The following is a 72,089-nucleotide window of genomic DNA, read 5'->3' as shown; positions in this document are numbered from 1 at the left end:
GGCTGCAGCTGGTGCCAGAGAAAGGCATGAGTGAGCTGCTAGATCCATTTCAAAAGTTACCACGGGGAAATGTGATGGTCTCAGTTATAATGCGTCTTCTGTTTCATTAAAGAGGCTAGCCTTGAATTTTACTGCAATGCACTGCAGGTAGCCAAGCTTCCAGCATGGGAAATGTGAACAACAAAATTAGTTTTGTTTTCAAAGAAAAGGAAGATCGAGAAAACAAAATGAAGATTTCTTAAGTTTCATATGACTGTAGTCATACCTCGCTTGCAGTGTATCACGAGAGTCAGTTAAATGCTGCAGTTTTTTTGGATGCGCTCCTGATTCTCAGTCATTCTCTCTTTGGGGTTTTAACTGTGGTTTAACTGCCATAGCTTTATCTACAGCTAAGCAGCTTGCACCAATTTCAGGTTGCTGCTGCTTATTAAAAATTGAACTATACCTTTTCTCTGTTCTTAAGGGATATAGGCTGAGGTTCTGAGCAGCTCTGAAGTTGAGTTCGTAAGTAGGAAATACACATGGCATTTACTAGACTGCATGAGTAAGACTAGCATTGGGGGCTGCTTTTGCAAAGCTAGAATGACTTTAACTGAGAGCACTGCTAGTTTTCCACCATTTTGTCAGCAGGAAAAATTTGACTGAAAAAGAAGTAGACTTGTTTGTAGTAATCTCGTTCCTAGAAATGAAATGAAGTACTTGCCAGTAAGCTGCAACTCAGGCAAGTACAGTTCAGGCAGCCACAGACAATTCTGCTGCTTATTAAGCTAACAAAACTTGTGTCACTTGCTCCCTTCCCTCACTTATGATTTGCCTGTTGCCTTCTCACAAAACAAAATTAAGCTCCTCAAAGACTGTTTTTTAAATCACGGCTCGTAGCAAAATGAAGGCCTCATAGGAGTCTCTAGGTGCTACCACAGTGCAAGCATTTATTTAAAAAAAATGCTTTTCCTCATCAGTGGCCCTTTTTCTACAGTCCTTGCTCTCTTAATGTAATGGTAATCATGAACAAAATGTGTAGAAAAAAGGCTTACCAAATATCACGATAGAAAGTCAAGACCAATAGCCTAATTTATAATAACCTGCTAAAATGCAAGCTTTTACATTAAAATAATAATAATAAAAAAATCCCCCTATTGCCAGGAATGCAAAAATACCTTTTCAGATTCCAGGTGTGGATATTCGTAAGTCAGCTAAGTTGCCACAAAACACTGTCATCTACTTAAGCTAATGAGCTGCCTTCACACCAAAGCACATGAAAAGTATTCATATGTTTTGTTTTACAAGGTTCAAATGTACAGGTCATAATCTCCACCAAAAAGACAGTAACAAACAGTTTAGAGAAGATAATGTCTTGATTTAATTGAGATTATTGCCAAGTGAATATGTATGTAGCAGTTAGATAGAGACCTATTTGCTTTCTAGATGCTGATAATATAACTGGTAATATATGAGATTGATGATATGTTGTTCCATTAATACCAAGCGATGACATCATATAGAATTTGGGATGTATGAGAAGTACTTGGAGAAGTATAATTAATGCAGATGCTCTGATACTGCTTTGCTTTTGTATTATTTTGTTACATTTTTTATGTTGAATTCCTTCCTCTGGCTAGATTTTATCCTATACTTTTCACACATGTGGTGAGAGCAAGAATGTGCATGCGATACAGTCAAATTGACAATAACTGAGACAAGCAACAATATAGAAAACAGAGTGGCAATTTCCTGCATTAAATTTACTGCATTTTAAGACAGATGTTTGCTAAGGCCACGTGAAAATGTTGGTGGTCGTTCCTCCAAGGTTTGTGGGACAGACCCTATATTCATAGGAGTACAAGTCTCAAATATATTTGAGGCTTTCTAATGTGATATAATGATTATTCTCTCTTCAGGATAAATGCAAGGGGTCTGCAGTCCTATGTATAGTTAAGTTTTTCCATTCTTTTGGCTCTTTGTTTTTTACTGCAGCAGCTTTTGTGGTGACCTATTGCATTAACAGGAGTAAAAATGAACCTTCTTGTTGTTGCATTATCAACACCACCACCAGTTTTTTTCACAGGCTTTTTAGAAAGAAATTTATGGCCTGCTTTATATGCATAATTAATAATAACACATTCTCCTACGTTTTTATAGTCAAAAGCAAGGAATAAAATTCAACAGGATTTTTTTCTTCTGTATACATTTCCTATATACATACCTAAATAAAATTTTACAGCTAGACTAGTTCTTCAGTTTCATGTCTTCATGATGAATGTAAAGAGTTACTGAAATCTCACTGAATACATAAAAAAAATCTAAACCCAATTCACTCTCTTATCACTGAGATTTCCTTCATCTGACTCCTCCTCATTTTCATCTCTAAGGAGACAAGCATTGCCATGAAAATAGTCTCTTGGTTTCTTGGTAGTTCACTTGTTCCCACTACAGATTCTTCTTTCACCCCATACCTTAGATTTACCATCTTAGCTCTCTACTAGTGACATCAATGGTGACGTTATAGAGGACTCTCATTGGACGTGCAGGAGACAAGGCAGCAGAAGGAAGAGGTGGACTGTCCTCAAGGAAGCTGATTTTAGTCCCAGTGAAATAGAAGGAAGGAAAGCACAGAACATATTGGGGGGAAGTTGAACTGCTCCTACATAAAAAGATATTTTAAGCTCATGTCAGCTGTTAGAAATCCATGTACAGAAAACTCAGTTTCAGGGACTGCTTCCATTACATTAGCACTATGCAAAATGGATCTGAAAAATATTAACAATAACTTTTTCTCAATAAACCTAAGAATTTTCCTTTCAGGCTTCCTGGCCTGAAATCCCCTTTCATGTCAGTTGGCTCTGATCCTCGTTTCTATTTTTCTGCCCTGTCTTCCTCTCCTCCCTACGCCTGTCTGCTTCCAAAAAAGTTCCCCTGCTACACATCCTTCCCAAACTGCTCTTCAGTATCTTTTGAAAATGCTCCCCCTTGCTGTACTGGATGTCTCTAGAGGCTGAGTTTGGTTCTCCACTGTATTGTTCTTTATTTTGTAATATGTAATATAATGATATGCTTCTGAACATGAGAAGTTGGAAAATGTAAAGATAAAGGATGCCTGTGAACAAGCAAAGAGGCTAACAAACTGTATAAAACAGGGCTGATGTGGGACTTTAACACCATGGGGTAGAAATTTCAAGAACAAGGAGTTAACATCTGCAGATGCAAGGTGCATCTACACTTGTGAATAGTTGTCTGAATCAAACCAAACCTCTTCTGAAATCCCTGTTTATACTATTTCTTCCTGGTGGACTAGCCTTTACTTTTACATAGATATCATAATATATGGGGTAGGACCTGTTTTGCTTTCTGTACTAATACTTCTTTAAGCAATAACTTTCAAAACAGACTTACTTTGATAAACTTCAGGCAGTTGAAGATCCTGTATTAACCAGCATATATGCCCTGTTCAAGCTGTGCACATTTTAAACATCATACTTTTGCTCCAGGCATCACTGACAGCATTCTTAACCACTGGTGGCTGTTCATCTGCAGAGCTTCTGGCAAAACAGCATGATGATAAAGTAGTAGTGGAGGGGATCTGCCCATCCTCACTGAACACTATCAAGTCATGATGAAAAAGAAATACAGAAATGATAAACGGAAGAGTGAATGTTCATCTACAAGCCACTCTGATCATTATGAGGATGATTTTTTTCATTCATTTTAAGTTGGAGAAGGAAGGGCCAGGTGGTTACAAATTGCAACCTATTTGACTGGTATTGGTGTGTAATGAACCTATTGGCCTAAGTGCCAATATTTTTTAAATGCTTGAGACAGCAGATGATTGCATGCGTAACCATGAGAAATTCAGGTGATTAGAAGCAGAAATTTAACAACAAAAATAATTGAATGTTTGTTTCTCTCCTCTGCAATGGGGGCTAGGGGAGAGTAGAATATTGCCTCTGCTGCAGTAGTAATATCACCAGTGCTTCTACTCCAACTAGAGCTGCTCCTCCTTTGTGTTGTTACAGTGAGAACACAGCACCCTTCAGCGAACACTCACAGGCTTCTCTGATCACCTTTAAAACAAAGTAGAGGACCTATTTAGTAGACCTGATGTACTAAAGGGCAACTTTCATGCTTAGATCAAACTTTGGTCTAAAAAAAAATATAATCTTTGTACTGCATTTCTACAGCTGGTATTGAAAAGATATGTTTTAAGAAGGGCTGTCTTTTATCCAATTGACAGTTTTACTTCTGTTGATAGTGCTTCTAATACTTTGTATTTTATCATATCCTTTGTGTTAAAGCACTTAAGGATTAAATTAAATTAACTACATGGCACTATTGTGTAATAGGCTATAAAAGGGCTAGACCCATCTGGAATGGGAGAAGGCACTGTGCAACCACACCCAGAGCACCCCAAGTACCTAAGAAAGGGAATATAACCTGCTTGGACATAGCCCTTATCAGGAAATTCATACCTGATATGCCTTCCTAGGTATGGAAACTTTGGCACAGGTCAGTGAAATGTATCTGAGGTCATGTGGAGAGAGGTCTTATATCTCTTGACTCTGTCCAAATGGTAGGCCCGGTCTTCATGCGAAATGTGTGGGTATTGCCCCTGTGAAGTCAGTCAATTCATGTCTGTTTTCATAAGGTGAAATTCTAGCTGACTCCCCCTTGAAGTTGGTTTGATTTTTTTCAGCAGAAATCAGAAATTGATAATGGGATTCTCTGCTTGCATACTGGCTGCTAACACACAAAACAGACATGTAATATTTGAGATGTTTATCTCCCTTTACAGAAAAGATGTAAATATTACAGCAGGAGACTAGTTGTTTAAATAAGTTGAGTTTATCAGCGCACTGCTGAAAGCAGTTGAACAGGGAACTAAGGCTTTTTGCTATACTAGAATAAAAGTAGCTTGCTTAAAAGAGGATGATGAGAAGAAATACAGTTGAAAGAATGCTGAATAACATCCAAGTATGTCAGGACAAGGTCCCTTCCAACCCAAACCATTCTATGATTCTATACCTGTTATTAGCAGAGGATATTTCTGTACTACAGTCATGACGAAAGGCATAAATTCTTAGAGTAGGTTAAAGTGATTCTGCCCTGATAACAGATTGACAGCCACCCAGGGTAGACAGGGTGTAACTGTGATTGACTTATGACTGGAAGCAGTAACTGTGATTGACATAAATGTGTATGATCTTATAAGATTGCGATGTGGGTGGGTTAACAGACACAGACATGTAGAAGTGGAAAGCAGTTGCTTGATGATGCACAAGATGAACGTTTGAACACAAAGCTCTTCAGGAAGCACCCTGAAATTCATACTTCTCTTGTCTTTATCTTTCTTCAAGACAATTGTAACAACAATAAGAAAAGTAGAACAAAAAAAGAATAGCCCACATCCATGTTTGCTCCTTTTTCTCACAACAAAGAGCGTATCAGAGAAGTCCAAATCCTTTTACACTGCTCAGAGCTGGCACAACTTTAAAGTCTTGGTAGTTTAATTCATGTAAGCATCCAAAAGTCTGGCTGATGTTTGTTCTCCCCCCTCCTCTTAGACTTGAAAAACTAGACCAGAATTACAGGGGGGGGGGGGGGGAGGGGGGGGGCGGGAATGCTTTCAGCACTTCTGGGTTTTGTTTCACATTGAAAATAGAGAACTTTGAAATGAAAAATTACTGGGAAAACTGACAGTGCATTCTTGAGTCTCTAAAACTATTTGTTTAGGTTCAATTCCAAATTAAGACAATAGCTTGCTATTTTGTTTTGTTTCTAAATGAGAAACAGGCTCCACTTGATAGAATTATTCCAATAGCAATGTCTGATCGTGTCAGGATCTGCTGGAAGAAAAAAAAGCCGAAGGAGACTGCAACTTTTATGAAAGGCTAAAGAAGGTAAATTAACGATGTTTGGGATCTAAATAGCATTGTATTTTAAGGTCCGTCTTAGTGCAGAGCAGTTGTAGTTAAACCAAAGAACTGATGCAATAATGAAGTGGTGGATAGTAGACATTTTTAATTGATATTTTAACCAATTTTTCATTTGCTGCATGTTTATAGTTGCTTAACTCTCTAGATCTTAAATCAAAACTTCTGACTTTTCCCTCTGACCTGATGAATTCTTATAAGCCAGTAAAAGGATTCTTAGAGCTTTTTAAGTATGCAGAAGCTGCAAAACCAGCTACAAAACTAAACAATGAAGATCAATAGCAATGCTATCTCCCATGTTCAGAAGGACATCTTGCAATTCAGTTCTCCTTTCCAAGATCTTGTCAAGGAATGAAATGGTTGTCAAGAGCTGTGGAGTACACTGTCATCCATTGAGTAGCATTACCTTCATTTAGACTGATGCATTTGGCAGTAATTGAACTGTTTGTGTTCAATACTGTAGTTTGTTTTGCTTAAACTTGTATGTGTCTATTGAAAGTCTCTTTTTGGAGCTGCCTGGTCAGTGTTTGCATTCCTCTCTTGTTCCAAAACTTTCTTTGCATTATTTCTGTTCTCCTGCTTGAAGCCTTCGTATTTGTCCACCATGGCTTATCTCATCCTCTTCAGGCTTGAGAAGACAGAGTCCAAGCTCATGTTTCTGTACAGATCTGTGTTCCCTCTAAATCTAGGCGGCACACACACGTCTGTTCTGAGATGTCCACTACCGCTAAGATAATTATGAGCCTGTAAATGCTATTTCAGCACATGTGGCAAAGTAACCTTCTCTTCTGGTCTAGTATTCCAGTTCAGTATGGAGGCCACCTTCACTTAGAGTTACTAAGGAGGTATATTAGAATTTACACAAAACACAAAGGTGAATGAGAGTGCTAGATTCACATGAGAAAAATTTGAGTGCTGGCCCTAATCAACAGAGATTCCCAAGCCATTTACTTTTGAAGGTTCCAGCAAGAAAGCAAAGGCACTTTCAAGAGAGTAAGGAAAAGAAAGGGCCAATCTGCTTCAATATTCAGCATCTGCATGGGTGATGTTAGAGGTCCGGCACCATGTGGATGAAATGTATTGCCTCAAAACTTAATGTTTAAACTGAAAGATTTGTTTTGCGTATGCTTTTTTTTCCCCCCCTCTTTCTCTTCCAACTTGTCTTCTGAGACCTGCATTGCGTGGAGTGAAGTGGGGGATTTTATACTAAATCAATGAGCATCTCCAAGCTATTTAAAATGTGTATTTCATGGCTTGGTGTTGGTAGTTTAGGCAACATTATGATTTTGCTCACTCATGCTCTGCATTGCTTGCATATCACTTTTCCAATAAAATATGCTTTGAAATTCTTTTCATGCATTAAGCATCAAGAAAAATTTAAATCTGGTTACAGAAGTAAGAACAGCCAATTAGGCACCCTACCTGGTGTGTATATTTAAAGATGCAATATCATGTAAACAATTTGTCCAAAATGTCCCCTGTGTTATTTCTCACTGTAATAATCTCTTTTCTTGAAACCTTTCCCACCGTGATTTCTTTTTCTTCTCTAATCTTCCACCTCTTCTTTTGGTCATCATTTTTAGTCCAACCATAAATAGTCTGTAACATCCATCCCCAGTGGCCCATGTTACAATACAAAACTGTATACCTACTATCAAAAAGGGTCGTTTGCCCCCAGATTCCCACGTACCCTCCTTTAAAACTGATGAGGATGTGGTTTCCATCTCTACTTCTAGGCCTTGCAATCTTAAATACATATTCAAAATCACTTAGCTGGATCCCTGTTTGACTGATCTGCGTGATTCAGATCCAATGTTCACCTAACCCCTTATCATTGTGCCACAATGCAGGAAATCTCCATGTTACTCTATAGCAACTAAGACTATGTAGGAAGGCAACTCACAAGAAATTAATCCAGTTTACTGCAAAATTACCACACTACTACTTTCCACTGAATCTGCTAGAATTGTCACAATCCTCCTCCTTTAAGACCCTAAGTATCTTTATCTTCTCAGTATTCTTTGCCATTCTGTGATGGGTTCTAAATTAGCTATTAGTGCTTGCAAAAGACATCTTACAATTGCCTTGTATAGATCCATGAAAACATCAGCTCAGTGTTGCACAGAGGTGAAAAATGCAAAGGGAATTTTAAGAGTTACTGAGAAAAGAAAAGAATAAGACAGAAAGCATTGTTGTACTACTGTATAAATTCCTGGTGCATTTTCAACCTTGACTATTGCAAAGAACTAGAAAGATTACAGGTAACGAGAGCAAGTGTGATTTAAGGTATAGAGTGGTTTATACAGGAGGAAGTACTAAATGGTTTCATTAGCTTGGGAAAAAAAAATGAGAGATATTATGCAGATCTATAAAAGACATGTGGAAGCAGAGAACATGAATAGGAAATGACTACTTGTTATTTCTTGCAACACAAGAACTAAAGGGCACCCAGTGAATTTATAAGCTATAATAAATTAGCTTTAATACAAACTGAAAGCAACACCTTTCCCCACAGCATACAATTGTGAAACTCAGCACCACAGGGTTTTGAGGAGGCCAAGAGCAGAAAAGAGGTTCAAAAACAGACTGAACAAATTCAGAGGATACAGAACATGATGCTCTACATACACCATTTATGTCAGTTCCTTCAAGTTATTACATGACTTGAAGCTCGAAGGTCACCCAGAATTTATCCTGCCTCTTGTAGTCCTTCCCAAGACAGTACTTGTGATCTCTCATTGCTGAACAGAGGATACTGAACTAGGGGAACCTTTAGTCTGCTTTTGTACAATTATTCTTAAATTCTCTGAATGATGTCATTTTGACAGTAAACTCAGACACCTATTCGTATATTGAAATGTAATGAATGATTTATCTCATGGAGATTTGGACTTCATCTTCCTTGACTCCATTTGATCTCACCAGACCAGACATGTTGATCTTAAGCAAGATAGGAGCTGCTGGTCCCAGGTCTTGTCTGTGTGAAGTTTTGAAAAAAGATGGTTAGCCTTCTGAAAAAGAAAAATAAAATGGAAAAAGAAATAACACTGAGTAATCTGGGAGATATCTTTCTAACTGGACTTTATTAATGATAGTTTCCTGCTGTGGTTATTTGCATATATTTATGGAGCACAGCAGAGCTATTTTCCTTGCTCTGGTTTTGTCTTGTAAAACTCTGAAGTATAGAACTGTCACTCATGCTTGCCAGGGATGACACGTTGGTGTGATGTAATTTAACTATAGGCAAGGTGGCTTAATTAATAGTTATGGTTTGTCTTTAATAGGCAGGTTTAGGATATGCATTTTTGTTTTGTAGTAACTTTCAATTTTTCTTTTACATCTTTCCTTTTCCCTTGTAGTAGTAATTGCTCATGTGCTCTTTAGTGGTCTTATGACCATGCAGCTCCACAGAGGGACAGGGAAGGCTCCACTAAAACAAGTCTGTATTTGGGGCAGGACTTTGCAAACTAAATGGGAGCCTGTTTTTCTAAAGGCTGATTTATACCAACAGGATGAGCCTCATACAGTATGAAGCAGCACTGTGCTGATCTCAACAGAGCTACTTCATTTGGTGGGGGTTAAAAATCTGGTCCCATGTGTGTGAGATTCTCTCCTTATGCTGATGCAATTATCACCACTGTGCCTGGAGAAGGTTTTGCTTCTGTCTCCTCTCCTCTCTTTATGGCCTAGCAACCCTACAAATGCACTGTTTATCCCCTTGCTTTTTTTTGAAGGTTATCCATGCTCACTTGGCAACCTGTGTTTGCGGCTGGGTGTCACGGCTTGTGTGAGCTTTGATGCCACAGGCTTGGCGGCAGTGAAAGCACAGCAGCACCGGCTTTGCTGCAGCCTTGCTGCTTGCATTGGGGCCCCAGCACTCACCTGGTTAGTCCAGCTCAGCCCACACTGAATTCTCACTTACTGCTGGGAGTGCTCCCAAGCCTGAGTTTGCCTCCACATACAAAGAGTGTGCTTTCCTCCCCACAGCACAGCATATTGAGGAGGTAGGAGTTACTCTGAGTTGTGTTTCCCTGCCAGCAGTGGCTCATCATGCTATATTGAACTGGATTGCTTCTTACATATGGCAGTAGAACAAACCTGTCCCCATGCTGCTGCTGCTCCTGCTCAGTTTATCATTTTAAAAGACACGGCCCATTTAACTAGCTCTCTTTCTGTGTTGTAGGTTAGCTGTGGGTCAACTTTATGTCTTCAGCTGTAAACATAGGTCAGCTGGCTGCCGTGCAGTATGTTCCTTATCCTTAAAAGCACTGGTCCTCACATGCAACTTCACAGTACATTGCAATTGCGCATCTTGTAAGAAAGCTTGTTTTGCTAGAGGAGTTGTTCAGCTGCTCTTGTGACAGCAGCAGTCCTACCAGGATGGTAGCAAAACATTTTTTCAGTCTAGATGTTGTAGGCTCATAATGAGAGCATTTTCTGCTGTTTCATTTGAAGGTTTTCCTTCCACTTTTTTGGTAAGGAGAAACTGATCTCAGCCCTATCAATGAAGTTATTTATTATAGGGTGTAACCATTGGTGCCTGTAAATCAAAGAGAGTCCTTCAGCTTTTCTGCTCTGCTCAGGGTCTGTCTCTTCTGATGCTAAACCTAAGATTTGTTCATTCCTTCATCCTAGAGAGCCCATCAGAGATTTGAAGTCTAGATGTGAAAGCGATTCTCACAAGCTCACAAGGAGCCAGTTGGGTTCAGTTACATTGTTGAAGGACCTGCTCTTTCCTTTATCATACACATTTGCTACATTGCTCAAAAAAGGCAGCAAACTGGTTTACATATCCATGTTTGCAGATTCTAATCTTAGATATGACACTTAATATGCTCTGAATTTTTTTTAGCCCAGCATCCTAAGAAACTGAGGCTTATGGAATCCTTAAGCAACAGGAAAAGCCCCAAAAGGTTTCCCAAAAAAGACAGCAAAAGCCAGCCAGTGGGTACATGAATCAGACAATTTATTTTGAGAGAAGTTTAAGACAGAGAAGGTGGGTGGTGTGGAGCTCCCTTTCTCAATGGCTGCAGGCACCATCCAGCTGCTTGCAGGATGATGAGAGGGTAGAGACAGGCATTATATGTGTTTCTATAGTCCTTAAGTAGATGTCCTTGTTGGAAGTCATGGCAGTCTCCAGCTTAGGGGCAGAGGGAGATGACAGGAGCATACCATGATCTCATTGTTGCCATGACCAAGGCTGAGGCTGTAATATACAGGAGAATCAACAAATGGAATAGCCACCCACTGTTGCCATGGGCAGCCCCTGCCTCCCTGCCCAGGGCTCTCCCCACCTCACACCAAGGCTGTCCATCCCACCTGTCCCTGACAGCCAGGAGACACCTGCACTGGTCCCATCATGTCACCATCCCCACAGTGATTTGGGCCACCACCTGTGCTCTGCCCACTACAACATAACCACTACAGCACTTGGGATGTTGCCAGGAGCTCATGTGGGACCCAGCCCTTGGCCAGCCAGGGAGAATAGGTGTGGAGCTGCCTTTGCCCAGGGCTGTGGGGACCTTCCAGCTCCCCATGAGACCATGACAGAGTATAGGTAGGGGCTATCTTATCTGTCCTGTAGCATATTGACAGCTCTCTGGTTTAGTGGCCAAGGAGGGAGAGGACAGCAGTGTGCCATGGTTTGGTCACATGCCTTTATGGTGTCTGGAGAAGCAAGAAAAGTGAATTTTTCTCCCCCCCATGCTGCCCCTGCACTTCCATCTCTGCTCTCTCCTCTCAGCCCTTGCTCACCTCTGTCTCCTTACCTACCAGACTGGCCTGGCACAGCCCTTTTTATACCCGTCCTGGGCTGCTGTGTCAATGACTCCTCTGTTCCATGGTGACTGCCAACATTCTGTCTGCTGTGACAGAGCCATGACATCATCAGGGCTGGTTCCCAGAGTTAGTGCTGCATCACCATGACATGGCTATTATCTTCCACCATTCAGGTGAGAAGAAAAAATTAAATACATTAATAATAATAATAACAATAAGTGATAATGCTGGGAAGGGCAATAAATTAGCTGTAGCAGCCATTTAAAGAACAGCAGCTCAGCAAAGGTTAAAAGAGAGTTAAAAGCAGCAGGTCCTAGCTACTGCTCAATTTTAAAGATTTGTGCGATACTTGCTGCTGAAATTTGTGCATTTGAAGGCTAAATATTGGAAGAAAAATGCTTGTCAAGTTGACTGAAGGTAATACTTTACACCTTTGGAATTAGAGACAAGTTCAATGCTAAACCCTGCAGCCGGGAGTGGTTGACTGTGCTGAGGACATTTCACCATGAGCTGCAAGACTTGCATCTGTCTTTCCCTGAAATGAACCAAAGATTTTGTGAGGGATAGTCCTGTGCTACACACTTCAGTTGGAAACAGGAATGGAATACATGGATTAGCTTCCATCTACTTGGCTCACTGCAGGCTATTCCATTGCAATTAACTGACAGGACCAGAAGCAACGCACACAAACTGAAACACAGGAGGTTCCATCTGAACATCAGAAAACACTTTTTTACTATGAGAGTAACTGAGCACTGGCACAGCCTGCCCAGAGAGATGGTGGAGTCTCCCACCTTGGAGGTATTCAAAAGCCATCTGCACATGATCCTGGGCAATCACCTCTAGGTGGCCCTGCTTGAGCATAGGTTTGGACCAGATGGTCTCCAGAGTTCCCTTCCAATCTCAACCATTTTGTGATTCTGTGATAGATGACCATATAACGTTAAGACTGATATTTAGTTTGCCAGCACTGTGTTTTTATAGTTTGTTGCTGACAGTATTTCACACATGCTCTGAGCCACACCAGGAAAGACTGTCAGGATGTGTTAGAATAGGCTGCTCTAGGCATGGTCCACAATCACATCTGAAGTGTGCTCAGACTTTCTTACAAGGAGAACTTCTGGATTTGGTTACATCTGAAGTTCAGGAGCATTCTAACATGCAAGCAGGTTAGGCAACTGGCACAGAATGCAAAAGTGGGAATGAAACTACCTGGTAGTGTTCAAACACCTAAAAACCTCTTTACATTGGCTTACAGTAGTGCTCCCATCAATAAGAATTAGGCCCCTAACATCAGGAAGAGTACCACCTAATGTCATTACTGTTAAAAAGTCAGTGTTTCCCTGCTGCTACCATATTGTGAGAAATCACAGCAGTTCTCTATTTTTAGAACAGAAGTGCAAAATATCAGATAACATTGTGCAGTAATATGCCTGAATAACTGTTACTTTTTTAAGGGAGTTAGTATCTTACAGTGATATTTAATTAGACCGCGCGTTGAAACAGTAAAGTGCTTTCTGAATGCTAAATATTAGTATTATAAAGCATGAAAAAGTAGGAAAAGGAAATTCCTGTGGGCTACGCATGGAAATCAGCATGGACTGAAGCAGATTTTATCTTAAACCATTTAAAAAAAGAGGTGTACAAGCTTTGTCTGTGCTGACTGAGCAACCATAGAGACGAACTCTTTACAAAATCCCCTTTTGTAATCAGATTGCATGTTTTCCTTCAGCACTATAGATCACGTACAAGCCCTTGCACAGCACGTGTGGGCATCGTTAATAAGATTTACTCTTTATTCATACGAAGTTTCATCATCCACTGAGAAGGCAGCTTGCTGAGTAGATGGAAGAGTTGGATTGTGGTGGATGCTGCTTATACTAATAAGAAACTTGGCAAGAATATAGTGGAATATTGCCATAATATAATAATGTTTTTAAAACAAAGAAATATATCATTTCCAAACCTCTTTGAGAAACAGGGGGGCACAATTTATAGGAAATTATTTGTATTCAAGAAGGTGGTAAACCAGTTACAGCAGGTCTTCGCAGAGCCCACTGAAATAATTATCACAGGCAGGTAGGAATAAGACAGACATGAGGCTGCCTCCATTTCCTCATAAGATGTCATAAAATATTTGGGGGGGTACTCCTCCCCTCCTGAGTGCACAAAGAATTAGTTGCCTTGGCTGGAGAATATGTCCTCAGAGTCGTACAGTGTAGAGTTATAACTGGTTACAATTTGTTTGAAAAGTGCTTCTCTGAGGACAGATAAAATCTTTCAGGTTTGAATTTTCTTCTTTTTTTATTCCTCTTTTCTCCTGCTGCTCTGCAATTCAATTGCTGAAAATCTCATTTACCCAGCGGCTGAATTCAGATCCAGCCATGGTCTGTATTCTCTACTGTAAACTCTTAAGGAATGAGTAGATGCTTGATAATTTCATAGATTTATTTTTTTTTTTTCAGTTTGCTAGTTTCTATATAGGTCATACCAGTGCCCTTCCCTGTTTCTGATATTAAGGGAAGAGCATGGGCATGTTTGCCTTACCTTGAAGACTATTGGTTCTTCAGTGCTTTGAAGTCTTTCAGCACTCCGTCATTATGCGCATAGCTTGAGTAATATGGATGGTATATTTACGTATAAAACAGCTTCCAAATTGAACATTTTAACTACCTAGGTGAAATATTTCTTACACTTGACAGATGTAAGACATTGATAACCAAATACTAATTAACTAGTTTAAAAATAGTCTTTTTGTGCGGAAACTAGCAGCCAGGCATCCAATGCAGCATTATGTGGGTAAAGATTTTTGCCCTGGAATATATAGATATTATAGATATACATTATATGTGTTTATTCACTACTAATAAATGCAGTCCTGCAAATTACATTGCATTTTACATTCTAAGGGGCTTCATCTCTGCTGACTGGTAGCCAGGTGCCAGGCCAATTTAGTCAACTAGCCTAATCCCCTGTCTATGTTGCTGAGTCAAATTGTGGTATTTTTATTCATGTTAGGTAGTACCTGATAGATTTAAACAGGATTACCCACGATGTAAGACAGTATTAAACATGAGTGAGTACGTGGCATGATTCAAAAATGGGTGTCTCACTGGGATCTCAGAGTGCAGTTTTACAATATGAAATAACATGAACTCTACCCCAAGATACCACAACGACCCAGTAAAAACTATTCTGAAGTATTCTGAGCTGCACATTGTTCTTTGCAGATCCAACAGAGCAACAGAGGACCCAGAGAAAGCAATGCTCAAACTGTGGAGTTTTATCTGTAATATAATTTTTAAATGGCAGTTTGTAAATTTGTTGCAATAGTTGTTTGATTCCTGTTGGTGGAAGCCAGGCAAGAAACTACTCTTGTATTTGAGAATACGGTAGACACTTGGCAAGACATGGTTAAGTCCAAGTTCTTACTGCATTTATACCAGAGGGAAAAGATGACAGATAAAATCACTATCTTCATTTCAGTTGTTTGGGTCCCACAACCCTGCCCCTCAGATAGCATCCTCCTTTGGAGTATTTGGCTGCTAACACCATCTGTTTGCTATTTGTTAGTTACTTTGAAGGTGGGGGAATAGAATGACGATTAAAAATAAATCTGTTAGATATCCACCAACTCTTCCCCTCTAAATACATCACTGTTACCCAGAAAATAGGCCTATGGTGATGCCACATTTTCAAAGAACTTGTCTTTCTTGGGCCACTGCTGCTTGCCAGGGTGCTGCAGAAAGCTAGTTTTGATGTGACAGGGATGCTGCCTTGGAAAAATGTTCTGCTGAGAATTTTTTTTTTAATTATTGGGGGGGTGGGTGGGTGATACTTTTTACACAGGTGTTAAATTTCCTGGAGTTAATCGGGTAGAAAAATGCCTCTGAGGCATCATTCAGTCCATTAACTGCAATGCCAAGTGCCAATGGCTGGAGTTGAATACTAACAGATTTTATAACTCTTTATGATATTTGACAAAGCCAGACAGATTCACTGTTCAGCGTAGTCCTCCTGTTCTTACCTGCTGCCTTCTGTTAGATCCCCAGTGTCTGAAACATGCTTCCTTTTTTTAACAGGGGGGAGACGTGAATATAAGAAGCTGGGTTGTTTTGCTCATTTATATGAAAATTATACAGATGAGTGGACACCCAGCAAACAAGGATCAGCATCCCCTCCCCCACTTCTAGGTACTATTTTAAAAGGAACATTATTGCAGCGTTATGTCAGACACATGCCCCATAACACACGGAGCAAACCAGGAGAGTAGGGAGCAGCTGAAAAACTAATTTTTAAGATTGCAATTTCCTGAGAGAAATCTTTATTCCTAAGACAAATGTGAAAAAATATAGAAGGAAAATGAAAAGATGTTGCTGTTATTTAGTGTATGTGTGTTCTTTTGTTGGCTACTTCAAATTGTCCTGTATGAAAGCTTTTATAGTTTTTTCCATATAGACAGTGTCCTGAATCATAGTGCCTTTCCTAGAGAAGGTAGCAAGCCCTCGTAGACTTCTTCATTGCAGAGTCCAGTTCAGCAGAGAGGTGTATAGCAGTGTAGAGCATTCCCTAAATTGTCATAGGTTGTATGTGCTGGATTCTTACCTCCATATTTCACTTAGACTATGAGGACCATGCCTTGTTAGTTCTCAGCTAGGAGTCTCCAAGCAGAACTTTGTTGAAATGGGTCATGACAATTTAGTATGCAGAATACTCCTCTGAGTTTCTATTACACCAACATCCATAGAAGATGCTGACCTTTCAGCCAACTATGGATCAGACATAAAACCCCAAATCCTTGTTACTTGCAGTGGTTAATTATCCCAAATTACACTTAAAAGAATAGGAGGTTAATTTTAGTGTCCTGATCATATTACGTTATACACAACTAAAAGCTCTTCCCTGCAGTTTCTATAGCATATATGGTATTTCTCCTACACCTCCCATGGTGGGTATTCCCGTACGATCATGAAGGGACAATATAGCTAACTATTTAACAGCTTGTTTTTCTGTCTGCTATGTGGTATCCCTGCAGCAGCCTTATTTCTTTGTTTGAAGTTTTTTTATATACTTGCATTTACAAGGCACTTGGGAATGTGAGGATAAAAAGCAGCAAATAAATATGTTTGGAAAGGATATGTTGTACTAAATCAGCAAAGGGTAAAGAGCTCCAAAAAGGAGAAGGGAAGAAAATTGGCTCCACCTTAGAAAACTAATGTGAGAGCTGCTGAGTAAAAAAGAACAGTCATCCAGCTGGGATTTATTAAGTGGAAAGCTTTTTTAAAAAAAAGCTGTGGAAGACCAGAAATCAAAGATCGCTATATATTTACTGGCTTTTTTTGAAGCATCTGTTCTCTAATATCAGAGTATCTCACAAAGACTAATCAACTGATCTTCAGAATATCCTTATGAGTTTGAGATGTGTTAGCCTCATTTTACCATCCGAGGAATAAAGAGATTATTTGTCCAAGACTACACAGGAAATATGTGACAGAAATAATAATGTAGGCCTGTATCCAGCGCAGTGACTCAACCATAAAGCCATCAATCTTCTCTCAGGGTAAGAAGGCAATAAAGGAGGGCTGTTGGTATAATTCATGGCCAAAGGAGAGAAGCTAATGAGAGACCCCCCCCCAGAAAAGATGGAAAGGGCTATATCATTCTGCTTATGGTGGAGAAAATCTACCTTTATACTTGGGATTTGATTAAAGGCATACAGAATGCTATAAATGTATTTTCAGCTAATCCTTGCTGGGCATCTCTGATGGTGGGTCAGTCTAAAAAAGCCAGGACACTTTACTTGTAATAAAATATGAGACTCTGTTTTGAACTTTGTCTACATGTGGTCATTTTATGAAAACTTAGAAGACCTGTATGCCAGTGAAGATGACAACACCTATGTCACAGGAAGTTAAAGCCTTTTAGATCAATAAAATGCAGATATAGCTGATATACAAAAGCAAAAAATGTCCTCTTTATTGCTCCATGGGGAGTTTAATCTGGAACTTCTAATACTTAAAAATGAAGAACAACAAAAATCATGTTATTTAAATAAAGTTTTCACACTTTCTGTTTTCCTTCAGCTTTTAACCATACATTGATAAGGTCATATAACTAAAAGCATTATCTCTGTTAAAACTTTTACTCATTGGGATTGCTGGGTGAGATGACCACATTTTTTCCTAGCTCCTATGGGGACAGTTGTCATGCACTATTATCTGAGCATATTTCCTTATTTATGTTACTGCCAGTGAGAATGTCTTTGTAACCACATTCAGTGTGGTTGAGATTTTTATGCTAGGACTTGCACATCCATATTGTAACTGCTGTAGAACATTGAAGAAAGCTGATGCAACTTTTATTAGCTATATTAACTTATTTGTAATAAAGGGTTCTCAGGCTTTCATCCAAATTTTCAAGGTACGTCTACCAATTACATCATCTGCTTCTAAGGGATCTGAGATCTCGGAAAAGTAAGACTACCATCATTATGCTTACTTTTTCTGTGCAGAAGGCTGCAACTTAACTGTACAATCTTTAGGGCTCCACTGATCAAAAAGGTTTAAATTCACTGCCTTCTAGGACTTCTCAGTAAGTAGAATAAAATTGCCCTTATCCAGCACATTTTCCATAGAGACAGTTGACCAAAGGAAGCCACAGGTAACTGAGTTCAACAGTGCATGTATTTGGTCTACTTTTTATTTGCATTGTAGTTCTTCACATAGTCCTGGCAATGTAAAATGTTCTTAGAGTGGATACAAATGTAGTGCAGTTTATATACATTTTAAAGTGTCTCATCATTGACAGAGTTGTGTGATTTTGTACTACAGCTAAATGCATCCAATGGTTGGCAGTTGTTGAAGTGGGCAGTTTCAAAACTTTCCTTCTCCTCTCCTCTTCCCCAACATGGATTCCTGTCCAGTTCTCCCTAGAGCTTCAACCATGAGATTAAGGGAGCTACACTGGAAAAAAACAATTCGTACTTCTAAAAGTTATTAGGTTCTCCATTGGGGTTACATGAGTACAACTTCCTGCACAAGTGCATAGCTGGAGCCGAGAGGAAGGAATGGGATGATTCCCTTTGCAAATTTGAATATATTTGGACTAGTGCACATAGTCGTAGGAATCATAATGAAAAAAAACCAACTCCCTTGGCTGTGTTGGGAAGAGCTTACATAGGTGTATCTTTCACCATCAATTTGCTTTGAAAAGAAAAAGTTATGGGGCTATGAGTGAGAGATATATATTCTTTAAGGCATTGTGGAACACACACTGGAGGCACCTTGATTCTTCAGTTTCTTAGTTTTGGTATGATTACTATTTTTCCCCAGTTAACTGTAAACAGAATTTAGTGTGGAAAAAAAATCAAAGATTCTGGTGATTCCCATGTGAGTCTGTTTGAAGATAATGTTGCAATATGGAACTATTGAAATGCAAAAAAAAAAAAAAGAACATAAACTGTTAGGAATTTCTTTTATATCAGGATGATTTAATCTCCCATAGAAAATTAATTTCTGAAGTTTCTTCTGTTAAGAGCTACACTGTGTTCCAAATATTTGAGAAACAGATCAGCTGAAACTATGTGTCTGAAAATGTTTAAGTTTTCTGGAAGAGGGAGAAGGCTCCTGTTGGGTGAGAAGGAGAAAGCAAGCTTGGGGGTTAGAAAGAAGAAAAGCTGCAGATTATAGTGGTTTTCTCTGTCTTGTGGGTTTTTTTGTTTGTTTGTTTTTTTTTTTAAAAAAAAAAGACTAGTAACATATAGCATTTCGAGTGTTAGCTGATTTTTCATCAGCCAACAAATAAATTGTGCTGAAACATTAAACTCCACTCCCATGATGATTAGATATTACAGTACATATGGTATGGAAACATTAAGCCATGTTGGAAGACCTCACAACACCTAAACACAGCATGCCTGCCAACTGTTGACCATACGCTATAGCTGACATAAACATGGAGTTGCCTCCTGCTATCCTGCACCTGGATTTGCTACGCAGATAAATCTTAGATCTTATTGCAGAGGAAGGCCTAGCAAGGACTTAATATACTTTCTCTCCACAATATCTGCAGCAAGTCAACCATACATCCCCACCAACAAAAACAGATGTAATCTTCTGTCTGTTTGAAATGAGTTTGTCACATCACACAAAATTTATTGTCACCCTGTCCAAAAATGGCAGCACTTCTGTTTTTCTCTTGGTGAAACTAGACAACATTATATTTTTTATGTTATACTGACTGCATCTAAAATGCAAAAATATTTAGGACTGATGGGTCAGGGTGAAAGATGCAGCAACAGACTAAATGCTGCATACAGTGACTTTGGTTGGTTTGGACGGTATGTCAACTTGAATAGTCATGTCCTGTAACTTTGTATTCAATATCTGGCGTTTAAGTCTTAGAAAAACAAGCCAAAAATTCTGGGTAGTTTTTTCTGATATTAAACACTGGCTTCTTCAGTGAAGCTTCCTACTGCAGCTTCAGCTCAAATGAAATTTACAGCATTTTAGAAGATTATCTGAACAAAATTAACTCCTGGCAATATTAATTATTCACGAGTTTCCCCTCCTTTCATTTTATAGTTTAAATGTTATGTAGAATTATTTACTCATGAATAAATAGCCTTGATGTTTTTTAGACCTCTGTAATATCTGTTATATGTAAAAGCTGTACAAAAATAACTGAAAATATGCTACCAGTGGGCAATTTCTCTTTGTTTTGTGGCACAGAGCCATACTGATTTAGTTAACACTAGCATACAGTCACCTTATTCCCATGTTATTTCACAGTGAATATCATCTGATATTTTATTCTGAAAGTAGTGATCCACCTGGAAAGTGCAGGACTTTTTTTAATCCGACTAAAATCCAAAGAATTAATTTCTCCTTTCACTTATATATCCTATACAGTTTGTGTGAATACCAGTAGTCTCTAAATTATGCAAGACATCAGTAGCTGGGATGAAGCATAAAGCAAGCTGTGTTACAAATCTACTGCAACCACTCTATTGATCTCTACCCACCTTTTCAGAGCATTTAATCTACAGTTTTTACAGCATGCCTATTCTTCTAGTATTGGTCTCTGTACTTTTCAGTCCCAATGCTATTGCACAGTTTGAACAAGAGTCCATTGAACTGATTACTTGTTATTTCCCTACTGATGCTCTCTTCCTTGTTCTGCACAGGCACCTCAGTCTTGATCCAAAGCAATCCTCTGTTTTCCTGGTTGTGGGATCCCAATGCACCTTCTGTCAAGCTATTTTAAGACCAACCATCAATAGACCCTGCTATTCCAGTTTTGAATTAAATCTTTTGGTCAAACCCAGTTGTACCAAATAGTGACTAAAACGATAGACAAACAGACTGAGGCAGAGAAATGTTTGCTAGATTTAAACACCCACAATACAACTCTATTTGTGACTTCACAAGAGAGTACTATAACAGACCCATTACTTTATTCCTAAATGCTTCCTTTTCCCCCTTTTTCTAAAAGCATTGACTTATAGTTTTTACTTTTTGCATTGTATGGATTTTTAGTATTTTAACAGCACTTTTTTAGCATGGAAAGGATTTTCATTTTTAAACAACTAAGTTGTAGTACATATATTCTTAAAATTCAAGCTTGAGCTGTTTAAGTTGAAGTTTGTCTGAACTGGGAAATTATGGTAGGAGCTGAGAGAAATACAACATTTGTGAACAGCCTCTGATAGCAGCCCTCTTAGGAGACAGCATAACATAGGAGATACAAGATCTAGTTATGTTTTAGTTATCTTGATGCCTGTTTGTCATATTACTTCTGATGTTGTCAGGAACCATAGGAAAGGGAAGATAAGGCAATTTTTTTCCTGGTTTTGCCATGCTGAGCAGACACATTAACATATGCTACAGAATGCCTCAAGAGACAGGTTGCAGACACTGAAAGACCTCTGGCTTCCTCCTCTCTTAGAATTATAAACCCAAAAATTCAGTACTAAGATCTCCTTCTCTCTGTATTACTTTTTCTCTTTCACTCCTTGTTTCTATTTTTGATAATTTTTTTCAAGCACTGAATCTGGTAACGCCCTTAGTCTCCCTGTAGCATCACACTGATGGATTCTGCTCCGGGGTGTCCTAAATAGACTGACCTGATGGACAAATTAATTGGAGTCACAGCTGGTAGTTCAGGTGGTTACTTCTGGTCGTTGATGAGTACAGGGCTTTCAAATTGCTTTTCAGAGGGCTTTTGAAGTTGAGATATTTTGCTTCACAAATGGGATGGGGTAAGACTGCATGTATTGTCAGTTATCAAAACTCAGGTGAAGGGCAATAGCTAGTTAAGACAGTGACACACCTCTTAGAACTGAGTGACCAAATGTTAGTTGGTTTCTCTGACTTGTTCTGAAACCACATTAAACCACATACTGCTTTCAAGTTAAGTAGTAATGAGGTGGAAGCACATACCATCTTTTTCTGAGAGAGTAAAGAAGGGTATTGAAAGGCAAATTCTCACGGTACAGTTAGTGTTTTCCTTAGTCTAATCCTATAGCCCCCAGATTTTTGTGCAATCATTAGATCTTGAATTTATCTCATCTATCAGTATAAAATCCACCAGAATCATTATGCACAGCTGTACTATAGAAGCGTCACAATACAATTATTTCATTGCACAGAACAGATGCATGCTGTTGGCACCTCAGATCCAGTAGGAGCTGCATGGAGCTTGTATCAGCGGGAATTCACTTTCACATACATCACTTGGGGACATGAATGTGTAATGTGACAGGCCCATCACTACCAGTAATTCATCTAATTTGCTATGGCAAGGTGGATACTTGGTTGTGTCTGAAAGCCAACAGGTCAGTAGCTTCATCTAGCAGCTCATGCTGTTCCCAGCAGTGCTACGTTCATACTAATAATTTAATCTTGTATTTGAAGTTCAGTTCCTAGCAGTTTACCCTCTCTTTCTCATTTTCTCTCACTTCTACTTAAAAATATAATGGTCCATTTCAGCAAAATTAACTGCAATTTCATGGATCACTACAACAGGAATAAGTTTTATACATAATACTGTAATCCATCTATTTGTTTCCCAGAATGCAAATTGACTTGATGAGCAACTCTGTGTCCTATGTAAATAACCCTAGTTCTAATTGAGAGTGCTGTATTTTCACTGAAAAAGAGGGAGGGAAAAGATGATTGTTTCTCTGGCTTTGACTTTCTGATAATTGTTCTAGGATATTTAATTTAAATTTTTAAAACTTTATCATATGGAAAATATAGGCAACTGCTACCTTGATTTCTTTTTTGATGAAAACTCTGGTGTTCTGCTTGTGCTTCATTCTTTCTTTTCCTTAGAAAAAGTAGTTTTCAAAATCTGGATTCTCATATAATATGCCAGATGACAATATCTAAAATACGCAGTTCCTCTATCTAGTAGATACCAGTTACCATATGGGTAAGATCTTGTTCTTCCATCAGTATGTCAGTAATATGCAAGAAGAAACATGCTACAATAGGATGAACAATAGGAATTTCACTTTCTATGGCCCCTGTTACATTCAGATTCTCTTCAGGGATTGCCAGCAGGTGGAATAATTGATATGAACTGGGTAATTTTCTTTGTAGTGTGGATATTTTCTACTATGAATTGATTGGCATTACCATTTCTTTTCACTATAAAGATGTTAGTAATTATCAAGAACTTCTTGCAGGTTCAGAGCTAAAAACAATGTCTAGAGATGATATTGAAAAAAAAAAGATAACAGCTTTTATATGCTGTTACAGGTTTCCTAAACTACACAGTTTCTAAACCAATTTGATTAATTATGAAATAGAAAAAAATACTTAAATGCCAATGGTAAAGATGTTTGAGTGGTAAACATTGAGTAATGTAAACTTCATTGGACTACTGACCTGAAGTTCATTAAGTTAGCATAACCTAACTTCTCCAAGAGGAACAAACGTACATTATTGAAATTAGCAGGCAGTAGTTTTAAACAAACAGAAGGGAGTATTCTTCCATACTGTGCATTAAGTAAACTGTGGCATTTATTGCCACAGAGTGTAGTGAAGGGCAAAAATATAAATAGACAAATTTACAGAAAATAAGTGGCTCAAATATAATTGTTCAAATACAATCTCTGGCTCAACAAGTCCCTAGATTGTTGCAGGGAAAAATTCCTGGCAGGAATGTCAAGAGAAGGCTCGCTTTGTTTCTTTTCTTCCTGCCCATTTTCTGTAACTATATCTTATTGGCACTCTCAGCTAGAGGACACTGGGCCAGATGGGCCTTTTGCCTGACCCTGTACACTATTGTAGTGCTCTTACGTGCATTATGGCATCTTTAGTATAATTTCTTGCCAAATCACATTTGCTTCAAAACCAACTTGTTTTTACCAGGGGCATGCGTCAGAACTTCAGAATGAGCAAACCTGCTGGCTGAAACTGCTTCAACACTTGCTTCCTAACTGACATACGCCTGGGGTGCTGCTTAGTAACTTAAGTTGTCTGGGCTATCACCGCACCGAGCAGCCACGTTAATTACCCTATTCTCATATTAGTTCTCATATAACTAGGAATTTGTATACAGAGATTATGTCTAACTGTCTTCTCCATTGCAATTCCTCTCATTAATCTAGGAAAATATAGCTATGAGAGAGCAATATAAACCCCAATCTATTTTAATATGCATTTTAGAGCCAGGAAATATTAGCTTGTCTTGCTTATTTTCAAGCCACTAATTTTCAGAAATGCCAAATGGATGCTAATTTCTTTTCAATTTTCATCATTTCAGCTCATCTGTCTTTATATTCAAAAATACTTCTACCAATACGTAAGCCTAAAGTCAGCAGTGATGTAATTTTTCTTAAGTTCTTACTTGCAAAGGTGTTGGTATTTTTAAGTATTTTTTTCTGACAATAACACAGAAAAGTTGGTTTTCCTTACTCTTTTTCTGATTTCTTTGTGCAGCTGTAATTACTTGCTATTTTTCCTTGAGTAATTAGTTTAAATAATCGCCCCAAACTTCCTAATTTTAATTGACAGGCCTTCTCAAGTCATCCTTGATTCCTTCCAGTTTTATCCATACAATGAATATTCTTCAATGTCTCAGTGTTGAAGAAGCCCTGTTGACAATAGTTCCTGACTTTCTCTGATCTATTATTTATAAAATAATCCAACCATGTGAGGCACTTACACACATACCTCCAGTTCTTTCTGCAGTCATTCATCCTGTGGCATACCACGTCCGTAGTCTCAGAAAGAGAAACTGCATTGTATGTTAGTTCACTGATCTCTCACATAACTTGTGGGGCCCCAAGAATCATTAGAGGTCGCTTCTCTGACTTTTACTTTGGCCTCGGAATAATTTTTCATGAAGTTCTTCATGTGCCTCTTCATGTACCATAAATAGGTAAAAGTTTATTTTGCATCTAGAGTCAGTAAGTGATGCCAGACATTTCTCATGGTGCTTATTCTGTTCTCCAAATCAGAAAACTCAACACAGTTCTGCAAATGTAACAGCTCAAACATGGTATCATTCATTTAAAATTCTGGAGAAAGAAGCAGAGACAAATAATTTCATTCTCCATTTTTCATCTGCGTAAGACAGCCAACACTGGGATTTCATGGTAGCAAAATTAATGAACAGGAAGATAGAAGAGACTGCTTTCTGCAGTAACCTTTTGGTCCCATTCAACTGTCCTTAACCAAAAATACAGCAACCATGACAGACCCAAGGAGAAAATAGAGAGAATATGCCTAGCCTCTCCTTTTGGCGAGACTACGGTTTGACACCAAACTAGAAGGAAAGTGGCTTGGTTCTGCTCAATAATGTATGCCATAATAATTAAGTGCTTTGACATTTACAGGTTGAAAACACCATATTCGGGTGTTTCACAATGAAAAGTCTACCAAGAGCAGAGAGAGCACTAGCAAGTAAAAGAAGAAATGGCTAATTTTATTTTCCAGTAAGCTTGTTTAAATGTAGCCTAACACCTTCAACTATTAAACCACAGATTCAGTTGACTTACGGTGCTACTGTAGCTAGCATTTTGATCACACCTATAACAAGATCCAAATGCAAATGTCAGATCCAGTGAAAGTTACATTACAGCAAAAGCACAATATCTGCAACTAGGGAGAAGGGAAGGAAATGTCTCATGTCAATCTATTGCAACCCTTCTGTCTGCAGAATTGTTGAAGGGCTCTAAACAAGAGCAGAGAGGTGAAGGAATTAAAACAAGAGCTTCCATTTGTCTGTGAATTGCTCTGCTACACTGTAACAACAGTGTTTCTAGACTGATCGGCTTGGATCTGTCAGCTTTTGCAGCTGGTGTGCTCAATAGGAGGTGCATTTTAGCCAATGTATAAAAAGGGAATGAATTGTCATTTCACAGCTTTATGAGATGTTCCTGTTCCCCTCCTTTCCTTTTATTAGTTAGCATCAGGCTGGGTAGATTTCTGTGCAATTCCCAGCTGAGTCACCAGAGAAGGGTCTGCCTTCATCATGGATCAATTTGATTTCAAGCCCTGACAAACACTCAAGAAGGGTGACAATCTGTAATACACTTTATGAGAACAAAAGGTAAAAATATTAAAATTCATAATAAATGTTTTTTTCCATCTGAGCCCCCTCCCCACAATCCCACTTATGAGCATGTCTCCTGTCTGCTAGCTACCACAGTCCAGATTGAGGGATATTTTTAATGCAAGGATAGGCATGAATTTCAAGCAAAAGATCAAAATGGTACCTTTTTAATTTTTTAAAGAATAGAGCTAATTAACCTTTTTATCAAACTACACACATCTTCAAATGACTTAGATGGGAAATATATTGGTTTAATTAAGATTTCACTGGGAGAGACAGTTGCAAACACTTGGAACTGAGAGAAAGTGGGATCTTTATGAGGAGGGTGCTGTACGTTTTACAAGTCCCTGTGTCTCTTTGTTCTTTGCACTTCAAATGGAGTCCATTTTTATCTGTCTCTCTCCTGCTGAGAGAAACTGATTTTATCATGTGTTTCAATGAAGCTATTAAAAACTTCAATCATGAGATTCCTGTTTTGCCTTTGTATGTTTCTCTCTCTCTCTCTGTCAGAGTTGCACTGTGACATTGGTTATATGGCAGCATACATTGATTTGCTTTGTTTTACAAGTCGATTAGATAATCCTCCTGCAATCATAACTTGCTTTAACAGAAAACTTAGTACCCATGTTTTCCTTAGCCAGGTCCCCACTCGGCTTGATTTTTGTAGGTCTAGGATTTTGATAGGTATGCCATGCTTTCTTCTGTTTCTTTGGTTTTAGTAAATGGTGAAAAGTTCAAGAGTGACATCTTGGAGTTCTATATGCATACAAAAAGAACATGAACAATGCTGGCATATACTTCCCCCTCACTTCAGGAGCACAGGAATATTTGAGAGGTATAAAAAGAATGTACTACAGTGACATGGCATTACAATACAAGTATTTTGGGGGCAATACCACACAGAACTTCTACATTGACAAATCATATACTCTTAATACTCAGATGTAGTTATTTATCCAGTAAAAGGGTCTGATGTGCTAGGAATAAAAATATGTCAGAATAGTTGAATCATAACTAAAACAAGTTATTAGCCTAAAAGATCATCCTCTGACAAAAGAAAAGGGGGAAAAAAAAAAGAACAAAACACAAAAACCTCTGAAATATAAATTCAGTAGATGTTGGCATTGAGACTATAAAGGTCTGAAGCCTGGATATAGCCATGCATTAATTTCCTGTCTTTTGCTTTTGTTTGTCAGTTAATGCCAGGGAAATCATGTCATATAAATGAAGATGAACACTGTTTATGTCTTAGTGTTAGTAGACAAGACGTCAACATTTGATTCTTGCATTCTGTGCCTCTGTTCTTGAGCCAGCTCTGTGTGATTAGTGCTACAGTGCTGCATATATAACTGATTTTTAGTTTGCTTGCAAGATTGAGGTCTCTAATGCAAAACAAAAAAATATTTTTGGCTGAATAGTTGAGAGTATTTCATCTCAGGCCAAATGGAATGTTGTGTTTTGCCCCAAAATATTTTTTATTATTTAAGGCGTTGTTACCTTTTTATTCAAATCAAAGTAAATTTTCAGATAAAGAGCTGTTTTAAGCTGAAAAATCAGAACATTTCACATTGGAAGTACTTAAACCATCAAAAAGGGCAAAAAAGTAATTTAATAGAAATTCACAAACCAGCTTAATCCTTCTCTGTAACTTTTCGGACAAAAGATACTATTAAGAATACTTTTTTTCAATATTAGCTATTTCAACATTATCAATAAATTTTTTCCCATTTCCTTTTGTAACACCTGTGCTCTTTTGAAGGACACAGATGGAACCTGAGCAATCTGGCTGCTTGTTCTTCAAAGTCAACAGTAATTAGGAGTTAAAACATCTTTTTCTGCTGCTTTTGAGCAGCAGGCTGGAAAAAGCACAGACCATTTGGCGGGGCTCTGAACCATACTCAGGGAAATGGCATCCCATCCAGATCCTCAAACAGGTACAAAGTCAAGAAAACTGGCTTCAAGAAATCAGGGCGTGTGGATTTCACTCAAGAACTTGGTAATTTATGAATCTATTTCAGCTGCAGCAAATGGTCCTTTCCTGGCTTACAGTCTACCAGACAGAATTTCGATCATGTTGTGAGGCTATGATTTTAAGTGGTCTTAAAGTGATGGCTGCAGGGATAAATTTCACTTGATGTCAATTCCTTTTTACTTTTCTCTGAAATGCCTGGTGCTGACGGCTGCAGGTACAGTACCAGGCAACCCATGGGCAACGGTAAGGACTGCATTTCCTAAGGGGGCTTTCTGCTCTCCCGTAGCAACTAGTTTTCCAATCACTCATGTCCCTTCTTCCGCAGGGGCCCTGCTGGCCCCTGGCAGTCCTCAGGCAGGAGGAAGGCCTGGAGCCCTGAGGGCAGGGAAGAAAAGTTGGGAGGAAAACAGCCTTTTGGGAGGCCAAGCCCCAGCAGGGACAGGATGAGTGTAGGGCGTGTGTAACTCTTGCCCCAGTGTAATTAATGTGTGGAGTTAATTACCAATGGGGTTGACGTAGGTCAGGACAGACGGGTGGACTCACACAGCCAGGACCAGCCCCCTCCTTATCCCCCGGCCCTGTTCCTCGTTGCCTCAGGAAGCCTGAACAGCAGTGACCGTTGGGTAACCTTTTCCCCAGCAGAGTCAAACTGCTGCCAATCGCCTGCAAACACCCACCCGCTTTCTCTCCTAATCCAATCAGAATGCTTTCAACCAGCCCTCCCTTCCCCCATAGGGTCCTTGCATTCAGAGGGGCTGTCAATCACTCCTCAAGCTCCACCCTCCCAGCTTCCGGCCCCTGCTGTGAAGGATGGGAGACCCCTGCCATTTTGGTTTTTTGTGGGGGTGGCGGGAAGAGGAACTGACAGGGCTGCGAGGGGGACAGCTTAGTGCAGTAACCCAGCAGTGTCTTTTCAGCCTTTACTCACCTGAGAAGAAAGCCTTAATTATAGTTTTATTTTTATGGCATTTATGTGGTCCATAAATATTTTGCCATCTGAAAGAGCCATAGCGCAGGTGTTGGCCAGACAAATCGTCACTGCTTTGGGTAGATCACAGTCGCTCTGTCCAGGACACTGGCCTCCCGCGATGCACCCCTGCTAGTGACTAAACTGATGGAACAACTAAATAGGCAAATGTGCCTTTTCTGTGTTCTTAGAAGAATCAGATTTTCATACCTGAAGACAGCCCCCTGGTTCACAGTAATTGCAGAGTCTGATGAAATCCTGGACACTTTCTTGTATCAACTCCCTCTTGGCCTGTGCCTACGCAGGTCTTTGTATTTGCCTGTGTTTTCTTACAGAGATACAAGGACATCTTCACGTGTGGCTGCACTGTGTGTATGCACACATGGACTCTGTCATGTCGAACGGGACGTGTGGCAGGAGAGGTGCTCCACAAGTTCAATGCTGATAGCTTACGACAACCACTGTCGCCCCATATTAGAGAAGAGAGCACATTTTAGGAGACCTTTGATGGCTTGCTCCTGGGGATCACTACTTGTGTCCAAAGGGGCAAGTGCTTGCCAGACAGATACATTAAATAACTGAGCGTTGAGCAAGTTATGGGGTGCCCCAGCACATGATATGCAGGTGGAGCAGGAAACAGCTGTAGCATTCAGAGAAACTGCTCTAGAGCAGCTGTAACCCTCGCAGTAAGAGAATAAAACCACACTAAGCTGAGTCGCACACCCAGCTCAGTAAGTTACTGTGCCTGTGAGTTCCTGCGTGGTTTGTGGTTTGCGCCCTGCCGGCTTGATTGGCTGTGCTTCATGAGGGAGAGGCAAAGATGCCATGGCAAAGACTTGTGTATCCCGCATGGCTCCACAGGCTGCGGCACTTGCTAAACACTTGCACTGAAGACAGGAGGCAAGTTGGTTATCTTGTTACGACACTCGGGCCATTCCCCACTGCTTTGTCTGAGCACAGATCCTGAAACAACAGAGCGCAACCACCTGCCTCAAAGGTACAGATCTACTCGGCTGCTTGCTTCTATCACTATGAAGTTTTAAGTGTAGATGCGCTGGCTAAATTAGTATCACATTTTCTGCAGAGTTAAACAAGTAAGGTCTTAGCTGCAAGGCTCAAGATTTAGTGTGTTTTCATTTCCACCGCAGGTGCATCAAGTTCTTCTCGTTCTCAGTGGGGGATCAGGACTGTGCTCAGAAGGAGGGTATTTATTGGAACAGAGCAAAGAAAATAATAAATGGGGAATTATTTTTTTTTTTCAGTCAGAAGCACAAAACAAAGAGATATCCAGATTTCCCAGAAACTTTAAGGTTACTCTGACAGGGATCAGACTATTGTGTCTCTGAGACACCCAGTGTGATCACACCAACTGGGGCAAGATGCCTAGAAGGAAAAATGCTTCTGATAACCATAGATCTGGCATCATTGACCTCCTTTTGGTGTCTCCCGTTGAATGTGGTGGGGTCTCGAGGGGCCAGGCATGAATGTAATTTCTCCTCAATTGCTTTTTAATGTTCTTGTGAAGTTTTTTTATGCATTGCAAGTGTAATATGCAGTATTGTTACAAGACATTTCTTTAGAATGGAGTGCTATAGAGTTGTATGGCAAGGTCTGTGTGTGTTTCATGTGTGTTTGTGTGCATAGAGAAAGTTCAAGTAGGCATAGACATAGACAAGTTGACTTGTCTTGTAGTTAACCTTTGAGCAAAAGGCCATCAGTTTCCAAGATATGATTTATTAGCAACCTATCAGCACAGAATTTTCTTAGAAAAAATAATAATCTAAACTCTTCAGCAGCAGCAGGAGAAGCTGTGACATTTATATTTGTCTGGAGAAGAAAGGTTTTATAATGACTGAGTTTTTAGTAAATGGGCATGGCAGGGGGAGCCGGGTTTTGAGATGAGAAAGAGTTGCCCACCAGTTATGTTTTGGCACGGAAGACTGTAGCTGATGCAGCTAGCAATGCCAGTCATCCACTTGTAAGTGGAAGGAGGGAGAGGCCCATGCTTTAACCTCTGCTCCCAGGTTTCTGAATAGGACATAAACCCTGGCTATGATGCAATGGTAGAATGAGTTGTAGAAAAGATATGGAGAAAACGTGTTCCCTTAGTAGTGGCTCGGTGAAAAAAAATGCTGTTGGTGTCCCAGTGAAGCAATTCCCCTTACTTTCCTACCTAGTGACATTTATTTCTGTTTCTTTCTTGCATACAAACTTGACAATCCCACAGATAAGAGATTAAACACAAAATAGCGCTGTATGTCATTCCCAGTTTTATCAAGAAAGCAGAATAACCTGGAGATGGATGGATAGGCAATGTGAAATGTACATATCTAAACTTAGCTTAGTTTTGTTTTCTGGATTTTGAAGTTGTTTTCATCTCTACCACTCCCTTCCACACACGTCTAAAATTGTTAAGACTGAGGGATCTGCCTGGGCAAAACAAAAATTGGTCTTTTGCAAGATATAATTTTGTACAACTCCCAGAGGACCAGGGCTCCACTGCTCAAGTTAGCTGTCTGTCCTGATCTCTTCTACCTTGTTATGTTAGTTTGCAGAAGGTACAGCGTGTCTGCAACCTTGTCTGGTTTTTATAAGTTATAGCCATTACTCTAATAAAATACATCACTTCTCTCTTCAAACTCTGTCTTCCTTTACCTAATCACACAGAATTCCTTTTTTCCCCCACACTTACCCTCTACTCTTGCAACCATATGCCAGTGCCCTCTGTTTTTGCTGATTCAAGGACAACAGCAGTGAGGATATAATGCCCTCTGTACGTTATACTTTGCCCTAGCCATCAATTTGCACCTTGACAGCAGTTCTCTTGTGGCCACAAGCAATATCTGAAAGTTTGGCAGGCAAGAGGTTGCTATTAAGCCACAGGTCTGGAACTACTGCTGTAGGCAGTCTCTTTTGGCTTATTTTTACTGCCTGACATAATGAAAATGATCTTCAGTCCCTTCACTATGTTTCTTCCATTAACAGTATTTTCACTTGAAATTCTCCTCTTAGTGGAACTGTAAGATGTATACCACAAAATACACTCACTGGCAAGTTCAGTCTCTGATATTAGTCAGAAGGGCTAATCACTAAGTCACTGTGGCTGACCAGTAATCAGGTATTGCTATCAACACTTGATATCATTTTAGTTTCTGTAGTTTTTACAATATAATAAGTTCCCGTCTTCCTCCACCTTTCTCCCTTCTCTCCAGAGTCTGGTTTTGGTTTAAGAACGTAGCTATTCTGTCTTCTTTTAGCTCCTCAAACTGCTATACACAATATAATGATTGTCACACACTTGATCTGAAGCTCAGGGCTGGCTGCAAGCCATATTCCAGTCAGTGAAAATGGTATCCATAAATCCCTTGATACCTTTCAAAAATCTTTATTTTGCAGCTCCCTTAAAGGAGACTTCTTAGTCTTTTCAGCTTAGTTTTCCACCATTCTTTGTATGTTTGGGCAGCAGCAAAGGAAGTATATTACCATCAGGGGTTATATGGCAGTAACTTTGCTGTTCCGCTATAAGCCTTTCATCTTAATGTCTACACACATTTTTGCCTATTGATGGGCATTTTGCCCACTTGCCCTGAAGACAGGTGAGTGTGAACGCTCTCACTTTATAACCATAATCAGGCCCACGTGCATGAATGTAATGACATTGAGATGACAGAAGCACTAAAGTCGTACTAGCTTAACTAACTTGACAATCTGCAGAAATGAACTGGCCTCCTGACAAGGCAGCTTTATGGCTTTCGGCACCCCATTCCATTTAGGTATCTCCATGTATAGCTACACTCTACTTTTTAGGTGTGTCCTACAGAACAGAGAGGTGAAGTGACTTGCCCAGGGACGCACAGCAAATCTTTAGCTGAGCTGGGCTTGGAAACTGGATTCTTGATCTTTTTTCTTCATCACTAGACAAGGCTGCCTTGTTTCTGCATTTTATAGTGACAGTTTAATTTTAAACACAATTTCAAATAAGCACTTTTTTTAAAAGAGAGAGGCGGGGAGAGAGAGAGACTTGCACAAACGTGAGTAGAATTGGCAGTGATACTAGCTATGCTAACAAGTGTAGGTACTATAGTCTTCATGCTTTGAGGTACAAACTGATTCCCATGATATAGCCATTCTAGCGGGCTGATGTTTTACTCAAATGCTTCTGATGTTTGGTCATTACTGTCCCATGGATGTCGGACGTACCCAGCTGGGTAGTCTGTGTGAGAGGAAGGGCATCTTCCTTTTCTTTTGGCTTTAGCCCAGAATGCTATCTCTGAACATAGTTGCTGTAAATACCATTTCTAGAAGGATTTCAAATAGATGAGAACGAAAAAAAGTGATCTTCGAAGGGACTGAGTTCTTCCTGTAGCCTTAAATTTTTTTAATTTCTTTGCTGATTAGAGAACCATGCTAAAGTACCATTTAAATAACATCTAAGCAGGGAAGACTAACCTTTGAGGAATAAGCTTGCTAAGAATGGACACATTATCCTGTCACTAAGATCACAGGTCAGTACTGCGAAATATTGTGAAATGAAAGAAAATTACTCGAATGCCTAAATGAACAGTATATGCCAATACATGATGAAACTCTTTTTTCCATCTCTTGGAGCTCCAATATCCATCCTTCCTCCCTCTCCCCGACTCTATAACCTTTTTTACATATGGCTTTATCTTTTTAGAGCAGTGTACAGTACTAATTGCATGCCATTTTTTTCCCTGAGGCACTGTATGACTTACGTTCTCTAGACTTTCCTTTCTAGTCCGTCCATCCCCCCCCTTTTTTTTTTATTATCTTATCATGACAAATCCACCAGTAACCCTTAGAGTACAAACTTCAACCCTCGGAGTTCTGGCATTCCTTTTTTACTTTTAAAAAACTAGCTACATAAATAACATCATGTTTCCAGGTCATAGCCATTCCAAGCTACAGCTAAGTTCTGGCACAGGAGAAACACTCCATAACCCTGCAGTCTACACAGGGATGATCTTAGGATGCGGACAAACTTCTAAAATTGACTCTGTGCGTGAATGTGCCCTGGTAATTGTTTTTCATGCAGAATTGTATAGCGTATAAAGATAGGACACTGGAGGCATTCTGTCTCACTGTTTGTACACGGCATTTGCTGTACCAAATCAAACTACTTGTCTGTCACATCCAGTGTGCTACCCAAATAGTGGTCAAAATGTAATGATTCTGAGAAAGGTGACCAAACCCTCTATCAACCAAGTATGCAGAACTCTATGTGGGGATGGAACAAACACTTTCTAACTCTAACAGGGTGATTAGTTTACAGTTTCAAGTTGTATTATCAAGTTTCAAGCTGTTTTATCATGACACTGACAGACAGAAATAATGCCATTGTTGAACCATTATGTGCTCGGATTCTCCATTTTTGGTAATCCTAATAGTGTAACAGATCTCTGAGATTAAATCCATCAATGAAAACAAAAATTCTCCTAATTTACTCTACTGTCAAAGAGAACAGAATCTTGTCTGAAAATACTTTCCCATCTTGAACAGAAGGTGAATCTTAATTCATTGAAGTCATCAAGTACTTTGACATTCTTAGTAGAAGGGGATGAATAGACATGCAATATTACATTGCTGAAAATTATATAGGTGTTGTCATAATCATGTCATTACAGCGGCCATGTACGGCACTTGCATCCTTTGCCTACTGATTTGATATAGTGTATATTGCTACCTCCTGTATCCCAAGTAATTACACCTGTACTACATGCCTAAATGGTTTAATGTTATCTTCTCCTTTTGCTGTAATGAGCCCATTCAATAATCAAAGCCTCTGAATGTTTATGTTGTCAGATTAGCTTTAAATGATGTTCAAGAAAATATTTTTCCTTTCCCACGGCATCACAACAAGGCAGTTCTCAGTGGGGCTGATACCGCTGCTCACAGTTAGAGTTTCATCATTCAGAGCAGCAGCTGCTTCCCTCTGTTTCCAACAGAAGTAAAGCCAAGTGTCCCTGTTCAAAGATGGTGGAGGCTCTGCTGTCTACTGAGAACCCTGGTGTGAAGTGATGAACATCTTGAAAGGGCCATTCTAGCTGTGGGTAGCTCAGGTATCTTGAAAGCTCCATTTGTAGCATCATCTGAAGGAATAAATTAAACACCGAGGTTTTTCTGAAGGGAAAATTTTTTATAAGAAGTATCATAGAGGTAAAAAAAATCTTGTAAAAATCTTCATATGTTGTCAATGCAAGGTTTTTGTGATCTTTAAGTAGAATAAAAATCTGGATTAATCAATCCATTATCGAGGCTATAGAAACAAACAAAAGATCAAACACAAAGTGTCAAGTTTCTTAAAGAACCTGTATTTAAGAATAATTTTACTTAATAAATTAGTTAATAGCTTTACTTGTAACTTCTCAGGAAATTCCTTATGTGCCTTTACAGTTAGTGCTGTAATTTTTAATGTATGATGTGCTTCTCATACATAGCAAAACCACCAAATCGTTATTTTAAATGCAAAACTCACATCAGCTGCAAGTACACAGACATGACAAGTACCTCCATAGTATATACTAATTAATTAATTATTTTTTTAACTGCTTTTCAACACTGTTCTGATTTGTTCCCCTTGACTGTTAAGGTCACTGTGGGAAACAGGGTTGAAGCAACCACAAGATGATGTCTGTAGAAATTTATCATTCATTAATAACTGTAACTGCAGAATGGGTTTAGAAATATTTTCTTAAATCTCCAGGGCTTCTAAGGGTCAGGTCTTTAAGCATCCCAAGCTTTATTATTAATTAGTTCTTTTACAGAAAGGCTTCAACTGACTTGCAGACATTGTTGACACTGGATGCTCTGCACTGACAGAGGTTATGCCTTCATTGCTAAAAACAAGCAGTGCTTTAATATTCAAGTGGTCTGCTCCAGGTATATTCCTCAGCACGGAATCTCAGGGAAGAGAAAGCACATGTGATTTTATGGCAGTGTGGCTAGCTGTGGTCAATACAATACACCTGCCTGAAGGTACCTCAAACAGCTACATCAAGATAATAATTCCATTGGGAATTTACTATGCAGTAGCTGTCTTGATTAAAAAAAAAAAAAAAACCAAAACAAAACAACCAAAAAAACCCAACTAAACACATCAGTTCTTGAGGTGCAGGCAAATACATAGCAGAAGAAAACCCCAGCCTCAGCAAACTCTTATTCTAAAGAGAAAGGTAAATGAAGAGTGGAAAGTAGAAGGGAGGAAAGATGAAGGGCTTGTTTGAATGAAGAGCTCTCCCAGTGGTGTTGTACCAGGGCAGCTGTTTCAGGACAGTTCTTCAGGTAGCCATTGGTACTCCAGAATAAGAGTTCCTTTTTCTGACTTGATTTCTGTCTCTTTGGTAGTGCCTCAAAGCTCCCCACACCTTCTTTTACCTGTGTTATTACTGTCTTGCTGTAATAAATTATCAGGGTTATTGCTCTCAGCTGAATGATTCCTTTCCTCTCTACAGCCAGCTAAATAGCTTTACCATTCTTTGTATACCATAACTTACAGAGACACTGGGAATGGTAGCACACTTGTAGCCACTGCTTTGAGTCTTCTAAGCACTTTGTGATTTCATCTGGTAATTTAGGGGAGATTTCTAAGGAAACCCTCAGCATTTCAGGAGATGGTGTTAGTGACTCAGAGAGAATCAAGACCTTTCCTCTGAGTCAATACTGAGTGATACGCCCTAGCACATTTCTTGCACATGAAACCTGCAACTGTAGGTTGATTGCCTGTGGTCATCAATTATCCTTCAGCTAATTGCATAAGCCTAAAGGCGTTTGCCCTGATAGCCCAGGCAGATTTCAGTTTGCCTTCTGCACATCTGACATTTTTATTTTAATTGGGCAGTTGTTGTTTCTGCTCCTAACCTGCTGTGCACCGCTGAAAAGCACTGGAGGATGGATTTCATTGTTAGGTGAAGGCATAGATACAGAGTCAGGGAAAGCAGCAGCCAAACTGGAGGTACCCTCCAGGGTAAAGCTGAGGTCAAAAGACACAGTCATATTTTAACATTCAGGCTTGCCAGCTCAGCTAACCCATACCAGAGGTGTCCAGAGAAGTGTTATTCTCAGTGAGGCTGCAGCAAAAAAAGAGCTCATAATAGGGCTTCTTAATTAAAGTGCTGGGTAGTTTTAGCAAGAGAAGCCAAAGGAGCAGCTGTAATCCTTTAAAACACACCAGGGAGAAACTACAGCAGTGTATGGCCCCTGCCCAGCACTGCTGCATGCGCCTCTGATGAATCTTATCAAGATACCAGAAATACAAAGTGAGTCTGAATTTAATTCATGATTTGTGAAATGCATTGGTGAATCTCTTGGGGTGAACAATGGTTATTTTCTTAATGAGTTACTGCTGTTTTGAACAGTTTCTGTTTGGTATGTTTAATTTTAATTTTTTGTTTGAAATGTATTTTAGCTTTTGAGCAGGAAGTTCTCTTGAAATGTTGTTCTCCTGTTCAGTCTAAACAATTCTGGCATGACATTTTTAAGGGGGTGGTTTTGAATGCATCAACTTCTGCTTTGCAATCTCAGATGCCTAATTGACTTGAGCTTTGGAAGGGCTGAGCATCTACTTCTCCCCTTGACCATTTGCAGAGATGAGCAAAGTCCAACCACTTTCAGACAGAGCAACCAAGAAAACAATATCCCAAAATTCAGTGAATGCTTTGGGGATTAGCTTCTTTTACAAAGGTGATCACTTTATTAAATATAACTACTTTTGTAAAGCTAAACTAAAAAGCAAGGCTCATCTTCAAGACAAAAGAGACAGCCTACTGTAATCAAATATAGCAAGATATGCAATAGTAATGCATCTGAACATTGCACTTCCTTAAATCTGATAGCAAGTAAAGTAGATATGAGTAGAAGAAACTGATAGGGAATGGAATAAAAATGGAAGTGTGGTGAGCATCATAAGGTTTTAGTTTTTTCATATGGAAGCAGAATTGCAGTGTTGATAATGTTTTTGGATGTATTCAATTTGGATAAAATTCACCCCATTCATCATAGAAGTAATCACACTAATCCCTATTACTAATGCCTAATTAGTAATCACACTAATTGAGGGGTCAAATCTCCTTGTAGTTGTGCACAGGCCTTGTTTGAGTCTTGTGACAAGTAATTCTTGCCATTGGCAGGTTTCTCACTGCAAAGCCCTTACCACATTCACGATGCATCTTGAAGGGTGAGAGCTGCATCGTTCCTACAGTTTGCAGTTCTCAAAATTTGCTTCTGCAGACTTTCTAAGGTATGTAGAAGAGGAGCACTTTCTTGAAAGCTGTACGAGGTACATGACATATAGCATTTTCCACAGTGCCTAGCCAAAGAATTTTTTTTTTTTTCCATTCTGGAATTTTCTCCTTCTTTCCTCTTTTGCCTTGTTTTCTCAATTCTATCTATGAATAATCTTTTTTTTAAAGTTACATAAGGAGGGTGTTAAGCACACAGAAGCCAGTGTGTGTTTTGATAATATGCAGCTGTATAATTGGAGTCTAGCACGGAAGTCAATATCATCTTGTGAATGCATATTAAAAGGAAATCTCAAATCATTTAATGCAGGTCTTCTACCTAAATTATTTTCTATGTGTCTTTGATCTAGACATGCACATAAGTTATATCATTGCCTGAATGAGACTGGTGTTCCATTAGAGTAGTCACTGTAGAAAAATCAGGTTACATTCTTATCTTGTATAATTTCAAAGTTAACCCTGCTGTGACCAGGGGCTTGAACTGGATGATCTCCACAGATCCTTTTTAATCTAATTATTGTATGATTCTATAAACAGCTCTGACCCATTGTTTTTTGTTAAGTTGCACCATGTGGAAGAATACCATTTGCTTCAAATAGTTTGCCTTATGAATAGGAAAGACAGTGAAAGGGTAAGGAAAAGAGAGGGAACATAGAAACACAATCACCAATCCAACAGACTGTCAGTATGATATCAATTCCCTGATTTTTTTTTTTTTTTTTTTTTTGCTTTAAACTCTTTTTCATGAGGTGATTCTTAGATGACAACACTGCTGTCAGCACAGTGTATTCTGGAGCATAACTGTAGGAATAACTGTGCATGACGTTTTATTGTGTTGTGGAAGAAATAGCATGTTGTCTTCCCCTCATAAACCATAATGTAATGTTGAATGCAACAGCTGGCTTCTTTAAGTATGTACACACCCATTTCTCAGCCTGAGAATAAAGTTGAGGTAAAACGATTGTGCTCTAACAGTTAAATGAGCTGATGGGACCAAAGCCAATTCTCAGGGGATCTGTGAACTGGTTTGTAGCTGTTGTAGATCACGTTGTGCCTCTGCCCTGATTACCTATGCTATGGTACACTCAGCACATCCAGAGTTCCCACTGTTACTCAAGACCCTCATGGGTTATACAGAGTCCTTTTGTGTGGAGTCTCCTCTCATTTCATCACCAGTTCCAATGGCTGCTAGACCTTTATGTACCTCAGCAAGTGTGCCTTGGAGTGGACTCACTAATAAAATTTGGATTTCCATCTCATTCCTCTGTATCTTCTGTACAAAGCCAATACAAGCACAGTGGGTAAGTTGAAATTGCAATAATGTGCCTGCAGTTGCCAACAAACAAATGTAAGAATACATTTTCTCTAAACTTTTTGAACCAGAATTGCACCCACCTCTTTATTTAAAAGGACAGAATCTGTGTAGACTAGGCCCAATGTTTAGGCTTTCACATAATGAAGCATATGAGACTTAATATGAATACAAACGTCATGAATGTGCACTTTTGTTTCCATTAAAACAATTTTACTTGGAGATTTAAGTACCGCCATTCAGTGGTTTGTATGCAAACTGTAGCACTGAGCAAAAATGACTCAAACTAAGATGACAATGTCCATCCTACATTTACTCACCAAGGTTAATTGAGTGTGGTATCAATAACTTGCAGAATAGAGGCAGGGGGGAGGATCTGCAGTGCTTTATGCAGTAAGCAAGTCTTATAATTTAAAGGACACAATAATTTGGACATTACCAAAAAAATAAAAATAATAACGCAGATCTCGGCAGTGCCCTTTACCTATGCGACATGCTGTGAGTCTGTTGCTCTGGATACAAATACATTTGTTAGCTCTGTGCAAAACCAAACCTGACTGTTTTTAGCTTGAGGCTAGATACCAGAGCTCTGCTTGCCCCACCTAACTGATATTTCATCTCCTCAAGAATTAGTTCATGTGTGGCCCACTGATTCCATATTCACAGTGAGATTCTCCATCTTCAGTTTAAAGCACTGAGTCCTTGTGACGTAGCCTTGAGTATCTCATGAAGTATCTTATGTTTGCCTCTTCACCCTCGGAAAGTATTTCCTGTGAGACGTTTCGCCAGGATCTTTTTCTCCATACTGATAGCTATTTTTTTCATAAATGAGAGCTAAGTCAGTGTCTTTGTCCAAGTTTCAAACCCAAGTGCTTGAACTGAGGCTCCTAAGCCGCAGAGGTGAGCATGTACTTTAAAATGGCTTAATGCTTAAAGTTGCTAAATATGCATGGATCAAACAGACTTCAGGGTGAGCTATAAGAAGATAGACTCTCCACAAACTTGCACTTTAATCTGGAAGTATGACCAGGAGTGAAGTAGCATAGTGTTAGGCCAGATCATACTTTGAGAGGTTGCCATGTGTTCTTTCCTAGGAAATCTTTAAGTAGGTGGTTCACTGATGATGATGTTTGACTAACGTATAAATTCCAGCTTCAGCTGACACCTACTCATGCTCATAGGTGCTTGTTGTCACCCACATGCACACAACACATATACCTACCCTCTAAGTGTACACAGACCATCTCATTCACAGTTGCTCAATTTGTATTTGCCAAAGAAAACACAACACACGTCACCCGAAGTATGCTCATGGGACCTCTGTTCCTCCGTTCAGGCATACTGCAAGTGAACATCTTTAATTTATAATCAGATCCCTAGAGATACACATGTTCAAACATACGTTTGCTCAGATGTGTTCAGGCTTGCATGCAGAATGCCTACTCCTGTATGAGGGTAGAAAAGGCACTTGACGTGATGCTGCATTCACCCAGTCACGCATGTAATCCCACACTCTCACGCACGCAGTCTGCTGCTTTCCACATGTGTATTGTAGCAAATAATTTAAATCTCTTTCTTCCCATCCTGCTTAACATGCAAATGTGGATAGCACATCAAGATTAGAAATAAATGTAGCAGAATGTCTTCAGTCAACCTGAAATGTCGAATGACTCATTCACACCCTTTGCGCAGTGTTCCCTTTTTGCCACATGCAATCTATTGAATAGTCTGAAGGCTGTGCAGTTCCCTGCTGCAGAGCAGCAATCGATCACTTGCTCACTGAATGAGTGGGACTGTGATTATTTTTGCAGGGTGTACAGGGGTTACACAGGCAGGTTCCAGTTAGCCTCATTGCCACAAAGATGTCCACACTGTAGGAACAGGAAACATAGGATGTCAGGCCTGATCTACCTGTAAGGAACTTTATGTGTTTAATTAAGTCTTAGTCTGCACGTTAGTTCAGGAACCAATACCTCTACATCAGGGTATGACCTGAGTATTTTTATTCCAGATGATGAGAATGTATTCCAATTTGATATAACTCAATTTTGGATTCAGATAAACAAGAACGAGTTGTTCCTACTTCAGAGTAAAAATGCCTACATGTTAAATCATTCAGGAACTGCTGCTGCACTTTAATTTCAAAGGTATCATAATCCAAGTGAACTAAAAAATGCATAGACAAACATGGAATATGTTCCACGCTTCTACTTAAAATGGTACGATTGCTGTGCAGAGACAAACCCCAGGAATAGTAACAAGCTGGCATTCACATTTACCTTATAATGAGAAGAAAAGTTGGATTGACTGTTGGAGTTGCATCTTTAAATGTATGAATTATTGTAATTGATTGCTTCTAAAACCCTTTCAGAAGCATTCCCAAATGCAGATGCACATGGGCTGACTTTAATTTATAGAAAGGCTGTTTTGTAGCACTTAGGCCTTGTAAAAGTGGTTCTGTGTTTAAATGGAAGTTGAGCAGTGAAGATCCATTAAGCAGAAAAACCATAGTTAATACAACACAGAGGCTCAGAACGTAAATATACAAGTGGTGACATTATGCAATGAAGGTACCACAGCAGTGCTCATTATACCACACAGCAGATACCACTAGTAGCATTTGAATTTCTCTGTCCTTACTTAAATGTGAAGCTTTGTATTATAAAGTGTAAAGATCATCTTCTCAGAATAAAGGTGTCTGTTAGCTGAAATTACGTATAACATGTCCAAGATAAGAGGGCTCTTAGCACATAATTATCAGATTTCCTATGTTGGTGTTTAGATTATCATAGCTAAACGTATGTTGAACTAGACTTTTATATTTCATTCTTTCATAAAAGCACAAGAGGAGAGGAAAAATATATAAGGGAAAAAAGGTGAGGCAAACTTGAGTAAAAAAACACAACCTGTGTAGTCAGATGCAATTTTGTACAAAAATAGATTTATGGTTAGAAGGACAAAGAAACGTTCCCTTTTCGTACTGAGCTAACTGTAGTTCTATTTTTGTGCAAAATCATATCTGTTGGCACACAATGTAATTTTAGTGTTAGAGTTCCAGATTTTGCACAATTATCTGTGCTGTCAGGATTAATCTTACCAAATCTTCCAAAAGCACCAAGGAAAATAGTGGTTTCATCACTGATCTTGCTGCTTTTCCCATTTTACACAAAATTTTATCAGCTGACCTGATCAAAGAAACATGCAGTAGCTGATTTGAAACATAGTATTATGTACTCAGTAGTATATACTAGCACATTTTCATACCATTTTGTTCACATATCCCACTCAAATGTATTGCTATACAGTAGAGTCCAATATAAGATTAAAAACTATTTTTACCAGATTGCCTTAATGTAATGAATGCCTTAATGCCTTAATGTAATGAATTCTCTAGGTTGTGCTATGCCCAGAAATAAAGAAATGATAGCCTTCTGTTGCATTCTTCATCTTCTATATATGAAAAGAGGAGTTTCTTAACTGCTGTGGAAATGAACCAAAGACGTAAGGTGAACTTACTCCTACTTTAGCACAAATATCTACAGATTTTTTTTCTAGATTTCCATTTCACATTGCAAATGCATGATTGTGCATAGACAAAGGGAATTTACCATTCACACGCACATCCAGCATGTATTCATATGCAGACCTGCATGAATACTAGAATTGCTCAGCTCTTAGTTACAGTACAAGAGCTCAGATTTACAGAACAGTGTGTTGGATACTGTATGGTTTTTGGACATCTGTCTCTGATGGTCAGAGCTGAAGATAATGAATCTTGAGTATTCTTTCCCATATTAGATACCCAAATACAAGCAAAGCACCTTGGAGTATCTGGATCTAATTGTAGGTGCATTTTATTGTCTGTGGTTGGTTGGTTGGTCGTTTTTAATCAGCTGTCATAGTACAAAATTCTTGATTCTGTTTTGACTCCTTTGCTTTGGAAGTGACTTTTGGAAAGCCCTTCCTGATAGGAAACATGTCTGAAATATAACATCACTCCTCATCACAGTCTCATATGATCAGTTTGAGAAGTATAGTCCTCCATCCAGCTTGCTGCTAGCAGAATGGTTCCCTGGTGCTGTTCAAAGCTGGTGTGATTCACAGAGGCTTTGAAGGTGCTTGTAATGGTACCAAAGACCAGTTTTAGGATAAGTAGTCCCAGGATTTCACAGAGCCCAAACATGATCTGATGCCCCCTTAATTCCTCTCAACTACAGGCTTTTACTACAAGTAGATCTTCCCAGAGGATAAAGATCTTAGAGGACTATACCCGTATGAAAGCAGATGTACATACATGTGCGTAGATTCCAGAACAAATTCAGAGGTGTACATTCTTGCACTTGTTCTGATCTATATCCATTTATCCTCCAATGAACCTCCAATATTAGTGCAAATATGCTAAACACACATGGTATGTTGATATATTGATATGGTATATTGCTATAGTGGTCTGTCACAGCCCTAAATTCTGTGAATCCACAAAGTGCAAGCTCCACCTGTACAAAAAAGCAGATCACTTGCATACATATGCACACGCACAATGAGAACAGGATTGTTATTCTGATAACCACACACTTGCAGTACAACACATATCAGCCAGTACTGAAGCTTACCAAGAAAAGATGAGAAAAATTGAGAGGCAGTAAACTAGATAAGGTATGAGGAGATTGAAAAAAAAAAAGTAGCATAGAAGGAAGTGGCTACATTTTTCGTACTTTAGTTGTTTGTCTGGAGGGCTTGAGAAGGAGCTGCTCAACAATTGTGCCAAAAGAGACCGTTCGAAGCAATTTCCCATCAGGCGTCATTCCTCAAGTGTCTGCTCTTTAGGAGCAGTCAGGGAAAATTCATTCTGTGGGAATCAGTTAATGGAGCTGCATTACCGACCCCTTATTGCTCTGTCTGATAGAGAGACAGCAGGTTCACTTTGGCAGCTCCAGAGCCCTGATCAGTTCAGATTAGGGGCACATTGTCTGTCTGGCTTAATCAGGCATGTTTAGATATATTTATCATGATTAGAGGGGTGTAGCACAGGGAGGGGGAAGAAATAAAGAGTGAGATTACTTTTCTCTAGCTTCAAATGGAAGCCTAACAAATCCCACTGAGTCGCTAGGTGTTCATCAAAGGGAGAATTTAAATCCTGGAAAGGAATGTTGTGTTGAACGCTCCAGCACTGGATTCAAATCATTGAAGAGTCGTCTCTTTTTCTTTCTCTTGCTTCCTTTCTCCCTTTACTGCTTGCATGCAGCAAAGAAGAAAATCAGCAGTTCATGCAGTCCATGTTGATTTTGGCTTGATAGGCATGCAGCCCCTGCTTAGCTTATCTGTAGTTCAAATTCTAATAATGTGATGACAAAATTAGCTATCGTCATAATGGCCTAGATATCTGACTCCTGTATTTTTGTTATGTTTATCTTTCAGGGACGCTGTCCTGGTTTTGGCTGGGATAGAGTTAATTTTCTTCCTAGTAGCTGGCATAGTGCTGTGTTTTGGATGTAGGATGAGAATAATGCTGATAACACACTGATGTTTTAGTTGTTGCTAAGTACTGCTTACGCTAGTCAAGGACTTTTCAGCTTCCCATGCTCTGCCAGGTGCACAAGAAACTGGGAGGGGGCACAGCCAGAACAGTTGATCCAAACTGACCAAAGGGCTATTCCACACCATATGATGTCATGCTCAGTATATAAGTTGGGGGGAGCTGGCCGGGGGGGCAGCGATTGCTGTTTGGGAACTGGCTGGGTATCGGTTGGCAGGTGGTGAGCAATTGCATTGTGCATCACTTGCTTTGTATATTACTATTATTATAATTATTATATTGTTATTATTATCATTACTATTTTACTTTATTTCAATTATTAAACTGTTCTTATCTCAACCCAGGAGTGTTTCTCACTCTTACTCCTCCGATTCTCTCCCCCATCCCACTGGGGCAGGGGGAGTGAGCGAGCGGCTGCGTGGTGCTTAGTTGCTGGCTGGGGTTAAACCACAACAGACACACAGGGTACCATTGCAACAGCCTCTAGGACCTACTTTGCTACTTGTTAGTGTTCAGAAGGGATGACAATAAAGAAATTGTAGAGACTGGGAAGAGTCCCCTTTTTCTATCAGTAACAGGCGCTTCTCTCTCTGTCTTCACCTGGATGTTTTTTTGGATATGAACACTGTAAAGATGAATTAGCCCAATGCATTATAAAGTTAGATGTGCCATATTTGCTGCTGGTCTAACGTGGTATAATTCATAGACAATGGTGGAGATCAACTGATTAACTCTTAAGAGTCTCTGAAAGAGGTGGTGTTGGCTCCCAAGAGAGCAGTAAGGAGGAGAAAGGTTTCTTAGATCTGTCTCAGTGCTGAGGGTGATCAGAAACTAGTCCTGCCGGGGCAAGGCTCCAGAGCAGAGGTCAGGCTGCAGGGTCCATGGATTCTTGCCCTGAGTAACTGGCCCCCTGTAGCTCTTAGGTGAGATAAATGTAGGACAGGCTTGGAAAAAGTACTGTTATGAGGAGCAAATTCTGTTCATCTTCTCCTGTGGTCTCCAACCTTCTTTGGGCTTGCATATTCATCCAGATTTCCCAGTGAAGGCACAAACTGCTGTGTGAACAGAGGCTTCCTTGACAGTGAGATGGATCTTCTTTGGTCTCGTCTGCCGATCCTTAAAAAGTAGTTCATGGGCCCAAGCTGAAAACCTCTGACACAGAACACTACACAACGCAGCAGGCATGCTTTGGCTATGTGTCCTCAGAGCAGCTGTCAACACAGAAGCTGTAAGGCAGTTGCTTCTGTCTGGACTCTTGGGCAGCAATGCAGCAGTTAAAGGAAATCTATGGAAATCCAGGAGAATTGTTTGGTAGTAAAGGAAGAGAAGTCAAAACTTCCCTTTCTCTGTTGTAATCTGCTCCTTCCTCCTCTGCTAATCCAGTCAGTTCTGTGACAGTTCAGTTCTTGTGATCTTATAATTGCTGTCAAGATGATAATCTGGGATGTCATGAGCATGGCTCAGTGTAATCATCCTACAAATGCAGAAGGTAGAGAACCTAACTGATTAGATACAAAAAGCTGCTACTGAGACACTAATAATTCAGTAATCAGGAGTTATGGGGTGGGGAACATAGAAGAGAAAGTTGGCAGGTTTGGAGGGATTTGAAGAAAATATTAAATGTCATCAAGTTTGCCAGTACTCCTTCAGAATAGGAAATTAGAGGATCATAGCAATATATTCCCAAAGAAAAATCGCTCAGAAGTGCAGAGATGCTCATCAGCCAGAATGGTAAGGGGTGTCTTTGGAGATGAATTAGCAGAATGATGGGAAGGATTGCATGAATCAAATAACAAAATAACCCTGTTGTTCGGGATTAAAGCCACATCTCCTTGCAATAAATGGTGCTACTTTGATGGTACCAGGCAGTTAAAGTTGTACACTCTCCTAGTGCATGCACAACTGTAGAATTAGAACAGTACTCTTACAGTTAAAGCTCCACTCCTTTGGTCATCCTTAAAGTTCTCCTGAAAGAGAAATGGCTTCACACCTTTAATTGAAATAGTTGTACTACATGTGCAAGTATGGTAGGCTGTAGTCATACCAGCTAAACTGAATGTGGTTTATGAGGGCGATGGTGACAAGACCAGCACTAAAATAGCAACAGCTACACAGCCGATGCTGTTGACTAAGTTATTTTAAAATCCTAGGGTGTGATCAAACAGGACTGCTGCAGGTGAGCAACAAGGTGCAGAGCTTTCAAGACAAGCTTTGCTAACAGGAAGCAGAGCAAATTGGGACAGAGCTTTGCCCAGATCAGTTCATGGAGCTCTGCAGAGGAGCTTTTATAGCACTGCCACTCCTGTGCACTCAGTCCTGAAAAAAATAACTGTCCATTAATGACCTGTCACTGAGGACAGCCTGAGCAGCTGTTTGCAGAAAGCAAAGCATCAAGAGAGGATGAATTGCTGTGTGTCGAGCATATCTGAGTGTGGGGACAGGAATAGGTGGGAGATTGGGAAAGACCAGACAGCTTCCATTCATAACATTCAGCTTTATGTGGATTTACAGCCCTGATGCTTCTGAATCCACAGATGCTGAGTTATTACTTACAAAAAAATATAGCAATTGAAATCTCCCTTGTTTCCACACTTTGGCTTCTGTTTCCCTTGTTGGCAATGTTACTTTCTGGAGGCAAACTAATTAAGAACACAGGGAAGTAGTTTACACTGACGACAAACAAAACCTAGCCACTTCATCTTTCATATATTATCAACCTAAAGTAAGCAAAATATTTGATTTATATATTCTATTGGAAATAACCTTTTTTTCCTTTCTTCCCTTTTTTTCCTGTCCCCTTTTGTTTTCTTTTCTTTCTGGATGCTCCCATGCTTCCCAGATAGAAACTAAAGTGAATAAAATGCCTTGGAAAAAGTTTTGTCTCTTGAAAATTCCAGCCCAGCAAGAAATTACTAAAATTTTTGTGAGACAGTGTATTCTTAGGCAGTTTTCAGACATGTTTGCAGACACATCTATTTTGGGTCATTCACCTAAGTGTAAAAGCAGGTGTAAGTTTATCTGCATCAAGCTTTTTAAATCCAGGTCTTTCCAGACTGTATCATAACCATGGTTCAGCTATCCCATCTGGATTGTGCCAGTAGTAGATGATGACATAAGAAGTCTGCAGCAGGTAGTTGTGGAATAACCTGTCTGCCTGGGTTCGACTTTATCCGGTTGTGTAATAGAGATTGGCTAAAACATGGAAGCATGGAGTCTAACACCCATAACATAACATAACATAACATAACATTTGTTTCCATTAATTATGGCTGAAGTATCTGGATGTTTCTTCAGATTTTTCAACATAGCTGTGAACAGGTTAACCTGCTACCATAACTGTGACAGGGAGGAGTATACAGAAATGGAGAAGAAAATAAGAGTTATTTCCTATCCTATCCTATTTCCTATCATTTCTCATTGCTGGGGGCTTGCCACTATTGAGTGTTTTGTTTATGGTATAGAAAGCCACATCTTCTATGGTTTGATATTAAATAGATTTAATATTATCATGGAATAGTTCTGGATACCTAACAGGAATCTAGACAGTGTTTTGTGACATTGTCGGGCAGCAAGCATGAGTGACAGCTTGCAGCAGCATTCTCGCTGGGGGGCCCATTAGATGACATGATGGTAGAAACAGAGAAAATGGGTTGTTCTAATGTATAACGTAATGTAATCTGTCAGGCCATTCACAGAGCATGAGAATGAACATAGCTTAAAACCAAGAGGACTGTGAGGATTGGTGTCCCACGTGCCTGTACAGAAGTTTATATTCCTGATGTGTACAGTGATAGCACATGACAAGAGCTAGCTGCTGTACTTTTCTTATGGCCCCTTGCTTTCTGCACCTGTATGTTTTTCAGCAAAATATATTGGGGATTATCCTCTTCAGGGGGAATTCTCATTGTTTCTACCCCTCACTGACTTGAGTGCTTCATAATTTACAGCCTACCTCTGTTTTAACTAACAGGTATTCCAGGGAGATTATTGTCTCCCCAAAGGGTGGTGTGTGGGGGGAACGCCACTGCCTGCTGCTGGACCGATTGTCTTAGACTAGCACGTTGTGGTGTTTTTTGTGAAGTACCATGACTCATAAGAAAGGATGAATTGGGTCAGGTTACAGTTCCATGCAGCCCTTGATGGTGTGCCCAGCAACAGTAGTTTGGGGAAGGAGGGTAAGAACAGGGCAAGTACACAGCGACGCTTCTTTCACAAGGGCCTCCCAGATCCCAACACTCTTGAGAATGAGTTCCTAGTGCTTATGTTATGAGAAATGATGGATAAAAATTTCCTGTTTGCCTTTTCCATGATTCTCATTATTGTCTACATTGCTTTTGCATTTATTCCTCTGACAACTTTTTTTTCTAGGGTGAAGGATCCTAGTCTGTTTAATTTGGTCCTTCCTTGTTCAGAAACTTGCCATTCCTTTGGTCATCCTTAATTACTTTCTCTCTACTATTTCTAATGCTACTGTCTCCATTTTTGAGATGAAGGGATGAGAACTAGCTGCCGTATACAAATATTCAAACAGGTGCCCCAGGGATTTGTACAGTGACATGATGTTGCTTTCTGTTTTGTTCTCTATCACTTTCCTGACATTTCCTAACCTGCCTTATTGAATTCCACTGAACTGACACTTTGACAGAACTATCCACAGCAACTCAAAGGTATCTTTCCTGAGTGGTAATTGATAATTTTAAGTTCATTGCTGTGTTCATATAGTTACGTTTTTTTTATTCCCCCGTGTCCAATACTTTGCAGTCATCGGCACTGAGATTCATCTTGCATTTCAACAGTATTTCGAAAACCATCTGCAAGTCTTTGTGATCAGGTTTAGTTTGTATTACCCTGATTTTTTTTTTTCTCATGAGTAAGTTTGTCACTTCATTTTTTCCAGATATTTTATGAATATGTTGAACAGCTCATTCAAGTTGTTTCCTAACTTTTAATCAGTTAATCCTCTATAGGACATTCCCTCTTATTCTTTGAGAGCTTAGGAGGCTTTTTAAGAGTCTTAAGTGAGAGATGTCATCAAAAAGGATTTAGAAATGCAAGTTTTATATCAAGTGATCACCCATATCCACATGCTTATCAGCCCCTTCAAAGAACTCAATCAGATTTGTGCAGTATGACTTCCTCCTACAAAAGCTATGTGAGGGGCAATTGCTATGTCATTTCTCTCTTATGCCCAGTACTTCTTTTCTTCATTATTGTTTCTACCAATCTCAGGCACACAGAAGTTAGACCTCCTGCCCCTTGCATCCCCTCAAAATGCTTTTCAAACATCGGCATTGTGTTTGCTGCTTTTTCTCCTAGTACTGAGGCTGGGTTAGGTCTTACATTGTATGCCACAGTTTAATTGCTCAGCCTTTACTATTTCATGTTCAGTTTAGATTTCAGTTGAGATTTCTAAAATATCGAATCCTTGGATTTATTCTTGTTCATTACTGATTTGTCCTAAAACCTCCTCTTCCAATTCTTCAGCTTGAGACAGTTGCCCTCGCTCTTCTCTGCAAAGGAAACCCCAGTGTGGGGACCTCCTTACATCCCTACGGAAGATGCATGGATGCAGAGAATTCATTTAGCTTTTGTGCTTCATCCTTATCTTCTTTGAGCACTCTTTTTACATCTCAATCATCTGTCAGCCCTACAGACACTCTGGCAGGCTTCCTGCTTCTGTTGTCTTTGAAAATAATTTTATTACATGTTTTTATGTCTTCAGCTACTTGTTCGTCAAGATATGCTTTTCAACAGACTTATTATGGTTTCTCATTTAACTTACCAGATCTGTGCTCTTTTTTGTTTTCCTTGTTTGGATAGAACTTGCACTTTTTGAGGGAGAGTACCCTGTACCCTCCTTCATTCAGCTGTTAAACCAGCCTGAGCTGAGGCAGCAGCAAAGGGCAGGTCCTTTTGAACTGATACCACCATTTTAAATATGCAGTGTACCAAATATTTCCAACATTAGAGACTGATAATTGTCCATGCCCCATTCTGTCCTGTGACAGACACTATTCTGTGCCTCTGCCTCTGTCCTCCATGCCCACTCCTGACTGTCCTCGTCCACACACGTGGACCCGTTACTGATGTGGCACACTGTCGCTGCAGGGAGGAGCCTGATACAGGCTGAGCTCTCCTTCTCTTCCTTCCCTTAGATGGTAACGCACCTCCTGCTTTCTAGCGAAGTGCCAGAGGAGAGGAGAGCTGCTACAAGGTATGGGGCAAGCGCGGCTCCGAGACTTGAGTGGGGGGGAGCTGTGTGGGAAAGGTACTAAGGAGGAAAGGTGGGGTTTGGAAGGAGTGGTAAAGTACTGTGCAGTAGGGGAAGAGCATGGGATCCCAGGGCCATCTTGTTCATCAGCTTTCACAACAGGGCAATGCTTTTGCAGGACAAATCCCTGTGCCTCAGCCAAGTCTGACCAGCTGGAAACTGAGGGAGGAGGTGGGCAAACAGAAGGAGATGCTTCCCCCCATCCTAGTCCTCCACACCAACCCTTCCAGCACAGCAAAGATTCATGATTTTATACTCTCAAAACATTGTGCGATATTGTGCTACTCTCTTTGGGGCTGCTGGTGCACAGGCTTCCCATGGTGCTGCTCAGCTCTACTCTGTCATGGCTGGAAGTAGCACAGAAGACCCAGGTTCCCCAGGGAGATTAAGCACCATCCTAGTCTGCGGCACTTCTTACCAACTGCTGTTGTTTACAGAGTCCTGAAAGTTTGTTTGTTCTGTGAATCCGGTTCCTAGGAGGCTTATTTTGTCTGCACACAGAGGTTCAACCCAAGTGCTATGCATTGCTCTGGATGGCAGAATAGCCAAGACTTAAAGAGAGTTTTAGTGTTCTCCCCTATAAATTTTACCCTCTTATCGCTGACAGTCAGTGGAGCTGCACCGTTAACTCTGTAGCAAGAGGTTTGTGTTTTTGGAACAAAATATTCCCATGCCACTTGTATGTGGCTTAGCTGGTGAAAACAAAGCTTCTATCTGTCACAGCTCTTCTAGATAACGGGTCCCTTCTCCATTGTTTCTGCTGAAATGTCATCTGGAGTTTCTGTACAGATGTTCAGGGTTGAATTCTGTCCCTGGTTGCTTGTCAGTCCAATAGGTTGTTCCTGCAGAGCCGAACAAAGACACAGTAGTTCATGCTGTATATCTCAGTGCAAAACCTCACTGGATGGAGCTGCAGGCTGGAGATGTGCGTGCTGCAGGCATAAAAATAAAAACTTTTGTTCATATGGCTCCTTGAAGCGGGCACGTTGTTGCAACTATGCCCTCCTCCTGTCATGTTAATATGTGAGATTGAGCAGGGCTGAGCCTGGGCAGTCCCTGAGTGGTAAACTCTTCATAGGTGGTGACCTTCCCTGGCATTGTTATTACTGAATTTTGACCCAACTTGATGTAGGGTAACGGTGTTAAACTCTTTGGGATGCTGCTGTCAGACTATGTTGCTTGCTGACATGACTTAGGCCTTGGCTCTTTTCATCAACAGAGAGATGCTGATGTTCTTGCTCAGGGAATGGCATTCTGCTAAACTAAAATACCTACCTAGTGCTCTCAAAGCAGCTCTGCTTTTCACTTCTCCTTTTATGAATCTTCTGCTGCACCAGTCCCACACAATTGCAGTAGCCTGATGCCCCTTGGATCCGCCTCGTTACATTGAGGAACCACAGAGAAAATTCACCTTCATACAGACAGCCAGCACAAAATGGAAGGTACTGGTCAACTCCCACTCAGAACTGAAAAATCCTCCTTTGAACATTGCATAGACTTCATGCTAAACTCTGTACAAAGGTGATTTTCACACAGAACATTATGCACAGTCTAAAATTGTCCTTAGTAACTTGAAAGCTTAAAGGAGTTGCACCAGGCAGTTAAAAGTGGAATCTGGCGCTCTGTCTGCAAACTGCAGTGCTGTCCTTTGGGATAAAAGGTGCTTGAGAAATGTAAGTTATGACAATAATGAAAAAATTCCTGTGTCTCTGTGTTGTGGGGTGGTGCTCGAAATCACACACATGCAGAGAGGGAAAGAATGGGCCCCTGGCAGGGGAGTTTTCATGAGGGCCCAGCACTGACCCATGTGGAGTGAGAAATCTTGAGTTACAGATGGAGGGAGGAACAGGATCAGAAAAACAGAACTGGTTTGAAGTTCAGGTGATGAAAAGTGGTAGGCTGGACTTCAAAGACAGGATTATTGGCTAGTGTTGCTTTAGTAGTTGGTGGGGGAAGAGCTTAAGGCCACACACAGCATTACTGCATTGCTGATTTATCGACACAGCCAACACTGTGTATGGTATTTGAGTCACTTCTAAATCCAGCCGCTGGCAATGAAAAGCACATTTAATCCATGTGTTAGATTGTTTGAAGAGGTATCTGTCTCCTGGTCTCTCCCGGAGGCTGGGATTGCTGAAATTGAAAAGGAGGTGAGAGAGGAGATTTTAACTGTTTCACAAACCCTTCTCCTTTTGAGGGGGGTCACATCTCCAATAGCATCTTCAACATATGGGATACTGAAAAATGAAAGGCTCTCTCCCTTCTTGCGCCCTGCAGAGAGAATCCTCACTGTCTCTTCTGTAACTACAGGGCAAAAATCAAAGATAGGATTTGTATTTAAACAGTTTATTGTTTTTAAGTATGGAGGGGTTTTTTTCTCAAGCTGGGATTAACGCTCTGCACTTCGGAGTTCCAGGGTTCATCTGCACTGTTGGCTCCGATCTCTCCACAGCAGCCCACCTCTGCAAGATAAAACGCTGAAAAACATCCCTTATAAAAGCGATTCTCCTTTAGTCTTTTTCTTCAGTTCTCCTCCATGAAAGAGTATCATTGTTTAACTAGTTCCCTCAATGGCTAATTCCCCTCCAATTTAATACCTGTACACTCTGTTAGCATGTAAGGGGCTCACACTGTCTGTGGGAGGTTATAGACTGAAGCTCCAAAAATGTCAGTGCAAGAACAGAGGACAGTTCTCGGATCAGGCCTGAGTTGCATCTGCAGAGTTACACTAATGCCTGGAATAAGAGTGAGGCAATCACAGGGCAATCCTAAGCTATATTTGCAAATCTACAAAGGGTATCCAAAGTAAGAATTCAAGAGCATCAGTAAATCAACAGAGAGAAAAGGGGGTGAAAATACTTGGAATAGCTGAAAGCTGAATACTGAGAATAAAGCACATTGGTAAAACATAGGGAGTTATAGTTCAGTATTGATGTATATTGACAAACCCTAAGGCAGTGGGCTGGGATAGCAGTCATTTGGCAGATAACAACTGAGTTATGTACTCCAACCTACATAGGAGGCCCCAGCACTGAAACAACCCCAATGGCTGTAGGATGGGTTTATGCTGAACAAGCAGAGCTGCCTGTGGACTGCTAAAAAATTTGCCTTGGTGCTACATAGCTCACATTAGTCACATTAATACAAATTCACCTATAGGCAACTAAAAAGAGGGTGCTAACAGAATCCAATAGCAAGCACATGAAGATCTTTTTATAGTTAGAAATAAGATGTAACAAATCTCAGAACTAATCTCCAGTGATGTTACGGCCCCTCTTGTGGATCACTTTATCCAGGCATCTTTAGTCAAGTGCAAAGGGACTCTGCAAGCAGAAAATACACGACTTAGCCAATAAATAATTGCTTTATACAGTTAACACACACAGAAGATAGCTACAATTTAATGAAATTGCTAGCTAAGCACTAGCATACTCCTCACCTGTGTAAAGGCACCCAAAGAGTCTTTGCTAGTGAGGCAGGCATCAATCGGGAGGGAAGAGTCGGCCTCCATGCTTGCCATCTGCCACCAGCTGGGTCAGGACTGATAGCACTGACAACTCAACTCAGTGATCCCAGTGATTCAGGACTGGTCCTCAGCTAGGCTGACTGTCCCAACTAAACCTCCTGTGTTTTTACTTTTCCTCTGAGATTTTATATCTTTCCATGTTGGTGTTTTTCCCCCTCCTGGACTAATGCTGGTGCCATCTCAACAGCCCTACCACTGTCTATAATTTTTGCCCTGCAGACTTTCTCCTCGCTCATTCTCAGCAGTTTGAGTCAAGTTGCACTGTATCAGAGCTGGGCCCTGGATCCTTGGTACACAGGTAGTTAAATCCCTGGGTAGTGTGTCAAAGGAGGAAGCTTACAGCAGGTATTACAGAGAAGGAGGGTTACAGTAGCCTGTTGATTTTAAAGTGGCATAATTTTGGAGCTTGCTCAGTATCAGCACTTTATATTTTGGTGATCTTGTCTCAGTTCTAACAGGAGATAAGAAATAGTCCCTTAACTAGGGTTGTTTGCATGGTTTCTTCCTAGGGCTTTCTGGTTAAGAATGTTTTGGATCAGGCAAGTTGGCACTTCTTCTCAAGCTGTAAAGTCTGGGTGTTTTTTGAGAGGTGAAGTTAGGTAATGGAACCTTTGGCTTCAGTATCATTGCTCCCAGACAAACCTAGCTTAGCAACCATAAAAATTACTTCTATGTTAGAGCTATCTGATGGTCTTCACAAGCTGGGCTGCAAAAGCATCCGCCAGCAGTGCACTTGCTTAATGTGGCACTGCCTAGATATTTCTTGTCTTGTCATCGGCAGCCTTGCTGCTGGGCTGCAAGGTCCATGAGCCAGCCATGGAAAATGAGTAACTCTCTTGATTATAGAAGTGGTCCTGCTGGGGTACATCTGAGTTACATGAGCAGGAAGTGGTGAAGAAGCGAAGCTCATGTTGCTACTTCCCCTGCCGTATCTGCTCCGCTGATGAAAAGCGGGCTTAGGTTTGCAGGCTGTCTGGTATATTTCAGGCTCCTGGGTCACCAACACTGAGGTAGGGTAAGTGCATGCCTTAAATTTGTCAGTGCTACAGTTTTGCTCCCTGCCTGCTCCAAAATAGGGAATCCAGCCTTTCCGCAAACAGCTTTTCATAGCTGAAAGTTGTGGTCACCCATGCTAAGCCATCACAGAGAAAAGACTCTTTCAACCTTCGGTCCCGTGGCCCCTGTCCAAGAAAACATTATATTTATTGCAGGCTGTTCATTTTGTCTGCAATTTGTCTCACTCTTGAGGTAAAGAGTAAGCCACTGCAGAGGGCAAATGCATTCTTCTATTGCATGACAGAGTCACTTGCTTTATTGGGAACTGTGACAGCGTAGTGGTTGGTCTATACAGGTTTTCCCTGCCACCAGCTTATTTGGGTGATGTGTGCGAACTTCTCCATGAGATTGCTGCAGAGAAAGAGAGCTGTTGGAATAAGCATACACAATGGATTGTTTGAACTACTGACTTGAGCTAATTAGAGCCTCTTGGCCATGCCATCTCTTCTACTTGCTAATGTCTTTCCATGTCTGGTAACTGATGTCTACCAATGGTTGGTTCATGCTCATCCATGTACAAATCACAGCATTGCCTATAAGTTTTCTAGAGGCTAGACTCAGCAGTCCCAGAAGCTCATAGATGTTGATAAGCATATACTTCTTGCAGCGTTGCTCTGCCACCAAGACACAGTATGGAAGCCATTGCCAAGTTTGATTTCAATGCTTCTGGAGAGGATGAGTTGAGTTTCCGTGCTGGGGATATGCTGAAGGTAAGTGCAGCTCCAGGCTTGACTAAACAGCGTTTCTGAGAGTGCTGCCAGATCTTTCTATGCTCCCATTTGCCTTGACAAAACAGATGAAGACAGACATCTATAAACTGGGATACAAATGAAGGATACTTGTCTCCCTGTCCTGGTTTTGGCTGGGATAGAGTTAATTTTCTTCCTAGTAGCAGGCATAGTGCTGTGTTTTGGATTTAGTAGGAGAAGAATGTTGATAACACACGGATGGTTTAGTTGTTGCTAAGTACTGCTTATGCTAGTCAAGGACTTTTCAGCTTCCCATGCTCTGCCAGGTACACAAGAAACTGGGAGGGGGCACAGCCAGAATCATTGATCCAAACTGACCAAAGGGCTATTCCATACCATATGACGTCATGTTCAGTATATAAACTGGGGGGGGTTGGCCGGGGAGCAGCGATTGCTGCTCAGGAAACTGTCTGGGTATCGGTCAGAAGGTGGTGAGCAATTGCATTGTGCATCACTTGCTTTGTATATTTTTATTACTATTATTATTATATTGTTATTATTATTATTTCACTTTATTTTATTTCAATTATTAAACTGTTCTTATCTCAACCAGGAGTGTTTCTCACTCTTACCCCTCCGATTCTCTCCCCCATCCCATCGGGGTAGGGGGAGTGAGCGAGCAGCTGCGTGGTGCTTAGTTGCTGGCTGGGGCTAAACCACGACACTCCCATAGGGCTAGCTGTAGGTCAACCAATAATTCCCAGGTCGCTTGAGTCTGTGTCCACTTCACTTGCTTTTAGGTCCACAAACAATGGACTTACTTGTCCTACAGTCCGCCAGTAGTCAGCAGAGAAGGATAAATATCTTTGCTGGGGCAGAGATCCAGTTCTTTGGTAGACAGATTTTGAGGGTCCTGTCTGTTTTCATTGACTATATAGGTAGTCTAGGGCAACTACATTTAGGATGACTATGTCTAAAGACAGGCAGGATGAGTATAGTCCAGAGAGATTGCTGTCTTCCTTATTTCCAGCTCCTAAACTGTTTAAAAGATAGTTATCATGCATTATAGAACTTATATCTAACTTTCCACTGTAAGTAGTTACTGTTAGTTGCCATAGGGGTTTTAGGCAACTGCAAATAGAAGAAGGAAAGTCCATGAGATGGTCCGTTACATGCATAATGGAAGACTTTAAGAGGTCCTGGGCTAATAATATTATATACACCCTTGCAGGAATTTAGCAGTGGGGGAATGGCAGAAGTAGAATTGATCATATACGGTACAGAGTATGTAAGAGTCTCTTTAAAGTTGATTTGCATGTGTTATGGTAGAACAGTTCTTGTTAACCCTACCAGAGGCCCACAGATTAAGTCACACGCTGCTCCACCCTAATTATTTATCCACTTCTCAGCCCCTAGCATAACTGTTCTGTTTCAGTTGAAAATGCCTGAGTATAACTCCTCTCTAAGGCCTTAACTCCTCCACTGTCCAAAGGGATGATGTACAGCAATAGGATCTAAGCCTTTGTTTGGCCAGGGAGCCTTCGCTACCTCCCTGTATGGTCCCAGCTGTTCCAATTAATAACCAGATATTGGGTCTCAGCCTTGCCTCTTCCATCACCACCATTTTTTATTTTATTGGCCTTTTAATTCTTGAAGCTTGGACAAAGCTGATGGCATCCAGAACTCATTAAGATTAAATACCAGATTTTTCCAGAGAGCTATGAGAAGGTTCTGGAGAAATCACTGCCTCTCTTCAGCGTAGATGAACGCTCTCATTCCTAATTCTTCCTTAGGTCAAGAGCAGTTGCCATGTCCCTGCTGTCCCGTGACCTTTACCTGATACCTTCTTCCCCAGGAGACTGTGGTTTCATCAAGTCCTGGCTGGGGTGATGGTGTTGGCAAGATCACTTTTCCTTCTGTTCCTCAGTTCCCCTTCCTGTAAGATCATTATAAGCTAGAGCTTCCTTTCAAAGTATGTTGGAAACTACTGATGAAAAGTGTCAAATAACACTACACATTGGTATTATTATTAGTTGTCATGGAAACTTCACAATCAGAAAAGTCAGACTGCCTCTTGCTTTAAGGTCCTTGAGGTAAACAAAGTAACACCTTAGCCACCCAACCCATAGTAACAGTAAATAAGCCTGAGTAACATCTCTCTTCTGGCATATGCACACATACATTCATACCCTGTCATGAGCCCCCTCCTGCTGCCTGCACAAACTGCTGGCTGTCTTTTCTGATTTATAAAGGAGATAAGATGAACAGTATTGATGTAGAGATTAGAAAACAGGAAGCATGAGGCCCTCAACCAGCAGTGACAGGAGGAAATCCACCCTCTCACACACACGCCCCCCCGCCACCCCACATCCTTCTCTGAGAGGATGACACACTGAGAGAAACCTGCCAGCCCTGCACCGAGAACCAGCAGGTGGGTCTTTCTGGAAACCTTGCTGCCAACAGAGTAGGGCCTGAGTGTGAGCAGGGAGCAGCTATCATCCCCTTTGGTTGGCCACAGCAGCAAAAAAGAGCCTTAATCTGGCACCCAGGGATAGGGGAAGCAGTGACTATACAAGCAGGGAACTCCACAGCTTTCTATTCCCCAACCTTCCTGTATCCAAATGCATAAAAAAGGCCTACGTGGCAGGCCAGGCAATGGAGAACTGGCCCCAGAGGCAGTAACATCCTGTTGCCAACAGCAAGCAGTTTGACTGTGCGTTAGGCTCCCAAAAACATGAGATTGGCTTACAAAACAAGTATTATTATTTTTAACAATAGATTTTAAATTAAGTCTTTTCCACATGCTTTCTCCTTTTAAAACTGTCATGGCTCATGCTTTCAGGCTCCTCTCCAAAACCAGAGAGAACAGAAACATGTTCTATTTCATAAAGCGGAATTCTGTCCCAGGAGTTGGAATGTCAAACAAAACACCAAAGACCACAACATTTGCAGTAAAATCACAATGTGGTTGTATCCCTGTCCTCTCTCCTCTAGCTTAGGGCTATATCAGGGGCCATCAGCCAGGGAGCAGTGAATTTGGGCAGTCCCTGATCAGCAGGGCAGTCCCTAAGGACCATTACAGTCAACATTAATATGAGCACACTTGAAGCTGCTCCAGCGTGCCCTGTGGACTAGCTTCCTGCTATCCTACAATCTCTTAAGTGTAATGGTGGTTTTAAAATACTTTCTGCTTCCTTCTTTTATCTACCTTGGCAAAGCTCAGGGCAGCTGAAGACTTAACCCACTAAATAATCTCTTGCAAAATGACATGTGAGAGCACACGGTAACATCTGTGCAGTCATAACACGCACACAAGAGATATAGCTGCATATCCCTCCATCCCCGTACATGTCAGAGGAGTTTTCACAGATTTTTTTGTTCTCCCCCTCCCTTGTGAAACTGAGATGCTCCAGTACCAACTATTAAAAGCAGCACAGAGAACTCCTTAAACCCCTAATAAGTCCTTCGGAGCTGAATTTCTCCATTTCACAGACATCAGAGACATGCAGATGGCATCCCCAGCCACCTGAACAGGCATTCAGATGAGGGGATAAAGATAACAAGCAATCCCTCTAATTCTACTCAGCCTTCTTTATTGCTTTGTTTGCTCTGAAGTGGTCATCAGCCACTAACCTTGCTGCACGGTGGGTGAGAAGTAGTGCATGCGTGGAGTTCTGTTCTTACAAGAAATTCTAGGTTTCTGCCGGAATCTTAGTTACTTTTGCCTTTCTCAGGAGACATGTTTATTCCATCCATCTCTCCATTGCAGGTTTTGAGCTCCCAGGAAGAGTGGTACAAGGCTGAGCTCAGAAGTCAAGAGGGCTACGTTCCTAAGAACTTTATTGATTTTCACGTTCCCCCGTAAGTGTCACGGAAACTGTGTGCACCACCATTGCACGTTGCCACAGAATGCTGTCACGAGCATGTGTGCGTGCATGCACAAAGGAAGACATGACAGAGGAGGCACTGGTTATAACATACTACAATTTAAGGCTGGCAGGGATTGCCATAATGCTATATGCAGTTCTGCCAGCGCACCTTATTTCTGCCCTGAAGCATCCTCTGTTCTTTCAGAGCTGAATGGTTCTCAGTGCTCTCTATCACTCCCAAGTGACTCCTTTGTTGCTGTTGCTCAGAGGGATGTCACTGGGATGTGGCAGGAACTGCGTTTAGATCTCCTCGGACAGGAGAACGGTCATGATGTGAAGTCTTGGCAACAGAGACAGAGGCTGAGCACAAAAGGAAGAGCAAGAGATCTCTCTGAAAATTGATTACAAAAACGCAATCTCCCCCTCCCCCCGACTCTTAACTACATTAACTCCCATTTCCCCACCCTGCCATCAGCATTCCCTCCCTCCCGCAAAGCGTGTGTGAGTTTCTCGCGATACGCTAGAGGTCAGTGCAACGCTACACGAGATGTGACAGCTGGTGTTACTCATGGATCGACAGAGACGATAGACCAGACATGCCACCCTGCTCCCACACGCATGCAGACACACACCCACACGCACCCTGCTCTGTGCTTCGTGACTGCACACCCAAACATAGATCTGTCAGAGGACAGGCAGACCTTCAGTTCTCTCTTCCCACTGAGTAGATGGCCCTGCACTTTCAGAAAGGACTGATAGGCGTTTAAATGCATGTTAAATGTGCTGTCCAGCCCTGTGCCATAAATATGACAACGCATGACATTTTTACAACCTTTTCCTTTCAGTTGGCAGAAACACTCCTTGAAGCCTCTCTAATTCTCCCCCTTTGAAAAAGTGCTACAGCATTTCAGAAGAGAACAGGCAGAGCATGCACCAAGCCCAGTACTGCTAGCGGTAACACACTGGTGCTCTGAGCAGGCAACCTGGGAGTGCACATGGATTTTGTGGGTACAAATAAGTGCCACTGTCCTCTTCGGAGATGGCACTTACCGGCCTTTTTGAACATAAGCCAGCCTGCTTGGCTGAGCTAAAGGACTTTATTAGTTTGCTGTGCAAATATGGGCTTGTATTTTTGGGCCTCAGGGGCACGAGATCTCCCAGTCAGTTGTTCTTGTTCGCTCTTTCACAGGGCTGTGGCATCACGCAGAGACACTAGCAGCTTCTTTCTTCACACACATTTTTTCTCATGATGCTTTCTCTGTGCAAGAGCTGTGAAGAAATATTTCCACTTTGACGCTTTTCTAAGAGTAGCAGGTCTGCACTTTGAAGCAGTTCAGGCCAGATGCTAGAACCAGATATAGGGAAGAAAGCTGTCTCCTATTTTTTGATGGGCTGTTTTTTCCCAACTTTGTCTTGTCAAGTAATCATTGAGACCAGTTATCAATGCTGATTAAAGTCTGATTTCCCTTTGCTAATGATACATAGGTAAGCTGTGATGATAGTAAGGAGAAGTATAACGAAACTCAAAGGTGGAAATGACAGAGCTTATGAAACTGTCAGTCCTTAATTTTGATGCAATACAGTCAATTAAGCATTATGTAAAAGCAGAAGACTGCAGATTGTATATCTTATTAGCTGTGGAGTGGACATATATCAGTGTACATGATTTTTTTTCTCTACTGAAAAATTCCTATTGACACCATATTATTTTACTATTTATGGTGACTTTCTTATTATTAGTCCAGTGCCTTATACTATCGTTTGTTATGCCTGGCTAAATTTACATAAGTGTGCTTATGTATTCTGTGTTTCTGCAATTTTTTGGTGTTATAACTCTTGCAGGAACCTGTTTACTAGTACTAAAACTTTCATAGCTTGCCTCTGCTAAAAATTTATGTGTGTCCTTTGCAATATATCCATCACAGTCCAGTAATTTTTAATCAGTTTACCAAAAGCAATTTGATGTATACGTCTGAGAATTATGTGTGTATATATGTATACATACACATTTGTAATTTAAAATTTCTTTGACTAACACCTTACTGTACTGTGCCTGTAATTACAGTTTCAGCTGAGTGTTGCTTCTTAGCAGACCAAAGCTTACATTGTTCTCTTTGCATCTACGTGCTTTTACTGCTCAAAGAAAATGGTCTGCACCCATCAAAACCCTGTACCTTAGCATGTACATGGCCACTGGAAGTAGTCATGTGAGCTCCTCTGATCCTTTTGTTTTGTCTTTCATCCACCCTGCTTATTCACGTTCTCCCTACCCTCACCTTTTCTGTTCCTTACCTTAATTCATCTTCCTTATTCATGCCTCCATGATTTTTCCCACTTGACAGCTGGTTTGATGAGAGGATATCCCGCCATGAAGCAGAGAACGTCCTCATGAGCAAAGGAGTTGGCTCCTTCATCGTCCGAGCCAGTCAGAACTCTCATGGTGACTTCTCCATCTCTGTCAGGTATCTGCTTCTCACAGCACTTCCCTGCTTCTTTTCCTGTTTAATGGTGTCCCTAGCCTTCTCTTGACAGGATTCCTAATGTGATGTAGCCTCTTGGGAAGTTTGCATGCTGCCAGTCACTGGCAGTGCTGCTGTCTTGTGAATGAGAACAAATTAGGCATCTGATTCCCAAACGTTTCTGCCCCTTTTCAAGTGACACAGTGAATGCCTTATTCTAAAGCTGCATCCCCTGGTAACCTGTTTCTCTGAAAGTGCTGCAGCAAAGCAGAGTAGTACACGGGATGTCTCCCACAGTGCAAAACATGTGCCTTCCATTTGTTTTAATTCCCTGACAGCTCTGGTTACTGAATCCAAGAATTCCACTACTACCCATTAAGAGATGACTATTACATTGTTAACTTATTTCCCACAGGTCACTAAACAGCCATTGGACAGGAATGGCTTCTGGTTGCTTGCAGCCCAGCTGCATTTCAGCAACTTATTGTAGCCCAGCCAGCCCTTCTCAGAGCGTCTGCTTCAAAGCAGAGCTCTTAAATGATGGTTGGTTTCCCAATTTTCAGTCAAACAATTGATAACCAGTTTTAAATTAGAGTAGCAGTTAGCAATGTCTTTTTTCCAAGCAGTGTGCTCTTTCTGATTTGGGGAGCTCAAAAAGTATCTGGGAGGAATGCCGGAAAACATTCTGGTTACACCTACGTCAATAAACACCAATAAACTAAGTGCAGTCAGGCTCCTTCTCTGGCCCTGAGGTCAAGCAATGTGGCAGAGCTCAGATCCATATGGCTAAACCCTCTTCAGCCCACGGAACAGAACAGCTGTATTCAAGCAGCTCACTGCGAACAGTTACTGGTCCACTCTATCCCCTTAACTGTGGCCCAGCACTAAGGGAGGGCTTTTTGGTTTAGACCAAAGCCATGCTAACACTTTAACAGGTTGTGTGACTGTAGCACTCCAGGATAGTGTTCAGTCTCTGCTTGGTCCCTGTTTAGTTTATTTGTGCAGATGTAGCCTCTGAGACGAGTGTTTTGAGTTTCTGGGGTTGCACAGAGCAAGGAGGTGGGTACCAAAACCAGATCACATCTGGTGCAAAGAGGAATTGTCCAAATCATACAAGAGGTAAAAGGAGGGGAGTTGCAGGGGGGAAGCAGGGCCAGAAGGCTGAGACTGTTAATTTGGTTTGTAACAGCAACTAATAATTCCTCTTCCCCCTCCCCCCCCCTTTTTTCTTTTGGGTAGGGAGAATGACCAGTAGTAATGATATTACACTAGATATTATACAATTATAAAACTCAGTGTATGGCTTCCTGTGACTATGTCTGCATGTGGTGGTGATGCCCGTGGTATGAAAAGGTATAATACATCTCTTATAGTCAATGCAGACCGGATGTTAACAGGAACCCGCAGAGGCTAGTGGGTAGAGTACAACCTTTGTCTCCCATACAAAGTATGGAATAAAGCTATTAGCTATTTGTGGCCCTGAAAGCTCCTCTGGCCTTTATTTCAAAGGAGAGGCTTTAAAACCCTATGCTTTGTTCTGATAGTGCTTTGTGACTGGGCAGCCCTGCGGCGCTCCATGTTTGTAAGTTGATGAGTCTTTTGAAATACAGAGCCACATCTAGGTCCAGTACACACAAGGACTGCCATTGCTTTACTTCCCAGAAGTCGAGATTTGGCCAAGTGAGAAGCTTTGGTACCTTCTGGAAAAGGCTTTTTTGAAAAAGATCAAAGTGCAATCTGCTTGATGATCTCTTACTTTTCCAATTGGATCCAGGCATGAAGATGATGTGCAACACTTCAAAGTGATGAGGGATTCAAAGGGTAACTATTACTTGTGGACAGAGAAATTCCACTCGTTAAACAAGCTGGTGGACTACTACAAGACAACTTCCATCTCCAGGCAGAAGCAGATCTTCCTGAGAGACAACAGCCAAGAAGAGAAGGTAAACGCAAACCATCCTTAGGAGTTTCTCAGTAAGAACCCTTTCTGTGGAAGGAATTCAGCCCACGAGAATGTCTTGGGGGGCAGGGGGGAGAGTCTGTCCTTGGAAACCCAGTCACATCACTACACTGGTGGGCCCTGCAATACAGATTTTTAGTGGATTCAGTGGTATGTACAGTTATATAATTGAGCAGAATTTTCTGATTCTGTTTTGGATAGCAATAGGCAGTGCTGCAAATCTGCATAGAGTTGCTTTGCTAAAGCTGTGCTAAAGCCCCAGAGCTGAAATTCTAAGATGCCTTACACATCCAAGGGAAACAGGACTTACCTTATTGAAATGCCTAGATTTCATAAGGGCAGGTACACAGCTGACTGGCAGGTTCTGTCTGAGAAGAATTTGAGTCTGGTTTCCTAGTGTCCTTGAATGCACTCAGACTGCAGCTGTTATTACAGTTGAAAGTTTGTCTGCTCAGAATAATCATCCATCTTCTGTTACCGAGTGAACACAGCACGAGTGTGGAGGAGCTGAGGGCAGAACCTGGAGCAGTGGCTGGTAGGAACTGAAAAGTGCTGCTGAGAAGACTATAGCAGATATGGGAACAAGCTGTGCATTCAGGGAAGATGTAGTAGATGTTTGAGAAGGCAGGGAAATCCCCGTCCAGTGAATGCCTGGTTTTGTCCCAGGGGAACACGCAAATGAAATAGTAGAGACTGCTATGCATTGCACACACAGTACTGGGAGTAAACATGCCTGGTCACTGCAGTAACCAAAGCCCTGCTTTACCGGGAAACAAAATCTGGTATTAAATTACCAGGATGTGCAGGTAGAGGCAAGGCAGAAAGTATGTGACTTGCTCACTGCAGCAGTAAAGTTTTATAGGCTGCATGTGGATCATTCTTGCTGGCTCCAAAAGAGAGATGATATATTTTTCGGTCTGAAGAAGGGGCTTGTGTTGTTGTCTCCTTCTAGACCACTTTACACAGAGTTTTAAAAATGCATTAGTAAGGTATAAAATAGAGGCTATGGGATCTATGAGAGAGAGATGGCAGTGAAGAATTGTCTGGGGAAGGAGAAAGGAAGACTGTATGCCTGTATATCAGTAAAACAACCTGTTTGGGCTGACTGTGAGCAGGAAGGGAAAGAGAACAGCTCCAAGATGCAGACAGGCAAATGAAAGAACACGAGTCAAGTTTGCTTTGGCAAACACTCTGTACATTTGTTATGGTGATGGGCTCAGCAGGGTATGTTTAGCAGTCATCACAGTGGGGTTTCTGTTCACAATGCAAATTTCTAGATGCTACAGCCATATGATAAAATGATAGTAATATACAGATTTCAGTGCAGAGGCAAATGAAGTCTAAGGGCAGTATTTCCAAAAAGAGCTTGGCTCCTACGCTGCTCCTCACATCAGTGGCCACATTTTCAGCCCAGTACCTCCCATTACTATCCACTCTTCAGATGGGGAATAGCTCTGACAAAGATCTAAAATATGGGATTCCTGATTTGTCCTTCTGTTCGGAGGGGCAGGAGATTTCCTTTGGAAGAGCCTCCAAGGTACAGGGTAGTGGTAGTGATCAGTGTGCAACAATTGCTAAGCTTCAGTCAAGGATGTGGTGAGAAGCAAAACCTGACCACACTTTTGTGATCTTTCTTCCATCAGGAGAGGCGTGGTGGGAGCCTGGAACGGATGGGCCGGGAAGGATTCCACCTGGGTGGAGCAGCTGGAGAAGATCATTCTTCTATAGCCAAGAGATACGTAGAGCATCCTCTCCCCATACTGCAGCAGCAACAGGTACTACCAGGAATGAGGGGCTGGGACGTCAAGCCTAGGCGTGTGAAGCATTGGCCTTAATTGCTTGGTAGCAAGTGAACAGTCACTTTGTCAAAAACCTGCCACCCTGGACCTGCTTTAGGAGGCAGAGTCAGTTAGGTCTTCGTATGAGAGTAGCAGCGATGATGGTGTCAGCCTGGGGAGCTCTTTTGATATGTAATAAATATGTAGGCTTTTATTTAGTTCTGTGACCCATGACTGGTTGACAAACCAGCAGAAAATAGAAGTCAGTGTACAGTGGCCCTTTTGCTGGGAACCTGGGAGTACTCCTAGGGAGTTTTTGGGGCTTCATCCCAAAAACTAGAAAACAAGGAATGGTGTCATGTTCTTGGTTTGCTTAGGAAAGGACATAAAGTATCATCCAGTGAGAGTGCAGAAAAACACTCCCAAACACACACACATATATGGTTTCAGGAACTCCTCTCTAGTCTGTAGGACAAATGAAACCTTGCTGCCTGTTTCTTTTTTCTGAGTTATGCTACTGACATTCAGCACCACAAAACACAACACGGGGATGAGAAATTACTACGGTAGCCCTAGAAGAGTCTGGTTTCCTTCAGAACATTCCTCCTCTTCCTCCCTAACCTGTGCCCTCTCTGCACTCTTTCATCATGCAGCATCCTTGATGTGTGAGGTTTCTTTACTCCTTTGCTTGCATAGGAATGGAGAGGATAGCAGCAGTACCTGGTGCTATCTTCAGAGTGCTTCCTGATTAATCTGGGGGGCAAATAGTTTTCCTGGGGTTGGCTCATGTCTCCAGCTAGAGACAGTGTAGCATCATCCAAGGAGAGGATTTCTTCCCTGCTGAAGGGAAGAAATCCAAAGCCATGTCCCTTAAGGCACGAAAGCTCCCATATAGCAAGGCCAAGGACAATCGTGAAATGGCTATTCTCTCATCAGACAAAGAGTGTTGCCTGTCAGGGGACTGCTGATGGAATAATACAGCTTCTGACAAAGCACAGGGCCTGCAGTCTTTGAAGCATAGTCTATGCATGAGTCACATTCAATACGGAGCAGAAACACTCATACGAGTGAAGCGGCCATGTAGTCACTCTTGCAGCTGCAAAGCCACATTGAGTTCCCTCACTTTCTGGCAGGAACAGGTGAGGTGCAAATTGTGCTCCGGTCTCAGGCAGCCTCAACAACCTTTTAGGCTGACAAAGGCACAAGTGAGACCAAGGGACCTTTTGGAAGAGTAGGTGCAAGAAAGGAAGCAGCAAGAGGGAGAGGATGAAAGCTGTTTGCAAGCAACAGCAAGCACAAGCGGTTGTTCTTCCTCCCCTCTGTTGACACAGCTGATCAGACCTTGTGTCACTGAAGCACTGCTGCAACCTGAGCTAACATGATAACAGATTCCGTCACACCATGATAATAAAAACAGCTTAGTGCATACACTAAGGGCCTAGAGGGATGAAGGCACTCAGCACCTCTCAGCTGTGCAGACAAAAGAGAACTTGCTCCCTAGATGTTGCTAGTTCCTCTCTCCGTCCGTCTGGGCTGATTTGTGTTGATATGATTTCAAATGTGTGGTCATATGGCTTCTTTTCTTTGAACCCAATTTTGTCTCTTGCCTCTTTGGTTAATTGGGCTACTGGATTCTCAGGCTTGCTTCCTGCCCTTTACAGCATGGAGCAGCCCAAGAAAAAGTAAAGTAGTGAGTACTCGGATATACAGGCAGCTGCGCCAGCATCACTACCATTCCACCAGCATATGGGACAGAGGAAGAGCCAGGAGCAGGCAAGACCAGAGCATAATAACTCCAGATTGACAAAAGTCCCCTTGGCAAGCATGTTTTTTTCACCCGTGAGTTAGAACAGCCTTAGGTTTTCTCCAAAAGTTCCAGGGGCCAAAAAAGTCCCTCTCTGATGACTTTTCCCAGCAGCTGTGGAACACAGCTGGGAACAGTCAACTTCCAAGTTCTAAGAAAAATCCAAAATAGAACAGTGTAAGGTGACCTCTTCCATGAGGGGCATTTCTTGCAGGACTGCAGCACAGGGACTGTACTGGAAGCAGACATCTAAGATGATTTACTTGAGGGTTGGACCCTGACTCCCTGGCCACCAAAGACTCTTAAAGCCCCTCATTTATACATCTCAGCATATACATGACTTTTCTTTTGCTGTTTTCTTTCTAGGATAGATATGGTGGGAGTCTGGACAGGAAAGATGGGCTGCATGGACTAAGGGATCACGGCCAAGGAAGTGCAGCAGCTATGCAACGGAGACACACAGACCCACTGCACCAGCAGACACCAGTAGGTGATATACCTGGAGGGCACCATATGCCCAACTCAATGGGTCCCTGAGCAAATTGCCAAGCAGTCTGGGCAATGTCACCTGCACAGAGGCTGTGTGAGGAACAGTGTATTAAGCCTGTCGGGACACATCTTAGATGTTTCTCAGTCTCAAGTCTCTAACCCAGCCACTTGAATCTACTTCTGGAGTACTCTGGGAGTAGGACTACAGTGTTATATGAGCATAGTTCTTAGGACTGCTCTCAAGACCAGTCTTAGTTAACGTGCAGACTTAGTAGAAGAGGGAACTTAGCATGAGCTCAACAAAATAGGCATCTGGGACATTGTGAACGAGACCAAGCTCACCCATGGGTTTGGATCAAGCAGGGGTCCAGTCCAATAGAAGACATTGCTGAAAATCTAATTATCTTTACTAGAAGGACTTCATGTCCAGTGATGCAAGGGACTATCAAGTATCATTGCCACCATGGCCAGGCCTTCCTAAGCACAGTAGCTAGATGTACAGTACGCTTTTTAAGTCCTATGGAGAGCTGCCTCATGATACTCTGCCATGCTACAGTGCTCCTTCTGTCTTGCAGTGCACTTGTCACACTGTCTCTTCCACTACTTTTTGCTTCAGTCCTGAGAAGACCTGTCATCACGCAGTTCTACTTGTCTGCACCTGACGCATCTTCTTGGACCTACTATGCCATCAAAGTGGGACTCACCTACCTGTCACCCTTATGTGTCAGAGCCTCTTAGCACAGTGGATGTAGGATAATCTAGATATGTCTCTGCAGACATCCCAGACTGCTCCCTTACCTGGATCCATACCTGGCAGTTGATCTTAAGTAACCACCTGCTCTGCAAATTCCCACTATGTGAATTCCTGCGTAGAGCATGGTGTCTTTCTCTGCCTCAGCCTGTGATTCCACTGCCAACTCCAAAGTATTTCTCCATCAGCTCCTAGGAGTGTGACCTAAGGCACACTCCTCTTCCTTCAGGAAATGCACAGCTTAACCCAGAACAAGCAGAGAACCTAGATCCAAGGAAAGAAGGGAAGGACATCAGACCTTTCTCAAGTGTGAGAGAAAGAGGACAGATTGGATTAGGCAATTTGGAACAAACCAGGAAACAGGGACATGTCTTCTTTTGGCAAAAGCCCCAAATCTTTATTGTAATCCAGCTCAAAATACAATAGCTTTCATTCCTCAGAGGCTGTGGCAATGAATAACAACATGCCCTTGCCTGCCACACCCCATCAGTGATCTAGAAGCCACAAATCCAATTATAGGAAGGTCTATATGTCCGGCCAAATAACTAGGAACCCTGTCTAAGCAGGGCCCTGAATGGAAGATTTAGCAAAATTTAGTCTGTATTCAAACAGATCTCTCCGTCTGTGCCCGCAAAATATAAATCCCAAATTGTCCATGCCTTGTGGTGTGGGTGCCAACAATTTCCCAGAAAAGCCCATGCTTATGTCCTTTAAAAGCTGATTGACTGCAAGTCTCTTATGGTGAAGTTCTCATAAGAAAAAAATCTGACCATAGTGCTCCTTAAAGTGCAAACCCAGAATAAACTGATACACCCAAACAGTTCCTAAATCCTTTGGATCTCAGGGGACTGACCTTGGGGAGAGTCCAAAGAGGGTTTAAGACCCTCCCCTATGCCCCAGAAGGGCCTGAAAGAGCAAGTATCATTCTTTACAACATTCACTAGACTTGCCTGTGTGCTGGCTCTTTTGATGTATCCTTCATAGTCCTCTGCTCACCAAGGACACTTTCCTATATCCATACCAGCACCAGCTCACCTCCCTAGAGCCATTCACTTATAGTGTACAGCCCAGCAGAACTCAGGCAGGAGCCCTTCTCTGTGCTCCCATAACTAGCTTGAAACATGGCTACCGTGGCTGATCTCATAGGGCAGAGGAGACAGAGCCATGTGAACACTATATCCTAAGGACCTGCTCTCAGTCTGACTTTTCACCTTATAGTGCAAATACCCATGAATATACTGAGGCTGCTGAGAACCCAAGCACCATTCCTTGGGTGTCCCAGTAAATTGGTTCCTCCTTCCTGGCATCTTGGCCACTTCCTGGTTTAATTGCAAGATGGTCTCAATTTCAGCATTGCTTGTCCTCTCTTAGTGAAGTTATGTACTGGGCCATAAGGGGGGTGACAGAAGGATGGTCTGAGTTCTGGCTCATTGTTCCCTGCCTGTCTCTATCTCTTTTCCAGCGAACACTATGGGTCCGTGCCTTGTATGACTTTGATGCTGTGGAGCATGACGAGCTGGGCTTCCGCAGTGGAGACATCTTAGAGGTCCTGGACAGCTCCAACCCATCATGGTGGAAAGGACGTCTGCGTGGGGAATTGGGTCTCTTCCCTGCCAACTATGTCACACCAGTGCCCCTGTGAGGGCACAGTATGCCCCAGAGGGCCGTATTGGAGCTGCTCTTCTGACATAACAGGGACAGAGAGGGAGTGCATCTTCCCTTGCCCCCAGGACATATGGTGGTTTTGATTTTGTCTTAATTTATTGGCAATTGATCTTTTGAAATGTTGGTATGAAAGGGAACCCTTTGAAGAGGATAGGAATTTTTCCCCCTATTTTTCACATCCATGAATTGGGGAGGGAGCAAAAATCCTGGACTGTTCATTGAGACTTTGCTGGATCCTCCCTGCCCTGTCACTTTTTTGGCTAAGTACTGATAACTTCCTGCAATTAGGTTTGTTCTGTGGAAATGCACCTCAGACAAGTCAGACTTCAGTATTCAGGTAGCCCTACCCCTTCCTTTTGGATCTGGTAGCACTCATAGTCTCTTCTGGCTCCATTTCACATTACTTTCAGTGGCAGAAGGAATACCCAGGTGAATTAAATGATCATTGGTAATCACATTAA

At 41.1% G+C, this 72,089-nt stretch overlaps 1 protein-coding gene across 4 annotated transcripts; it reads left to right on the top strand.

The window, feature by feature from the left end:
• The first annotated feature begins 38,440 nt into the window (after window positions 1-38,440).
• On the top strand, window positions 38,441-71,773 carry GRAP2 (GRB2 related adaptor protein 2). Of its 4 annotated transcripts, XM_075714524.1 has the most exons (8): window positions 38,441-38,462; window positions 56,772-56,874; window positions 60,623-60,714; window positions 63,065-63,184; window positions 64,956-65,124; window positions 66,785-66,916; window positions 69,090-69,209; window positions 71,426-71,773. In XM_075714524.1, exons 2-8 carry the CDS (start codon window positions 56,797-56,799, stop codon window positions 71,603-71,605), a joined length of 891 nt encoding a protein of 296 aa, XP_075570639.1. In that variant the 5' UTR covers window positions 38,441-38,462; window positions 56,772-56,796; the 3' UTR covers window positions 71,606-71,773. The 4 variants fall into 4 exon arrangements, with proteins under 4 accessions (XP_075570639.1, XP_075570626.1, XP_075570621.1 ...); XM_075714511.1 differs by lacking the exons at window positions 38,441-38,462; window positions 66,785-66,916; window positions 69,090-69,209 and adding an exon at window positions 59,319-59,341 and having other exon boundaries at window positions 56,776-56,878; window positions 60,644-60,714; XM_075714506.1 differs by lacking the exons at window positions 38,441-38,462; window positions 66,785-66,916; window positions 69,090-69,209 and having other exon boundaries at window positions 56,776-56,874; window positions 64,956-65,130.
• The last annotated feature ends 316 nt before the right edge of the window (window positions 71,774-72,089 follow it).

Source organism: Pelecanus crispus, chromosome 1 (assembly GCF_030463565.1).
Source record: "Pelecanus crispus isolate bPelCri1 chromosome 1, bPelCri1.pri, whole genome shotgun sequence".
NCBI classification, from domain to species: domain Eukaryota; kingdom Metazoa; phylum Chordata; class Aves; order Pelecaniformes; family Pelecanidae; genus Pelecanus; species Pelecanus crispus.
The sequence above is the reverse complement of the archived record's forward strand: the minus strand, read 5'-3'. Positions and strand labels throughout refer to the sequence as shown.

Bases quoted from the DNA above. Each gene is read 5' to 3' on its own strand.
- GRAP2 (XM_075714524.1), top strand. From the start codon at position 56,797: ATGGAAGCCATTGCCAAGTTTGATTTCAATGCTTCTGGAGAGGATGAG. The intron at 63,185-64,955 runs GTATCTGCTTCT...AATTGGATCCAG, and splicing joins GACTTCTCCATCTCTGTCAG to GCATGAAGATGATGTGCAAC. The intron at 69,210-71,425 runs GTAGGTGATATA...TCTCTTTTCCAG, and splicing joins CACTGCACCAGCAGACACCA to CGAACACTATGGGTCCGTGC.